Consider the following 72,089-nt stretch of genomic DNA (forward strand, 5'->3'; position numbering starts at 1 on the left):
TTTTGGATTATTGTAGAAAATAAGCTCTGTGGCAAACACACGTTTATGATACTTGCAAGTTTTTTTCAGTAAGATAATCTCTCTCTCACCACTTTTATGATTTTTGTGGTGTGAATGCAATCGCTAGAAGTAAAAAGCAAACGTTATGGCTATAAAGAAACTACACCAAGGTCGCATGAGAGTGAATATACACAACGAGGCTGTAAAGAAGAACGAGTCGACGTGATGACGTTTAGTAGTCTCATTTAGCCACTTTTTAAGACATATACAAGCTTCAAAATTCCCGAGGATATTTACTGACGTATTTGATATAACATCTCTTAAGCTTGTGTTAATAACAGCCCTTATTTCAGCCATCTAACTAAAAACCCGTTCAAAAGACCCGTTGACTTTCCAGACGAGGGAACTGGAAGTGCTAAAATGCTAACTCATGTCCGGGTTTTATAGGACTCATTCCTGCAGCACTCTATTAAAGCATATTTAGATTGTATACTGACATCTGACACACAGATTTATACTAAATATAATAGAAGATAACGAGACTTATTCAATGGCAGCCAACCTTGGTGACTGTGATCCTGTATTCCCTTTACTGTAAGGACAAATCCATGGTTTCACTTGCTGTAAAAACTATTTTGCCAATATCCCCAAAGCCAAGAACCACTCGAGCATCTACAATAAAGATAACAAGTTGATGTTAACATATAAATGTGCTGGCGCCAGCTGTTAAAATAAACTATGGAAATGCAAATGAAATGGCCTCCTCTATCCTAGAACCTGAGCTGATTCAGAAAGGTTGTCGATGAGTGTGTTTCAAGAACCAGTGAGTATTATGTTATAATATAAGTTGTTCTGTTCTGTAGTGTCAGCCGATATTCAACAAACCTTAATGGGAACATATCGTGTTCATTTTCAGGTTCATACTTGTATTTTGGGTTTCTACTAGAACATGTTTACCTACTGTAATGGGTGGGTCAAATTAACACAGGACTTTCACCCAGGAGACTGGTGTTCGTGTCCCATATGAAACCAGAAATAATTTATTTGTCACGTAACTTCAGTACTTAAGTTACAGCACTTCCATGCGGCACGTGTTGCTGGACATTTGTAGGAAAACACACGAAAAATACGTAGTAGTTGAAAGTGTCACGAAAAAAAGAGAAATTTGTCTATATACACGAATTAAATAGATTAAATTTTGGGACTATTTCACTAACTGCCATGCTAACTGTGTTGCAATGTGCCAGCTGTTTAAATAAATTATGGAAATGCAAATTAAATAGCCTCCTCTAACCTAGAACAGATTCAGAAAGGTTGTTGACGAGTGCGTTTCAAGAACTAATGAGTATTATGTAAGTGGTTTTGTTCTGTGCAGCTGATATTCAACTAACTCATCATCCTCTCTGAATATCTACAGCTACAGGTCCATATTCACATATTCTCCTACGAATGTTGTAGAAAATGTCTTCATTGGTGCAGAACACACCAGTATTTAATAGTACCTCCAGTAACATTTAATTCATGTAGCTCCACACATTCACACTCCAGAGCTGCCCTATATAACCACAGATCTCTGTTGGAGCAGTGCGAGGCTAAGTGCCTTGCTTAAGGCCATGTCAAGAGTGTTACTCACTCTTGTTCCCACGCACCTGTCCCCAAAGTGTGTATCCAAACTTGTAATCCCCTGCTCACACATGCTACTTTCTAGGCTACAGGGCATGCCATTATTGACTTTGTACATGCGTTGTCACCATTCATAATGTCTGTCTTCAAAAGGCGTTCCCTCATGAAGCTTGCTTTTGTTTTAGCCATGCTGTATCCCAAAAAGTCTGGACTTGTTTGTGAGCAAATGTTTAAAGTTTAAAGAGGACAGTATGTTTTACATGTAGTCTTCGTGGTATCCAGGCATTTCCTTTAAAAGTAACCACGGGGGCAGCATGTTATTCACCTTATCATGACTCTTCTTCTCCACAACAGTCCAGCAGCACGTCACAGGCCTCGGGGGCCGGTTGTTATCCTGGCTAAGAGCAGCCAGGCCAAACACAAGTTTCCTAACATGACCGAAGTGAAGAGAGAGCAAACAAAATAACAGGGCGGAGAAACAGCATTCCAAGAGTGCTAAGAATAGCAGACTGGACCCTGTGCTCCCGGCACTAAGTTCACAACTAGTCTTAGGCAACAGGCAGAGTGAGTCGGAGCATGATGCCAAAACTTTGCCAGGTCGATGTGTGTGCTGAGCTGAGGACTTTTTGTAACTGGAGCTCCGGACCAAGTTCATTTAAAAGGTGCAAATAAAAGTTGAAGTCAGGTCGGAATTTGAATTCACAGGCCATAACTCCACAGCAACGGCTCATTAACCACTGGAAATGACAAATTATTAACCATGTCAATACATGTAAGAATTGCTAACAACAGTAGCCGATATAGTAATATATATGGTTTATATAATATTCCCAAACAGTGCTTCTAGATGTAATTGTGTTGCCATTTTGACAAATTGGACAGCTGCTAGAGGTGAAAGATAAACTAGATAAAAGAAGAAAAGATCTTCTGTATACCATCTACATTGATTTATCTTCCACACAGGGAGGGACGTTCATCACTTCTGGCTTTAGTTGCTGCAGAAGTGTCCGAAGTTTCATTTCATTTGATCAAAAAAAAGGCAAAAGCTATAAAAGATAAATTGCATAATAGGTCATTTTCCTTTTCCATGGGCTGCAGGGTCGCAGGTTCAAATCCGGCTTGAGGTCCTTCTGTGTGGAGTTTGCATGTTCTCCCCGTATTAGCGTGGGTTTTCTCCGGGTTCTCAGGTTTCCTCCCACAGTCCAAAGACATGAAGGTTAATTGCTGACTCTAAATGTCCCGTAGGTGTGAATGTGAGCGTGAGTGGTTGTCTGTCTCTATGTGTCAGCCCTCTGATAGTCTGGAGACCTGTCTAGGGTGTATCCCGCCTTCGCCCAATGTCAGCCGGGATCAGCTCCAGCCCCCCCGCGACTCCGAATGGGATAAGCGGTTACAGATAATGGATGGATGGATGGATTTTCCTTTTCCATGCGATGCCATATGATCGTGGTTCTTACGTGCGGATATTATGTGTACACGGCGACATGGCTTCTAAGAATAAGGAAACATTTGCCAGCTTGCTCCGCGAAAATAAAAGTAAGAGTATGTTTGTTGTTTTGTGTGCATTATCACAACATATTGTCTTAGTTAATAAATAAGAACATGTACATATTGAAGGAGACTTGTGATAAAAGTCAGGCCGTTCTCAGACATCATTCGTAGCTATACCTACGAAAAGTAATACTCTGAAATTTGTATATATCCCACAAAGTAATTTGTATTTAATCCATGTAATCATTAACCAGGAAATAAAAAAAGCAATAAACGCAACGTAAGGAGGAGGTCGGGGTGGATGTCAACGTTGAATTATTTCTCGCGTAACTTTTGTCCATAAGTAACACCATTTCCGTAGTTATTTTAACTCAAATCACAATCTCTTTCTAAACCTAAGTAAGCAGTTTTGTTGCCTAAACCTAACAAAATTGTTTCCTGTGAAGACGGAAGTTTATTTTGAAACGACTGTATGCATGTAACGAGCGTAGATTGACACGTGTTGCTGGACATTCCTAGGAGAATGCATGAAAAACTAGAATGGCACTTGGAGAGCGCAGACCTCCGCCAAGTTGCGCGACTTTAAAAACAGATCACAGCTCACAGCTGGCAGTACCGTGAGGTGGTCGGCTTATTATTAAAACGGTGTGTTTTCGTGATCCGAATCATCACCAAAATCTAATGGATTGTTCATTGTGCTACATCCCACCCCTCCAAAGAATGTCATTCAAATCCATCACAAACTTTTGGAGTAATCCTGCTAACAGACAGACAAGCAAACAAACAAACAAACAAACCAACGCTGGTGAAAACATAACCTCCTTGGCTCAAGGCCATTGGCCTTGGCGGAGGTAATGAGGAATAACTTTCCATAAGATATCATACGTTGTATGAGGTGAGTTCAAATCGTAAGAGCTAAAATGGCGGGGCTAATCCAACCCAAAAGGAGAACAATTTGTACAAATTGAGCAAATAATCTGGACAAGGTCCTTTTAGTAGCTGTTCTGGAGCTTTCAATCACATCACACGCTCTTCATCAGCAGATGGAGTTGTCAGCAGTTCTCAACAGCAGTGGGGAAATTAAACACTCATACAGTTTTGTATACTGTTGTGTTTACTGACACTGAATACTGCTAATTTATGTATTGTTGGAAAAACATCATATGCCAACAAGAATCTTTGATTATGTGCAAACATATTTTCAGCCCATCCACCCCGACCTCTACATTCCTTTTTATGTTACATAATGTCACAAAATATAATAAATTGTCACTGAAAATTGGTACTGAATATAAGTTCTGTGCTGCAGAATAATTTAATATAAAGAAAATTCCCATGGGGGACTAAGCTGCTTTATAAGCTAGACTAAATCTGTGAAGAACTTTGTTTATTATTAGGTTTATTAGCAATTCAATACTAAAATATAATGTTCTATCCTGGGTTTCTGTATGTGCTACATTGGAAACAATTAAAACCCCAAATAAAAGAAGGAGATACAGATTTCTCCTGTATATAATGTATTCGATAGAAAGCTGAGATCTATTCATCTATCTTTGTTTTCATCATCTTGAGATCATAGGTTTTCTGACTTTAAGATAAAATAAGATAATTGGGGAAAATGTCAGGTCCAATTCATGCAATTATCATATCATCTCATTTGTGGTGAAGGAAGATAATCCTCACTAATACTCAGGCCAACACAGGGGCGAGGGGTTAACTCAGCCAGTCGATGTGTCTTCTCAACCCTCCACACACCTCAGCCATCTAATTGTTTTTATTATGGATGTGAATTTTAATGTAATGTTATTGACATTTAAACATGTAACCTAAGCGATCTTTATCTTAAAAAGAACAAGAGAAAGAGCAGAAGTAGGTCGCGAGAGGCAGCAAATGTGGGGAGAAGACAGAGACTGTATTTGCTATCTTGGAAATGTAATTCTGTGCAATTCTATGGTTTTTGCAGTAACATTATGAGACTACAATGGCAGACTGGAGCCTCTGTGACCAGTGACGACAGGAGGTTAACCTGTGACAGTAGTATCATATGAATGGGTCAGACACAAGCTTAACCGACGTTCATTAGACCTACGTCGTACATTATGTCTGTCTCCTATGGCAACAGCGTCATCGTCTGCGAGTGTCTGTAGGAAACATGTATTTCAACAGAGGAGACCATGCAGCAGTGACTCATAGGGCATTAACACAACTCAGTATGAACAGACAGTCTTGATGGCTGTGTACAAACAGGCACATTGTGCCACTATTACTCATTACACTGTAAAAAAAAAATCAGAGCAAGCCATTCAGGCCGTATTTACCCTGAAACTGCCAAAATCCTACTTCCTGTTTCCCCTGTTGTGTTAAGAATGGGTCAAATCAGCTTTTAAAACGATGGAATTTTGCGGCAAATTAAATTAGTTCTAATGGAATTGCAGTGATTAGTGGATTCGCTCACAAGTAAATCTGAATGATTTTTTTAAACTTTGATCCAGAGGTTTGTGCTATTGTTCACTCACAGGCCGTCTGAGAACCAAAGAGTTCAAAATGGATGAAGCTGGAGTTGCTTATTAGCAGCGTTGCCAGATGTACGATAATTATCATATTTGTACAATCATTTTGCCCTGTATATGATGTACGATCAATAATGCCCAAAGTGCCAAAATGACCGTTTTGTGACGCTTGCAATGAGTAGTTGGTATTAGTCTGCTGGATCCTTTAAAGTTGTTTAAATATGTGTAAAATTACACTTTTATACCTATTTTTTTGCGTAGTTATGACTCGCGTACGATAATTTCCCTCAAAATACGACCTTTTTAAGCCTCTAGTACGATAGTTTAAAGGTCCCACATTGTAAAAAGTGACATTTTAATGGCTTTTATATTATAAAGCAGGTTTAAGTTCTATATAAATACTGTGAAAGTATCGAAACGCTCAATCCACAGAGAAATACACACAGCCCGTATTCAGAAACTGAGCTTTTGAAACAAGCCGTCAGGATTTCTGTCCATTTGTGATGTCACAAATCTATAATATTTAGACCATTTCAAAGTTTTAAACGTAAACATTCTAAATGGGTCCCAGTTTATTTCCTGACAGGATGTAAACATGGACCCAAGCTGTTTCCTAGCAACGCTATTCTGTTACAATTCCATAGAAATGTACTAAAACGGAACATTTCAGACAGAGGGTAAACACAGCTATATCCAAGTAGACAGCATGAGGAAAATAAAGTTTTTTTTAAACATTAAAGTAGGTAAACATGTTCTAGTAGAAATCCAAAATACAAGTAAGAACCTGAAAATGAGCATGATATGGGACCTTTAATATCCCCCATATGGCAACGCTGCTTATTAGCTGTGTTGCACCATTCACTTTTCTGTCGGTTTAACTTCTCCACAACAGCTAACTGGACGTCAGGAAACGTATTAGTACGAAGAGCTTTATTTTCCCTCTCAAATGTCTTTTTAGTGAAGGAAATGGTGAACAATGTTGAAGTTAAAAAAAATGCCAGGGGATTTAAGCAGAATAGCAGAGAGAAAATAGTGAGAATCTGCAGGAGACATCGTATTGTGAATAAATAGCGCTAGCCTAGCTGGTTAGCTGCACCAACTAGTCTTCCCGAGGAGAGTAACTAAGTCACCAAGCTTATCCAAATATTTCGCAAAGACGCACTGATACATTTCGCTCGACCACTTTATACAAATCTTATATTTTTATATAAAGCTGCACACTCACATTTTTCAATTCCGGTGTCTACGAGGAGAGCAAAATGAGGCAGGTTAGGCTACTTGTATTTGAAAGCTCTATTTGTGAATTTGTCAGCATTGCCATGACAATAAGTAAGTCATCATTCATTTCACACTTTGGCGGTTTGGCTGAGCCAACATCAGCATGGAAGACTACCAAATCCAACAATGGAATGAAAGCCAGACAGTTATATGATCGGTATGTGGGCTAACGCTTTAAAGCAGTCAATAGGCGACGTGTAGCTACTTTTAATCAAAGACGTTTCTTTTTAAGGCATGCAGGAGAAGCTTAGTGTAGGTACAAAAACAAATGTGACATGTTTTATTCTTACTCTGAGCTGACAGCAAGGTCTGCTCGACCTTGCTGTCAGCTCATATTGGTATCAGATATGGGTTGCATCCTAGAATAGATTTGAATCGTCATCCAAAAGAATCAGACAGAAGCAGCGACGGCCCGCAGTGTCAACAGAGCCACAGGCAGCTATCAGTGTTAAAACTGTGGTTTTCTCAGTTCAAGTGAAAATACGAGTGCCAGTAGGGATGTGATCATCCTCAACAGGTCCTCATACCAAAGGGACAAGATCATTTTTCCAAAATTACCCACATGCCTGTTCCAGAAAGAGCTCTCACACAGTAGACCTACTGTTACGGTGTGGTTATGTTTACGCTAAAAGTACTGAAGTTTGGGAAAACCCTTCAGAAAAACCAGGAAATACCCTTTTTGTTTTCTTTCTGAAGGCCTTTACACACCGCGAACGAGACGGATAAAGGAAACAAAACTGCAAAATAATCGCATGCGAATATAGAGTAGTGCAGGAATGAGTCCTAAAACCCGGAAATGAGTTAGCATTTTAGCATTTGTGGTTCCCTCGTCTCGAAGTCAATTGTTTTTTTTTAATGGGTTTTTAGTTAGATGCCTGAAATAAGGTCTGTGGTTAACACAAGCTTAAGAGATTTTAACGTTTTATTCTACGATATTAAATTAGTCAGTAAATAATTCACTTTGGCTAAATGAGACTACTAAACTTCATCACGCCGACTCGTCCGCCGTTACAGCCTCGTTGTGTATACTCGCGTTCATGCGACCGTGGTGTAGTTTGTTTATAGCCTAACGTTAGCGTTTTTCTTCTAGTGATTGCATTAACACTTCAAAAATCATAAAAATGGTGTTCATTTGGGAATATTATCTTGCTGAACAAAATGCGTAAGTATTTGGTTTGCCACAGAGCTTATTCTGTACAATATTCAAAAACCCAATGGAAAAATCCCATTGGCTTTTTGTTGAGGGAACCAGGGCGATGCTAACTTCCGGGTTGGTCTACAAAAAAAAGTCATGCCTGCACCACTCTATTATATGTTCAAGGCTTTTATTGTGAAAGGTAAGAACAGAAGGAGTGGATCTGGTCTGCGCTGCCTTTGTCAAGGTTGAAAGGAGTAATACAGTTTGGCGTCTTGGTTTGGACTACGGAGCCTCCGTGATAGGCGCAACTCAACATGTTCTGCACAACGTGATTAGTTAACGCCGTTATTCACTGTGGGAAAGCTAAGAAAAAAAGTATGTTGGTTTTTCGGCACATAATATTCGCATTCGGAGTGAAAGTATTCAAGACAAAAATATAAAAATATATATTTACATGCAAATTTATGTGCAAATTAATTGCAAGAAAAAAACGCCTTTAGATGAGAAGAGTGATACCACTCCACATGTGGAGCTAAAGCCAGAAGGCCATTATCCTATCCTAACATAAAGACAGGAAGTGGGGTAAAAGCTAGCCTGGCTCTGTCCAAACCAACTCGAAAGCTCAATAATTAACACTCCGTGTCGTATTTGTTTTATCCATATACAAAAAAAAATGGGAAAGGCATTTTGTGCTTCTAAGGGGAGTTATGTATTGTATCTTTGGCTAATTTGACAAAAAACTGCTTGAAGTACAGACATGAGAGTAGTATCATTCTTAGATGTTCTGTTCTAAATCTTGGAAAGGAAACAAATATGCGTATTACATGTTAAAGGTCCCATATCTTGCCCATTGTCAGGTTCATACTTGTATTTTGTGTGTCTACTAGAACATGTTTACATGCGGTAATGTTAAAAAAAACTATATATTCCTCATACTGTCTGCCTGAATATACCTGTATTTACCCTCTGTCTGAAACGCTCAGTTTTAGCACATTTCAACGGAATTGCAACAGAATTGCGTTGCTAGGCAACAGTTTGGGTCCATCTTTACTTCCTGTCAGGTGATGTCATTAACATACACTGCAACAGGAAATAAACTGGGACACATTTAGAATGTTTACGTTTAAAACCGTGTAATGGTCTAAATATTGTATATTTGTGACATCACAAATGGACAGAAATCCTAATGGCTTGTTTCAAACGCACAATTTCTGAATACGGGCTGTGTGTTTTTCTCCGTATATTGAGCGTTTTGATAGTTTACCAGTATTTATATAACACTTAAACCTGCTTTATAATATAAAATACATGAAAATCTCACTTTTTACAATATGGGACTTTTAAACTATTTCCTTTCATGTTGACTGCCGGTAGGAGACGGATACACACCCTGATCTCTGCTGTTTCTTTCACGTGCTTCGTACACCCAGTCATCCACCCTAACCTCATTCCTGATCATTCATGACGTTTGTCGGTGATATAAACAACATCACGCTACTTCCTTTGTCAGGAAAACATAAACACAGGTAGTTTTAAGCTTTAGAGGTCATGCTCATTATATCATTTGTTTGCCTGCTATTCTTCTTCTTCTTCTTTAAGTGTTTTTCTGCTTCTATCTTAAAGGCTCGGTCCACCCAAATTACACAACACCTATTTTACATCTTAACCTCAAGTGGCATCTAGCTATGCAGAACCAGGTTACGCACAATCTGGTTCAGTGACAGCATGGTTCTTCCTTCTAGCACAAACGTGTGTCTGAATGTCACATGTTCAGTTGTGGGAACTGATTTATTTAGACTTAGAGGTTACTTTAGTTCAGTATTTAATGAGAACGCATAGCTATGTATATAATGATTTTTCCTTTTATCCGACTGCTCAGCTGTTATACTTTCCCTGTCTGAAGTTTTTTTTATCGCACACACTTAAAAGCTGATTACAAACTGGGTTACATGTATACACATGGCTAAGAAATGGGCTGAGAAATCATGTTTCTCTTATCTCCTATTCCGATTACCTAAAGCGAATTTTGGCGTTTCACCAAATTTGCAACATGCAAGCTGTGATTTGCAACATGAGATCATTCCTTGTTGCTCTTTTTGAAACTTTTCACTGATTAAAAAACAAACGTCATACTTGTGACCCATGCATTGGCATGCAAGAGCCCTGTAAGATTGTTGCAAAATGATCTGTAATTGCCGCCAATTAATGAGGCTACTGCAGAAAGTTAACTGTAACCTGGGTACAGAGTTTCTCCTGACAATCCACCTTGGTGTGAACAGCTTTCAGCAGAACTGCTTTCTACCAAACAAATAGTTCCGAAGAAACTGTTGACAAAGTATTCTGTGGATTATCCAGAGTAACACAGTTTCCGGGGAAGAGAAAACACCACAAACAAGATTCCATTCACCTCCATTGTATGGAAAAGAGGTGGAATTTCCTGTTGAGGATATCTCAAAACCTGGACAGATTAAACTATCTGCATATCGAGATACCAAAGTCATTATTAGTCAACAGACCCTTACCAACATGGCAGAATGAGGCAGAACAATAAGATTAAGAGCAAGAAAATCAAATCTAATTCACCATAAAGATAAGAATTATCAATCAATCAATCAAACTTTATTTGTATAGCACCTTTCATACAGGTTAGTGCAGTTCAAAGTGCTTCACAGATCTGGCTGCAACTAACGATTACTTTCATTGTCAATTAATCTGTTGATTATTTTTCTCGATTAATCGATTTGTTGTTTGGTTTATAAAATGTCAGAAAATGTTGAAAAATGTCGATCAGTGTTCCCCAAAGCTCAAGATGATGTCCTCATATGTCTTGTTTTGTCCAAAATATTCACATTTAAGAAGCTGGAATCAGAGAATTTTTACTTTTTTTCATGAAAAATTACTCAAACCGATTAATTTATTATCAAAATAGTTGCCGATTAATTTAATGGTTAACAACTAATCGATAGATTGTTGCAGCTATACAACAATTTGACAATTTGAGACCAATGCACATGAGATAAAAATGCAATAAAATAGAATTTTTAAAAGCTATAATAACAGTGATGGTAATATAACAGCATGAAATAAAAACTAGATTAATAAAATTAAAAACAAAAATAAAATGATACAACTTAAATACAATAAAATAAGTGATTAATAAAATAACAATCAAATAGAATACAAATATACAACTCAAATACAATAAAATAAGTGATTAATAAAATAACAATCAAATAGAATAACATTATACAACTTAAATACAAAAACATTTGTGATTAAAAAAATAACAATAAAATAGAATACGAGTTTACAACTTAAATACAATAAAATAAGTGAATAAAATAATGTAAAAAAAACAGTCAAAAGCCTGGCTGAATATGATTTCAATTCAGTTACAATTATGTAACAATGTCATCCTTTATATGTGATGAAATAACAGATTGAGATTTGTCAGCATCTCTTACTCTGAAAGGAGAAGCTGTTTGAGAGAGTAACCACGATTGCACCAGTTTCCTGTTGCAGCTTTGTGTTCGGTTGCATTGTGCTATCAGTGTTACCGTCACATTTATATGAGCTACAACCTCTTCATGTTTATCTAATAAGTAAAGAGCTGACAGGATCAGACCTGATCTTGGCAGGCAGGACTTGTAAAGGTTGTCTAATGGGGGTTAGAGGGGGTTGGGGAGGGGGGGGGGGGGGGGGGGGGGGGGGGGGTGTTGGAGGGTGGTTCGTTGTTGGCCAAATGGAACCGCTGGAGCACAACACAGCTCACACCAAGAGACCCAGGAATCTGAGAGGCGGCCCTCCCCCCTCCCATGCAAACACAGACATTAGGAGGGAAACAGCACCTCGAGCACACATGCATGAACGCACGCGGTTGCACACACACAAACACAGACTAATAAAACAACATATGCTCCTGTTTCTACTACCTGGTAGCAGCAGGTGGGACGCCCCACCCTACTGAGGAGAGCAAGGGGAGGGGGAGGAGAGAAAAGAGGAGGCCCCCTCTATTGTTAACAGCCTGGTTAGAAGAATTTATAAGGATCATATGGTCACTTTTGTCTTCTGGTGATATGTTAAATGTTGATTCATCACATTTTTATACCAATGCATTTTAATTGGATCATAATCTACATTATTAGGGGGGGTCGAATCATGGTTTCATTGTAGGTTTAGTGTCCCATGATAGTCTAAATATTTTATCTCACGGAGCCACTAGTATTAAGGTCTTTACACACCGGGTGCTTGATGAATAAATGACACAAAAATGAAAAATACTCGCCTGCAAATATTATATGTCGAGGGCTTTTATTGTGAAAGGTAAGAATGGAAGGAGAGGTTCTGGTCTGCGCTGCCTTTGTCAAGGTTGAAAGGAGTATTGACATTTTCTTTGTGTTGTTTCATAAATATAGGTGCAACTAAGCCCGTTCTGCACAACTTGATTACCTTTACGCTGAAAAACAAATTTTTTTTTTGTCACATAATATTCGCGCTATGCGAGAAAGTATTCATGATAAAAACAACAGTTTGAGAGAATATACTGACTAGCGAATTAATTGCATGAATAAAACGCCGCCGGTGTGTAACGGTCTTTAGTCTTGTTTAGGTGACCTCAGTCATGCTTTTTAGAGAGTTTGGTTGATATCGTTACGAGCAACACAACATGTCTAATACCGATGCTTGGTCAGCGGCCTTACGCTTCAAACTATGACACTCTGGGTTCTCCGATAGCGTCAGTTTTTGATGTGTCAGGGACGGTGTGTCAGTTTCCGCTCGTTACATGCATAGTGTATTTTCAAAATAAACTTCCAACATAGTTTTACTTAGTTTTTAGGTGTACTTAAACAACAAAACTACTTGGTTAGGTTTAGGAAAAGATTGTAGTTTGGGTTAAAATAAGAAAATTTTTTACATGAAATAATCACGCTTTTTAAGCAACTGCCATTAGTTAAGTACGTAAGTTACGTAACAAAAGTACATAAGAATAAGCCAACGTTTACTTGGTTTCACACGGGACACAAACAGCGGTCTCCTGTGTTTGTTTGACCCATCTAACTACCTGCCCTATGCCGACTTACTCGCTCTTTATGCTACGTCAGTTCCTTTGAACATCTAATAATGACGTAGGTGGGTTGTTATAAGCTGTTTCTGACTTGTAAATATATCTCACGTCAACATCCAAGTTGTAATCATGACCAGGTAGCTTTGAAATATACGACTTGGAGCTTGATGATATGGAAGTAAAGCAAACCTAAATGCCTTGTCGTTCAAGATAATTGAACCTCAATTTAAGTTATTTGTTACATTGAATTTGTTTAATGTATTGTGTGATTTTGTCCCTTCACAGTACAAATAAATGCAATTACACAACTATCTTGAGCTGTTTGATGTCATAAATCAGAGACATGGGAAGTTATCCCATTTTACCATCCGGCCCATACGACGTGAACGTGACCTAGGATTTGTGTATTACAGGGTTAGATTTTGTCAGACGTGGTTGTTGCTTTTTTTTCAGCATTATTAAAACACATTCCTTTTCAAATAGCCGATAATCCACAACGTTAAATTAAGCAGGATTTCAGCCCCCTATCTGTTTCCCACTAATATCTTATGTGAAGTGAAGTGAAGTGAACACACCAGCTAATTAGCGCCAAGCAGTTAGTGCCTCACTTCTCACTGTTGCGTCGCCTACAGAATAGAATAATAAAATATGCCCTTACTGATGTACTTAAAGGAGTTCCCGTTGCATAAACAAATGCGAAAACACCCATTATCTTCTTATTTATCATACATGTCACAAACAGACTGTATAATGAAGACGCCACTCGCACGGCTCAATGACTTGAGAGGCAGTTTAAGTCGCCGGAGGACACGCAGAAAACACATTTTTACTGTACCTAAGAGGCAATTTATTCCAATGACCTTTTTACAAATCTATTGCGCGGTGCTCTCTGTCTGGATGAGGGCAAGTGGCAGAGCGGGGGCTGCAGCTCGAGCGGCGGTCTGTTGTGATTACCTCGTGTGTGGCTCTGCCCTTCTGCTGGCAATAATTGCCTTTTGCAAAAACTGCATTAATCATGTTGTGACAATACATAAAGCCCTTATTGGAATAAGCATTCAATGTAGAGACAGTATGAATGGACGGACGGACGGGGGGGCTGCGGGGGCGGGAAGAACAGGGAACAAGAAGCAGTGAGTAATATGAGACCTGGACGGTGTGAGGGGGGGTAAAAGAAGAAAAGGAGTAGGTTTGATAGAAAGAGAGACAGACAGACAGACAGACAGAGAGAAAGTGAATCAGTGCTGTTGTCTTTGTTCTAGCAGTTGCACATAAACAAATTACATCTAATCTATTTGCATAGACGCTGTGGTCATTACATAACGTTGGCACGCACTCCAACAAACACGCAACGATATTCTCTCGATAGCATGTGCTGGCTCAAGGCTGCAGGAAGATTAGTATGTAGGTCCACTGAGTCATGATGGGGATGGGAGCGCAGCTTATGAGTAATGATCAATAACCAAGAGTAACAGTTTCATTGGCTAACTGTCAGGACACATTTTCTATCTCACTCGGACCGGCGAGTAATTCTCAGACGAGCAAGATGAGGTCAAATAAGCAGAGTAGTCTGAAGGGTTGTCACATTATTACGTGCAGCCATGTCTGACAGCGCTCGACAGCGTTCGGCAAAGCAGCGCAGGAATGACTGATGTGTTGTCCTATGGCATCTAGGAAAAAGACATTTTACATTACAAGTGGAAGTGATGCGTTTTAAAATTATATTTAAAGGAAGAGTTTGACATTTTGAGGAATATACTCTTGAGCCCACGAGCAGCTGGCTAAATTTAGCTTAGCACAAAGACTGGAAACAGAGGGAAACAGATAGGCAGACTCTCTCCAAAGGTAACAAAACCTGGCACCTGATCTTGACGGATGTATAAAGAGAACTGGATACAGCGTCGGAGGCGGGGCCTCGTTCATTCCTATGAGAGTTGCTCAGTGGTGCATGAGGCCAAAGTGGCTCGACTGCTGAGTGATGAAGTATCCGGGATTATCCGGCGATCTTCTGCATCCATTGGATTCATCGAGCAGTCGCAGTAGCGTTTCCTTTAACCCCGCCTCCCAGCCCTCGATTCAGCCCTTGGTCTCAGTGGCGCAGAATGAGTTTTGAAGTGTGTGGAGGGCCAGTTTTGGATGACGTAATAGAGTTTTTCCCACACGATTTTAAGAGACTGTGGAGTGGTGGTGTATGTTCCAAACATTTTTTACATATTAAAGTGAAATGAATCAATCTGGAGCACTTTGAGAGCACAATTTCAAGGCTAGATCTATGAAGAACTCGGTGCTCTAGTGAACAATTTATGGTTCTATGGTTATGATTGCTGATGGCAAAAAGTCACACAGCATTAAGAGTGGTAAACCAGACGGCGTGCCGACATCGCCAAAGAGCCCTCGCACTGAGGAGAGACGCTCTGGGAGTCTAGAGAGTCTCCCCACAGGGAGAGAGGGCGCACTGTGCAGTGAGCACTCCACGACCTCGGGCAGCGGCGAGGTCCCCGGCGAGCGGTGCTGTAAAACTCACTCTTGGTCGGCCTTTCCAAGCAGACCTCGGTCAAGGCACACTGGACAATGTGCCCGGTGAGGGCCAGCCCACCAGCTGAGAAGTGTAAACATATTTTTGTATATTTTGTTTCCAGTCTTTATCCTTGACAAAACTAATCTCTAAAATAAAAATAATACTGTACAGGGGGCTATGCTAAGCTAAGCTAAGCTAACCTGCTGCTGGCTATAGCTTCATATCTACTGTACATACATGAGTATAGTAGTTTAATCTATAACAATGCATCATATTTTATAAACTGATCATATGTTTAGTAAAATCTGAAAAGTAACAATGGTTAAATTAATGTAGTGGAATATAAAGGACAATAATTAGTAGACGTATAAAGAAGCATAAAAAGGAAATACTCAAGTAAAGTACCTCTAAATTGTACTTAATTATAGTGCTTGTGTAAATGTTAATGTGAATAACTTGCAAGTGACAACTGGAAATCTGCACACTGAAAAACATAAATTCAAAGTGCAGCTGTATTTGTCAGAATAAAAGCCTGACTCAAGCACTGCTCCTTGTAAATACACGGAGGAGGCTGTTGCTGCAGATCAAAACACACAGCGTCCTCCCAAAAGAGGAAAAAAAAACACAATGGTCAAGTGAATGGCGCATTAGAAAGAGGCTGGGAGTCTGGCTGACTTTAGGGGCCCAAAAATAGGACACATTCCTCTGCAGCGGAGGGTGTGTGTGTGTGTATGTCAACAGGAATACATACCAAGCTCCTGCTGAGGGGGTTTGACTTTCTCCACACAGGGAGGGAGGCCAGAACAAAAGGACTGGCTGCTGTGAGCTCGCTCCCGAGCTGGATGGAGGTGGGTTGATTTCTATCAGGCCGCAAAGAACAAGGTATCACATGCTTCAGTGGAGTCTACTGTCGCTTTTGCATTGAAAGGTTGTCAGATTGTGTCTTGTAGTTTTGACCAAAGCTAAATGAGGTCAAAGATAATGAATAAATAAATTAGTAAATCACGGGCGACTCCTGTTATGTCAAATAAGACCAACAACCCCATACAGTACACTTGTTCAGACTGATCTCTCGGGAAGTCTTGTTTTTCATCTGAAAAGGTAATAACAGTAAATCTATGAAGAGAACTTTACATCTACCTTGAATAAATGACCGAAGCTACCTGTAACCCCAAAGCCAGATTGTATAACTTTTTCTAAACAGCAGCTACTGTTGGTAATTACAGAATAAATACATATTAAATTCCCCTTAGATTCATCACTAGCAAGAGTTTTTATGGGGCGGAGGAAAAGAAATAGAACAGGAAGTAGAACAGACTTTCAATCCATTCAAATCAACATCAGCAAGATGGTCAGAGCAGCGGACATTTTTATGTGCACCGTTGCCATTGCGACCGTTGCAGCAGGCTAACTTCTGCATAAACTCCCGTATAAACCGACTTGCGGCTAGTAGCGGACTCGCTCGTGCCGGCGTGACGTGTAACACAACAGCCTCAGTGTCTAGTGTGTGAGTTATAATAATTAATAATATTTTATTCTTATTAATATATTGGATTCTAAATAATCAGGGAAACAGTATCATGAGTACACTCATAGAAAACAGGATTCTTCTAGATCTGGGGTTTTCAAAGTCTGAGAGTGTGGGCCTCCCCTCACACAATCCTTAGTAGGCAAATAGGCGCCCCTTCACCCGCCCTTAGTTTACTCGCTTAGTTTCGCTCAATTCCTGGATGTCTATGGGATCATGATTATGTTATTTGATCCCATAGACACTCAACAATTGAGCCAAGATAGTCTAATATTTCTGTTTGACATAACTTCAAACTACAAGAAATACATAAAAAGGTCTGTCCTAACGCATTTATTAGTTTCTGACTCTGTGAAAGTGGGAAAAACAGGAAAATTCCCCAAAACTACTGTATCTCTGAACTCTCTCTTTCAGCAAATCACACACATTTAGGCTATATTCTGTGTGATCTTCTTTGGATAAGGGATGTAATAACTATTTTAATATTGTTTCACTTCCGTTCACTGAGCCTCCCCTGAATTGCCTCACACTTTGAAAACCTCTGATCTGTTCTTTGGTAAGGTTAGCTGCTCTGTTTAATATGTTAAAGTATATTGGTATCCAGTTAATGTAGATAGAATCAAAATCTAATAAATACTAAATATGTCTAGCCTTCGGGTTTGTACAAATTACCCTGACACATGAACCTTGGCTATTGAGCAGCACATAGTAAACAGATAAATTGTTGAAATGTGTACACTTTGTATATAATCAGTTGTGAATTGTAATTTCTATAAAAAATCACCAGGACATAAACAGGATTTCTTCTTAATGTTGGGTTTCTCCCATGTTACCATTCTGTCACTTTGAAAGTCGGGTTTTATTTAGTGGGAATCCTGATGTGTCATCACAACCACTCCTAGTGGGTTTGTGCAATCCTGTCTTCTAAGAATAACGTGTATACACTACCAAGTGGTTTTGTCTAATACATTTTGAGGGGAGTGTAATTTTTCCACGTTCATGAGGTTGTTTTTTTTTAATTATTGGACACTTCCACCCTATATATATTCAATCTATCTCCCATTCACTTCAATTGAAGCCTACACAGGACTTGTATGTCGGCTCCTCTGCGTGTCTCTGCAGCCTACGCTCACTAATAACACCCTTCTCTGCGTAGAGAAGTATCTTTAGAGAACCATGATTCCAGTCTTGAACTACAAAACACTTTGGTTAAAGCTGCACATATCAATATTTATAATTTAACAATGGATCAAATGTGTAATGTGAAAGGAGTCGTTCATAGTGACAAACCCACAGAGAATTATCACCATATTATGACAGCTTTATGGTGCTTTTTAGCCTCTTTTAGCTCATTGTTTTGGTGTTACGCCCCACAGGTTCCGGTCACAGCAGGCAGCTTTATTCAACCCTGAAAATTTACATTCCCATACAACTAAACTGTTTTCTCAATCAAGTTTCAAGGAAAACATATATTTTTCCTGGATTACAGTCTCACTTTTAAATAGTTTTGAACACCAGGTTGACGTTATTAATTTAAACAAAACACAACAAAACCACTTAGTTAGGTTTAATAAATAAACATTAGGGTTTGTCTTAGAATTACTACGAGATAGAAACAAAACAAAAACTTAACAAAACGACTTGGTTAGGTTTAGTAAAAAAAAACATCATAGCTACACCAGTCTCCTGGGTGAAAGTCCTGTTGTTTATTGACCCATCCATCCACCCCGACCCCCTCCCTATGCAGACTTCTGTGAATTATCATTACAAACGTATTTATGATACGTCAAAGCAAACGTAATCCGCGACAAAATACGTTTCCCTTGAACATAATTCACATCGTCGTATGGGAATTTTTAGGGGACCATGCAGCTTTATCCAGCTCTGATAAACCTGGAGATGAAGCTGGATGTGTTAAGTTTAGTGAAAGATTTGACTTAGATGTTTGCATACTCTGCCACTAGTTTAAGTTTTACCAAATTTGCTATTGTAAATGAGTGGTTTGTGTTTATATTTTTTGGAGTCAAGCTTGCAACACAGTCAAGGAAATTATATTTTGGTGTAAAGGCAAATAATGCATTCTGTTATCTATTATTGATACACTGATACTTTGAATATTGCTGCTGTTTGCATCCATGTATCCTACAGAACCATATATTCTAAACAGATCCATTCCAGTGTAATGAATCTTGTTAAACATTATTTCTCAGTATAGGAGTAGAGGTGGTTGTGATGTGTTCTGCAGAAGTGAAGAAAGCTGCCCCTGCTTGCTCTTTAAACAGAAAGCCTTCAGTTAAGACAGTATGGATCATTACGGATTATAGTATGTATGAGGGTGATGAAGGCAGGAAGGCAGTGAAACCTCTCCAGGACGCACAGCGCTGCTCGGCTGGATCTCTGGATCTCTGGATCACTGTGGAGGACTGGAGGTAGTTCACTGAATGTTTCACTGGATCACTGTGGACGACTGGAGGTAGTTCACTGAATGTTTCTGTGCTCAGTGATTAAGGGGGGGAGGACCAATGGCAACAAAGGAGACGGAGAGGACGGTAGCTCCTCCTCTCTCTCTCTCTCTCTCTCTGTCTCTCCCTCTCTCTCTCTCTCTCTCTGTGCTTTATAGATGTATATAATCCCCGAGTTGACCCAGAAAACAAACTCCTGTGACTAGCTCCGAGACGCCGCAGAGTCAGAGTGTGTATCCGCCGCAGGGCTGCATGTAGCCGGAGCATCAGCTGGAGAAACATACCCCGGGACCGATCACACTTCTCCCGCACGGATTCCACATTAATACATCGTGGTAGGTGTCGTGTTTCTGTTTTTATACTGGCTATAGCACAGGTAGCACTTTCTCCTCTTTGTACCGCGGACTGCTTCATACGCGTCTCTGCGTAATGCCATCCTATGTGGACATGGAGCTCTATTAGATTTGTGTGCGCTTTTATGGCATCGAGTGTTTAGTCCCCGAGGATTAAAACAAGAAGAGGTTTCATGCTTGTGTAATAATGTCAGCAATTATTATGTTTTATCTATTTACAAAGTGGCATTTGGCTGGATGATAATCCAGATCTGCAAAGGAGCTCCACAGATACATTTAATGAGGTAACACAAGAGCAGAATATTAAAGAGGATTTTAGGCTGTTGGAGGTAAAAGTGTCTTGTTTTATCAGCAATAAAAAAGGCTTGAATAGCTACAAGCAGCCGGGAGCACCACCACCAACCAGAGTTCATTTATAAGACTGAAATGTCTTTGTTTTTCTCAGACAGAAGCTCATTTCATTGCTCGCTTCTGTTTGTCTTTTTATGATCATCACCATGTAGGAGCATCATAATAATGCACATCCATTGGCATCATCCATCAAATGCCAGTTCCAGTGGGATGTGTTATTATAGGTGATGTTAATTGAGGATCTTTTTTAGTAATGACTGTGTGAGGACAGAGGCAGGGTGCTGCTGTGTGTGTGTTGAGAGGGGGGATATGTGTGTGTGTGTGTGTGTGTGTGGTCTGGAGAAGCATTCCTCTGCGTCCTTTTGGCTGCAAGGGTATTGCTGCCCTCCCTCGTCGGTGTGATATCCAGCGGCAAGTCACCGATGGTGTAATTGTGGAGGTTTTTTGAGATGAGATGGTTTCCTTTTTTAAACAAGGAACTACTTCCCATGTGACTGGAAGCAAATAAAGACAGAAACTTTGGAGGAAGGAGAGGAGTTTCAGCAGAGAGAGAGAGAGAGAGTTGGATTGTTCTCATGAGAGTGAAGATTGTTTTAAAGGGCAACAATTTATTGTTGGTAAATGGAAGCAGAGATATCCTGACTTTTAGTCTCTAGAATTGCTCAAAAATCTAGAAACACTGCATTTCTTATAATGCAACTGTATAGCATTTCTTTTATGGCTGCAATTTACGATTAATTTCATTGTCGATTAATCGATTAGTTGTTTGGTCTATAAAATATATATTGAAAAGTGTTGATCAGTGTTTCCTAAAGCCCAAGACGACATCCTCAAATGTCTTGTTTTGTCCACAACTCATAGATATTCAGTTTACTGTCACAGAGGAGGAAAGAAACCAGAACATTATTCACATTTAAGAAGCTGGAATCAGAGAATTTAGACTTTTTGTTTTTCTTAAAAAATGTCTTAAAGCAATAAATCGATTATCAAAATAGTTGGCGATTAATTTAATAGTTGACAACTAATCGATTAAATCGTTGCATCGCTACTCAAGGTTCACTTACTGGATTACTTTCAGCTACATTTCGTGTCCTTCATCAGCAGTTAGGATCTACCCCCCATACATGACCACCTGTTTCTTAAAAAAACAAAAAAATCCAAACCACTAGTTCCAATTAACCTTATAGCTTAGATATTGGTTGTCAGTTTCATGTAGAGCTGCAACTAATGATTATATTCATTGTCGATTAATCTGTTGATTATTTTCTTGATTAATTGATTCGTTGTTTGGTCGATAAAATGGTGAAAAATGTCGATCAGTGTTTCCCAAAGCCCATGTTGACGTTCTCAAATGTCTTGTTTTGTCCAAAGAAATTCAGTTTACTGTCATAAAGGAGTAAAGAAACCAGAAAATATTCACATTTAAGAAGCTGGAATCAGAGAATTTTTCTTAAAAAATGACTCAAACCGATTAAGCAATTATCAAAATAGTTGGCGATTAATTTAATAGTCGACAACTAATTGACTATTTGTTGCAGCTCTGGTTTCTTTTGTTACACCCTCCCTGCCTCCTAAATCTTTTAAACACACAACTTTCTATTGAAGACTTTGTGTAAAGCTTTTGTAACACACACAAAAACAAACAAACAAACAACAGTCTCAAGACCAATCAGAGACAACCCTGATGACATCATCAGGGTAGGGCTGGGTGATGTATTGAATGAATTTGATGGATTTTTTGTTTTGTTTTGTTATTGCACGGTGTGTAATGTGTCTAAATCGTGGAGAGTGAATCATTAGAAGATGCACAAAGAGGTTACTTTCAGTAGATGAAAGCTGGATAGTGGCTACATCAATACATCAATATGCTGTATTTATGGACAATATTGCCAAATAATGAGATTATAAAGAAAAAGAACAAGGTACAATTCATAAAATCAAGAAAAAAAGCAGAAAACAATTAACAGCTTGTCTCTACCTGCTGGATAGCTAATGCTTGCTAGCTGTCTGTAATCATGTCTGTAAATATCAGGCTAATGCTCTGTCAAGAAACACAAACAACAGGAGCAGATGAATTCGTTTTATTAAAGTGGATTCTCTACTTAGTTCAAACAACTTGTACTTTGAATATGTTTAACAGTCACAACCTTGCAGGTGCTGCAGGGCTTTATTATTCTTGCTCAACAGTCATGTTTTAGGTTCTCTTTTGGGGGAAAAAAAGGGAAATATGACTATTCAAATCACACATTTTCACAAAGCTTTCCCAGCCCTTCTTCAAGATCATTCTTTTAAACTTTAGAAAGCTCTTTCCAGTATCTTAAAAGACAATATACAGGCTGAGTATCACTCCTTGTGATGAGTAAACTGAACTTCACGCGTAAAGTGGTGGATTGCTCCTTTAAATTCTGCGTATTTTAAGTGTATTAAGGTTGTAATGACATTAATTTGATGTGTTATATATGTTTTTCAGGGTTATAGAGGCCATGGCTGAACACATGATGATGCCCATGACCCACGGCTTCAGGATGGGCATGAACGGACCCCCGCAGCACAATGGCCAGCCCGGCATGCGCGCTCTGCCCAATGGCCAGGTGATGCACTACGGCAGGAACCCTCAGAGCAACATGGAGGCCGCCATGAGACAGCGGCAGGGCATGGTGGGACCCGGCGGGATGGCCGGCCCCGTCAACGGAGCTCCCATGGCCAACCACCACCACCAGATGATGTCTGGGAACATGATGTACAATGGTCAGGGTCCGCAGCAGCAGCAGCAGCAGCACCACCACATGCACCCCCAGCAGCAGCAGCAGCAGCAGCAGCAACAGCAACAGCAACAACAGCAGCAGCAGCAGCAGCAACAGCAACAACAGCAACAGCAACAGCAGCAGCAGCAGGTTGGACACCCGCAGCAGTACCACCATGGTACCCTCACCTCTCAGCAGCTCATGGCGAGCATGCACCTGCAGAAACTAAACACTCAGTATCACGGACACCCGCTGATGTCGGCCAACGGCCACCACATGCCCAACGGGGCTCAGTACCGGGTGGGTCCGGCCCAGCTATCGGGCATGCAGCACATCGGAGGCCCTTTGGGACTAAACGGCATGGACATGGATCTGATCGACGAGGAGGTTCTGACCTCACTGGTGCTGGAGTTTGGGTTGGATCGCGTTCAGGAGCTGCCCGAGCTCTTCCTGGGACAGAACGAGTTTGACTTCATATCGGACTTTGTGTGCAAACAGCAGCCGAGCACAGTGAGCTGTTGAGTGAAGCGTTTGGAAGCTGGTTGTGTTTTGTTTGGACTGGACACCCCCCCAAAGAATGACTGAGCGGTCACAGTAGCACAGCGAGAGGAGACAATCTCTCTGTTCTGTTTGGGTGTTTCTGTGTCTGTGCATTTGACAGTGTCTAGCACGCCTTCGCACTGACCTTGCCTGCGAGTTGATGAAGAATTGTAAAGAGAGAAAAACGCAGCAAAAGCACCAGGTTTTCTCTCCTTTTGAGCCCGTGCCAGCGAGATCTGTCGTCTTTGGCCAAATAGAGGCATCCTGATGCAGCGGGCTCTGTCTGTACCCATCTGGCCCCTCAGCACATGTGCCTGCGTTGCCAAGGCTTTGGGATAATTGTAAACTTAACAAACACAACGGGGGGAAGGCCTGAAAAGACTGTCCATCTGGGTCTGCTAGTGGCATCTTCTAAATGTATTTTATCTCTGATGACACCTTCAAATAGTAGCAGATGTTTTACAAATATATAAAAAGGTAATCCTCTGAATTTGTTTATATAAGGATGACGGGATTAAGAATGGATTTTTTTTTTTTCATGCATATTGAAGGCTGGCTCTTCAAAAAACTGAGTTCCCACAAAAAAAAAAAAGTACACATTTCCTTGAAGAGCAGGAGAGTGAGGTTGTGCAGCATTCCTGGGTTTATCTCGGATTTGGTCGGGTGAAATGTGCTGCATTGATTCTTTAGCGGTCAGTGTCATTTACCTGACTCCCGATTAAATCTGCAATCATTAAACGTATCGCATCTGTTCCCCGCTAATTAACTGTGATTGAATCATTGGCAAAGTAGTGCATTGCTTAGAGTGTCGGCTTAAACAAAGCATTGATCTGTAGAAAAATGGCCTGGAGGTCTCTCCGCTCCGAGACATTTAGATCCTCATTGCAAGCAAATCTTGAGTTATTGCTCAGTAGAACTGTTAGGGGAGGGAGGAACATGTTAGTATGAGAGAAACGCCATCACTGTGGCTTGTTGCGAGATCCAAGAAACAAAAAAAAGCATCAGAGGGTTAAGATCACAGATCTGAGGATTGGTTTAAAAAAAAAAAAAAAGAAAAAAGACAAAAAAGAAGTGCGTGATCGCGGAATTTGCATCTGTGTGTTGTTTGTATACGTCTGTGTGTGTGGTCAGTGCAGTGAGGCATTTAAAACCCAATGAATGGCGTCCTCCTCCCTAAACCACTGCCCTGCGTGCTGAAGGTGATCGGAGGCTGTGCGGGGGGGGAACGAGGGGAGAAAGAGAGAGAGAGAGAGAGATTTCGATGTGTGGACACAATGTGTGGACACAGCACTCCCTGGCAGCACTTAGTTTAATCATTATTTAAATCTGCTACCTGTGGCATTGATTTCATTCGGCAGGAAGAGCACAAAGCGTGCAAAGTTGTTGTTGTTTTTTTTCCGCCATAGATTAGCTTACTCTGCTGCTTTTCTACTGATTAGATTCAAATTACATGTTCTCACACGCTTGTCTTAATTGAGGTCGGCTTGCACATTCTCCAATGACTCAATAATTATAAAACGGACATGTTCCGTGGCGCTCTTTTTTTTTTTTTTTTGCGCAGTCGGTAATTAGGTTTTTTTGTCAAGGTTGCTGCTTCGCCGCTGCAGGCCGGTCGAGAGAGAGAGAGAACTTCCTGCACTCGTATAATGCTATTTGTGGAGCCGTCAGAGGGGTCAGGGCCGCGCTGGTGCACTGTGTTAATCTGTTCCAATACAACTGTGCTGCTGTCCCTGTCTCTCTGGAGATCTGCCATCTCCCGAGCTCTTGAGTCAAACAATGGGCATTGAAACGCCGTTGCAAAGGCAGAAAAGTGCCAGCGAGTTCACGCTCTGTTTCACTTTCTGCCTGGCAAAACTGCAGCCAGACTAAAAAAAAAACAAACTCACAAGCTCGCAGTTTGAAATGGGAAATACTTCTGGCCTTAGCGAGACAGTGGCCTCTTGATTACTGCTATATCAATACGCGCAGTCTTCTTGTGTATTGTATCTTTGTACTGTAGACTAGAGGTGACGTTGATCTATACACATTTAAGGTACTTTTCGATAAAACATTGTCAGATGTAAATGTAAATCAGTGGCTGATTTTTGATGTGTTGACAAGAGATTATATCCTACATTTTTACAAACGAAGTGTGTAGATACAGTATACCAATGGTTTCTGGGTGCAGGGGGGCTGAAGCTTTAAGACCAAGTAGACTGCATGTTAAAGCAAGCGTGAGGGGACGCCACCACTTTCCCACGAAGCAGCTGAGAATGTACAGTACAACACATCGTGGGAACTTTGTCTTAAGATGGTAGATAAACGTGTGAGATTGTACTCCTTGTTCCAAATTACACATCATTCATTTGGGTAAAACCTCCCTCCTCCTTCTCCTCCTCCTGATCCTCCTACTCCTTTCCCATCTCCCCCCCAAAGCTTTTGTAATGTTATTGATTCTATTTTAAGAAAATGTATTTATTTTCAAATAAAATATTTATTTAAAGAAATGTTTTCTTTGCATGTCAGTGTTTTCCACTGCGCAATATGACAACACAGACTTTATAAATACTGCAGCTGTTACTTTGTGTTAGTGGTCTGAGCCACAGAGGCTTTGAGATGCTGTCGATTCGTCCTATTTGAGTTATATTCTCTTGTTGGTTTTAGAAACTTCTCCACCCACAAGAAGTGATGAGCAAACACCAAGAGCAAAGTACAAACTACAGATCCTAAAACAGTCGTGAGTCAGCACAAAGCCGGACCCACCAACATGTTTTTTTAAGCTCATTGTGTGTTATATAATTTGGAAAGTTGAACTTAAAAAGCCAAAAATGTTGCAGCGAAGCAGTGTGCTGATTTGAAACTAACAACAGTGTCTGGTTTCTAATTTGAACTATTTCATGTGTGTTCCTCTAAGACCTTATAGTGCCGTCATTTCACTTCTCTCCTGCTAGAAGTTTTGTTTTACCGTTAGAAGAACATTTCTGTGGGGATTTCATGGAACAAACTATGGAAATAGCCTCATTAAAATTCTAATTATCTGTGCAGTAAAGGCATATTAAGAAGACCTGAAATACTCATGCTGCTCTACATGATGTGAGTCAAAGCAGCGTTTTGTCCTTGAGCTCCTTTATAATGGATTTTTGAAAACTTATCTGTGACATGTGGACATGCAGTATAGAGCAAACCTGCAGCAGAACACAACTAGACCTCCGCCAAGGCCGTGCCCTATCTAGTAATGTTAATGAAAGTGAAAAATACACAATACATGCTCCACCCAGTTTCATGAAAATTGGGCCAGTAGGTTTTCTGTAATCCTGCTGACAATAAGACAAATCAAACAGAAAACATAACCTCCTTGGTGGATGTGAAATATTGGTGGGCGTCATTTTAGAGGGCTCAGTAACCTTATAGCCAGAATTACAAGATGTTTTTGGTGGACAATCATGTCCACAATTAATGCACACTGCTTTTTAAATTACAAAAGTTTAAAAGAAACCCTTAATATAGGGGCTTCATGATTAAAAACAAGACCAAGATTGATTCCACAGGTGTTCTTTTGGCTCACAAAGTGACATACTATATATACTAAGTGAATACTATAAACACAGACGTCAATCACACAATTGTGCTCCTGTCATTACACCTGTAACCTTTTGTGTAAACTACTTGTTAATGCAAACATATGGAATGTTTTTTCAAGCAACACATGACAAGTAAAAGAACCAGCATGGAGGAAAATGTGAAATAAAATTAAATTAAAAAAAAGGAAGGAATGAAAAATGAGAAAAAATAAATAATGAAAATTCCAAGTAAAGAAATAATGAAAAAGGCAATCATGTTAAATTCAAATAAATAAACACACTTTTCTAACTTTATATTAGTGTGCTATTCATCAAAATAAGAATCCTACTGTATGTACACGGTTCCATTAACGGTGTCTCACACCTGTTTCCTGCTGTGAGTGGATGCACCACATACTGTTTTGCAAGTTCAGTTGCACCTTGCAGTTATGCAGCCTACTAAGATAGAGGGTAAGGGATAGGGTAAGGACAAAGGGTTTTGGTTGAAAGTAGAAAAAAAAACACAGCAAACACTTCCCACAAATGAGCCAGGAAAAGGAGAAGGAACAGTAGCGTGGGTTGTGCCAAACAACGCCCCACAGCCACTCCTCGCAAAACAGCTCCCTCAGTTTCGTCAGTATTTATGACTGTGAGGAACGGTTTGAATACAGTGTCAAAGAGGACTCATTATTTCACACCACAAGCTGAAAGTTTGGGATAGTTGATTCCAACAGTATAGGGTTCTCTCACTGGAAACATGCATGTGTGAGAGAGAGACTATAGAGCCCTGATTAAACATTCAGCATCGAACAAACAGGGAACAGAGAATGTTGTTAATACAGAACTAATACAATATGGAAGGAATTATTACTATCTCTATGCTGTGACATGATCAAATGCCTAAGGGAGCAAAGGATAGACAATAGGGCAGTGGACTGTTGTTTTGGTCTTTATTTGAACCCACGCTTAGGAAAGAAACAGAATATTATCAAGATTTCGTAAAAGACTCCATTATAAACAAGACTAGGTAGAAACCTGGTATATGGCTGGACTGTGAATGGTCAATGTGTGCAATGTGGCCACATTATTACAGGGATATAGTCAGTGGTGTCTATAATGTGAGTTCCTGGGTATTAAATGTTCATCTGCAATTGTCTGTAGTGGTCCCAGTAATATCTGTTCTTAAATTGTACTGAAGTGGCATATCACATGACATGGTTAAAGGTCCCATACTGTAAAAAGTGAGATTTTCATGTCTTTTATATAATAAAGCAGGTTTAAGTGCTTTATAAAATACTGTTAAACTATCAAAATGCTCAATATACGGAGAAATACACACAGCCCGTATTCAGAAATTGTGCGTTTGAAACAAGCCGTTAGGATTTCTGTCCATTTGTGATGTCACAAATGTACAATATTTAGACCCTTTACACAGTTTTAAACATAAACATTCTAAATGTGTCCCAGTTTATTTCCTGTTGCAGTGTATGTGAATAACATCAGCTGACAGGAAGTAAACATGGACCCAAGCTGTTGCCTAGCAACGCAATTCCGTTGCAATGCACTAAAAGTATTTCAGACAGAGGGTGAATACAGATATATTCAGGCAGACAGTATGAGAAAAATAAAGTTTTTTTTGAACATTACAGCATGTAAACATGGTCTAATAGAAACACAAAATACAAGCATGAACCTGAAAATTAGCACGATATGGGACCTTTAAGTTATGTTTGAGTCAAATAATTGAGGACTGCTTTAATTTAATAAATATAACAATATAATCATGCTTTTATTTGTTGTACTGGATTTACAGCAATAGGCCCAGTAAAGATCTGTCTGCCATGACAGTTAGTAGTAAGTACTATATACTTTACACTGGTGACATCTGAAGGCAGCAGGTATCCGTTTCATCTGCAGACACTAACTTGTTGGATGTTGCGCACTGTCAAGCCACAATTATGATAATTCCGTTAAGAGTTGATGAAGACCAAACCATAGCTGAAAGGAGAGTGAATATTGGACCTAAATTCATCAGGTGGACTTCAAATTAATGCTAATGTTGCTTCGTGTCTGCTGGATGTGCAAAAAGCACACCACAACAACTTTATAAGATGACATTATGTCAGTTTACAGTTGTATTACAGTGTTTACAGCTCGTTCTGTTGCCCCCCCCCCCCCCTTTCCCCCCCTTCCCCCCCTTCCCCCCCTTCCCCCTGGACGAGCAACTTTTCATTTGTACAAGGAATAATGAGTTATTTCTTCTGTAAAAAGTAATATAGCTTTAAATAAATGACATCACACACAGATATAGATTACACCAGTGTCATCTTGTTCCTGCTATGGTCTCTAAGAGCTGCGCAAATCTGAACAAACTTAAGCTCGAGCATTCGCCCAAGAGACGCTTATCTCCTCTAAATATAAACAGGAAACTGTATCATTGAGCCACTTCCTAAAGCAAGGCGGGGAGGTTGATATCCACTCTCAGAATAGCCCTTCTGGGCTGTAAGCATGCACACAAACAAGGAGAGCCTGCTGGGTCTCATATGGTAGCTCAAAGGCCCACTCAGAACAGCCCATTACATCAAGAGCACGGCCGAGGGTGACTTCTTTCTCCAATTATTAGACTGAGCAATGAAATGTTTTCTTCAAGGACTTCTATAATTTAAGGTACAACCAAAATGGATGGGTCAAAGCTCGGCCCTTCAATTTACATGTGGATGAAACACATGCTAAATCCCTTTTTCGGCTTGTTTTTTTTGAAAATGCATAACCTTGAACTGTATGAGCTCAAGCTGGAACAGCACTTAATCCCATCTAACCCTTCTTTCCAAAGCTCGTCTGATACTGAATCTCGCTGCCAATCTCCTCTGTGCCTCCTCAACACAGCTGGAGGAAGTGGTCTGTGTGAAAAGATCAACGAACTGTGACCCTAAATGTTTGGAGGTTCGGGGTGGTTTTAAGATGTACTGTAATGTGACAAGCTGATTTGAAGACGGCGAAGAAGTTCTTAGCCTGTAAGTTTATAAATACATTTATTCCAATTAGACTATTGTGTTGACACAGAGGGCTCCAACAAAATATGTTGAACCTGGCTCAACTTGCCGCAATGCAATGCAAAATTTACAGACAACACACTGCAATGGTAAATATGTCCAAGTGCACAATCCTGTTTACCACAATATCTGAATCTACAAATATATAGATATATAACATGTTAGTTAGTGAGCTTCAAAGGCGGATTTTGTTACATTTGGACAGTGGCAGGCTAGCTGTTTCCCTCTCTTTCCAGTCTTTATGCTAAGCTACGCTAATAGTCTCCTGGCTGGAGCTTCATATTTACTATTACGGTGACCAAGTTGGGTGTCCCGAGTTCCAACAAATACCTGTAAAACACCAAAATGTTTTCAGTAGTCATGACGAAAGTGTCCCGGTTTCACCACAATTGAAATTATAATAATTTTATTATACTTGTTTTCGGCGCTCACGTAGACGTTTATCATGTTCCGTCCCACTATAACATAACCCAATATAAAAACTTAAACAATGCACCACGCGTCTGAATTCAACACTGATTTGTCTGTATGTGTGTCATTGTCTAATCAATGTGTTGTTGTCAAGGCTGTTGATATGACGCTAGCGGCTCTTTCTGATAGGACCTGCCAGTACGCTGACGATTAGCTGTTATGCCGAAGAGAAAGTCAGACTTTTCTAAAGAGCTTCAGGAGGCTTATACTCCTTCCTTCATAAAGTACCCGCCAATGAAAATGCTGCATTCTGCACACACTGCAAGAGTACATTTTCAGTCGTGCACAGTGGAAACGCCGATATAAAAGATTATATTAAGACGACCAGATAGCAATATACAATAGCACGCCAATGATGCGTGCAAAAGTGCACATGTGCGGTTTGGGGGTTTGAAAACATGGTCACCCTAAACTATACAGACATCAGACTGCTATCAACCTTCTCTTTGTATTTGTTCAACAAGTGTCTTTCCCAAAATGTTGAACTAGTGAAATTCATGGATGTAAATAAATGCCTGTATGTATCACACTGACATGAAATGAACATTTAAGGATACCAAATGCTAAAGTCTGCGGAGGAGTCTGCTAATATTCAGTGTACAGGAAACACAGATATCAGTATCTGTTACCACATTGATAATAAATGAGCTGCAAATGTGTTTTCAATATGCTGAAGAACAGTCATTAAAAGGAGTGATGTGAGTAGATTGCAATGGGTTTATAACATTGGCACACATAATTTACTTTGACTTGACTAAAAGAGTGGCAATGTTAAAACTCACACTAAAGTATTGTCTCAGCCCGCTCAACTATCCGATCCGCAGCAGCAGACCCATTCATTTCTGTGGCACGTAAATGGTGACTGAACTAACAGCAGAACTTCACATGGATAAATAGGATGAATGTATCAGTTCCCACATTGTGATTTGATAAGACAGGTATACTGTATATTTATAGAAAAATGACGTCTCCTGTAGCTGTATTCAAAATCTAAAATAACATTAGCACGTATTTTAAAATCTATGATGAGTTTGTAATGGCTGTAATTACATGAATCATCAATGCAATTTGAATGATTTGGGCATAATTTTACTGACTGTATGGTTTACTGAGTCACAGTCTCTCCTCACTCAGCCACTGCTCCAGTGAAACTACTCTGTGGCTGAAGGCGACTAGTCAGCAGTATGGGACTGTGGTTGGTTTCATAGTGTAAGAGGCAGACATTGTGTTCATTGAGACGAAACACTACAGGCAAAAACATTGCTTTTTCATGCACTGATCAATTGTCTTCTTTCAGACTAGTGCAAAGAAAACATCCAAAACACACATTTAGGTGTTTATTTTACTACATTTTGTCTGTTTGCGTCTGTTGATTTTGCCTAAATTCACCCAAAGTTAGCATTACATAATGCCTCATTAGCATATTTAAACATAAAATTTCAGAAAACTTGTAATACAAAAAATAATTGTCTTGATGTAAGTAATCAACTGGGGAAGTTCCATAGTGATATCTATTAGCTATTGTTTTTACCCTATTCACCTGTAGTGTCTTTCAAAACGTAGGAAATTTTACAATCCATATCTTTAAAGGCTGTTTTCTCAACATGAGTTTTTTTCTCATACTCTGAGCCAGAAATCTCCACTACAGTAGCACTTACATCCACCAAACTTTCCAGTTTCATTCCTATCTATATTCTGAAGGTTTGTACAGAGGGGTTTGTTCATATATCATTCATAGCCTGATTTATACAACATTTTATTCCTTAAAAACATGGCCATTTTTTTTTTTTTTTTATGGCTGTTGACAGTATTTTCTGATCTATGGAGTGATAAAAAGAGATATCCTAAATCTCCTCAGTAAAAACCTTTGACTCTAATATGTCAACAAAATGAAACAAGAATTTTGAACCAATGTTTAGATTTCTGTTCTGGAAATGTATGCAAATTAGCACATATTTAATAAAATAATGCCTCATTTGCATATTAAAACATAACATTTCAGAAAACTTGTAATACAGAAGAAAGTACTGTCTTAATATACGTAATCAACTGGGGAAGTTTCATGGTGATTATCTTTTAGTTTAAACCTTTACCTTTCACCTGAATTATCTCTGAGTGGGGAATTTGTCAAAAACTTCTCCACAATGTGAGAACAAGCTCAGTTCAGCTAGTAGTTTTGGATGTGTGAAATACTGAGAAAATGACGTGGTGATAACAGATCTTCAGTGTCAAACTCACTGTTCACCATGACATGAAACAGAAATTTCCCAAACTGACTACGAGTCACACCTCTCTGCTGTGTACAGTATACAATGTGTCACGATGTTCCCTGATCATTCTGTCCCCTTTGTCTTCTAACCAAACTGGTTCACTTCAGACAGCGTAGTGTTAGTGTCAACTGCTTTCCACGTGCAACCATCTCTTAGCCCCAATCTCTTTGTTATGTCTGCCAGCCGAAGTCTAATCCGGGACACAGAGCGGGGCTGGCCCTGCCAAGTCCACCTGGTGGGACAGCAGGGAGGCTCTGTGTGCCACATCTGCTCTGACATGGTAATACTTTAAAGTACTGATGACAGCAGGACTCTCAGACCCACAACACATGAGGCTGCTGTAATGGCACAGTCTGTTTTTTACAAATGCTTTTCTTTTTTTAAAATGGGAGAATAGGTTGGGTGAATCATAGAAGTCAGACTGATCTAAGGATAATGTCACATAGATGATTTACAACTGGGAGTTACACAACAGTCAGTCTGGCCTTTGTAGCCATGACAAGCACACAGTTACAAGCCCAAGCATGTCAAGGGTTACCTTGTCTTGTTTGGTTGTCTACTAAGGACGAAGACACAAACATACAATTGAAGTAGCTATCAGTATCTTAAATGCACTTGACTACCAATACTGTGACACTAAATGTGAAGGTTCATTCTGGACCAAAGGGAACAGTAGTTGACGAAAAACAGCGCTTCAGTTGAAAGCTCTGAAAAAAGTTAGTAGTGGTCCTTGAGTGATTTGTTCTTGTCATGCAGTGGTAATATTGTTTTTAAAAGTATATAATACATGTATTGTAATGACACTACCACCACAGAAATAGTGGTACAGTGAATCACAATATTATTATACCCCCCGCGACAATGTAGTTGGGAATATATAGTGTCCGTCCTTCCGTCTGTTAGCGTGTCACACTTTTGTTTCCGGAGCCAAAATCGGAAACTATTTAACTTAGTAACATTAAATTTGGTATGACGGTTGACAGTGTGGTCTAGTGGTGCCTTTTTGGGGTTAGAAGTCCAGGGTGTTTTAAACTTCTAGACTTTGATTTAAATTTTGGCAGACTGATTTTTTCGACTTCATTTTCGTTCCCGGAGTAGAACTCGTTCCATTAGCTCCAAAAAGGGCAAAACCTTTTGCCCTTACTTTAGTAGAGGTCAAGCAGTGAGCGGGGGTATGTGAGCCATGCTCACTTTTGCCTTGTATTTTTTAAGCATTTAATAAAGAAATAGGTCAACGTCTTGGAAACAGCCCTGTCTTTTAAAAATCACATTGCCATACAACTAAAATGTGAATTACATTTAGACAGAACGCATTTTGTCACGGATTAAGTTTGTTTTTTGTAGTATCATGTTTGTAATAACAGTCCGCAAAAGTCCGCGGAGGTTGGGGGTCGGGACACCTCCGCCGTTCGTGTCTCGTGTGAAACTTAAAGTCAACGTTCACTCCTTTTAATTATGATGTGTTTTTTTTTACTAAACCTAGTTTTTGTTTTTCAATTCTCAAAGTTAACCATGTGTTTAAAACTGTTTAAAAGTGTGACCGTAATCTGGTAGAAAATAGGTTTCCCTCGAAACGTAATTGAGAATGCAGTTTATGCAATTTTGTAGGAGACGAGGTTGCTCAATCTCATATCTGTTATGTTAAGTATAGAGCTGAAGTCAGGACATGATTAGCCTAGCTTTGCATAAAGACTGGATGCAGGGAGAAACAGTTTAAAAATACACTTATACCAACATCTCTGAAGCTTGCTAATTAACATGTAGTATCTTGTCTGTATCCAAACAGAAATGTAAAAATAACAAATTGTGGTTTTATGGTGCTAAATGCAACATAAATAACACATTTCTGAGTCATGATAACGCATTTTAGGCTTTTTGCGTGTCATTTTTACGACACTTAAGAAAAACATCATGGTCGGGCTTAGAATAACGTAAAATAAGTAAAATACATACTGTGGTGGCAGTTTCTGTTAAAACAAGACACAAACCAAGGTAACAACTTGTCTTTCAGTGAATTTAATAAAAAGGCATACATTAATAACTAAAGCATCTGCAGATGGACTCACGAGCACAGCCACCTGTTGTGGACTGTGGCAAGTGAGCCCCGAATACAAAGAATAGTCAGTATTTATACATTTAAAGCATAACACGAAGATAAGTGCAAAGAAGAAAGGAAGAGAAGGATAGAAAGTGTATCAATGCATCAGCACACAGCAGACAACAGAGCATCACAAGACATAACAAGTATTTCAGCAATCTGTTGTTTGCAGTTACAGAGATCTAAAATGTCAGGTCATTGTCCTATGGTGACAAAGTTGAACATGTGAGGCCCTGAGATTATCTAAAGGTACAGTGTTAAACTGCAGATATGAAAATTGCCATTACAGTACGTAAACAACATGGTAACTCAACAACACTCTGGGACACGGACATTAGACTTGAACACCCGTCTCCTGGTTTAAAGTCCTGTGTTTGTTGGACTCATCTACCTCCCCTGCTGCCCACTATAATCCCTTTTTATTCTACGTCACTAGCTCTGAGCGTAGCATATTCACGCGGATGCATTTGCATTGCAGTCAGACTACATGGCGTGAACATGACACGCCTAAGGCAACAAAGGCCTTGTTATTGCACACAATATGACTTACAAACTACGGTGTCATTCATGCGCCTTTTGGTGCATCTGGGTTGCTAAATGCCCAGAGTCTTGTCATCACAGTGAGCTTTCCAGGTTTGTAACATCTTCCCTGTACCTTCACTAAAGCCACTGATGACAGGCAACCCTTGCTGGAAACACTGAAGTGCTAGGCGGATGGATAAACTGATGTTTTCCAAGAAATAGTTCCAGCTGGTAAACTTCCCTAGAAGGGAACGTTCATCTGTGATAGAATAAGGTCAGACAGTATGTTAATCCCAATCACATAACACTGTTTGCCTCAGGCCCAGTGCCTTCTTTCTTAACCACCAGTTAAATACCTGGTTTAGAGGACTTTAGCTCTTAAACACAGCTTTCTGTAGATTAATGATAGTTCAGTGTAACATCTTTAAATCTGTGTCCCCCGGTGATACTGAACTGCTAAAAGTATAAGTTAAAATCCAAGAATTAAGTGTTTGTAAAGGATGGTATGATTCAAGAATACCAGAGTATGAACCTCGCCCTTTCCCAAACTCTTATGTCATCAGCTTCCCTGTAAACACCTTCGACAGCCAGGTACTGTAGATGTCATTCACTCTCCTCGCCCGAAAGCAGCAGCAGCAGTGACTCACACAAGCGTCGACTCTGGTGTTTCCCCTCCTTGTTTGCTCACGTCTGTTTTTCGCTGCAGTTCTACAGCAGTCTCGCCGCCTGAGAAAGTTGGCCTCGTCGTCATTATGTTACACTCTTAATCACCAGATGGCTCACCTCAGCATTCGAGTGAAGAGGGTGCTTCAGACAAAAGAAAAGTGATGACGCCAAGTATTCGAGGCATGTGCAACAAGGTGAAGGAGTGTAGTGTCAAACCACAAGAGAAACTGTTTATGTTTTTCATTCTCTATTACACTGAGGGAACTTGAAACCCTGACTTTTGTAACATCTATAGCTTACAGATTTCTTTTGTCCCAATGCAAATTGTGACCCATAAATCAGTCCCTCAGTTAGTGGAATTGTCACAATACCAAGTATTACTATGATTCTTGATGGTTTTGGTGACCCGTGACTAAGTTGTGGAGCCGCGGTATTGAGGTCACCCGCCTAAACCAATCACGAGCCGAGCACGGCTGCTTCATGTTAGTGAGAGAGAATCACAGCTGCCAATCATGTCGTCTCACCCCCTTTTTATAGCATCAAATAACTAATTAAAACCAAACTTATCAGAAAAATTAACACTTGAACATACATCAGCGTGATAAGAACTACTTAAAATGATTTGACGTGTACTTCGATTTTTTTAGTTTGACCCATGTCCCATCCGCTTACATGGAGAGGGCGGGATTTATGACCTATACTGCAGCCAGCCACCAGGGGGCGATCCAGCTGTTTTGGCTTCACTTTTGGGGAGCTGTTATGTCGTCCATCTTTAAATACTGTCTATGGGTTTAGCATGTTATCATGCAAAATGTTTGCTATTTAACACTAAAGACAAGGTCAAGCTTAAGATGATGCAGTGGCATTTGTTTTGCAGGTATTTGGTCAGAAACTATAACATTGGACAAATTTGATGGAAATCTATTAAATAGTTTTTGTGACAGTTCCCATTGAATGAAAGATGTCAACCTGATTATGGCAAAAAAAAAAGTTAAAAGGACCATGTAATTAGGATACATCATCTGGGAACCACGAATGGCTGTAGCAAAGTTTGTATTTGACAGGATAAGAGAAGTCTTTGACCTGCTGGTGGCACTAGATGAAAAGTCAGGTGGAATGACCGAGTACATCATGATTCATCCTCTGGAGACCTTGAATCAACAGAATGTTGCTTTGTTGATTTCAGCTCAGCATTCAAAACAATCTCCCCCATGAAACTGATGGGAACACTTGGCACCAATCTCATTCCATAATATCAAAAGGCCAGGTCAAAATGTAAATGTTGCATAAGAGGATAACTCCGTTTAACAGGGCAAACTGCCAGAATGTTTTCTTTGCTCTGAAGGGGTAAAACCTTTTATATTTAAAGACCTTCTCTAGCACCCCCAGGAGAAACTTTACAATGATGGCCTGACTACTGCTAAGTTGCTACGGGCCCCAATATACTCCTTTTAAGGATTTGGTATAGTCACTTACTGTGACTGAAGATCTGTCTCTTCTGAAGAACAGACATTCTTCTTCTTTGGTAACTCAGTGGCTGTTTAGGTGCAGCCGTGACTCAGACACAAACATAATTGCAGGTTTCTGTACACATCTGCATCACCTGAAGGTGCAGTCTGATCATTAAACTGGAACTAAAACAAATACCTTCACGTCAGTGAATCTACCGTAATGCTTTTTAGATGTAAATAAAACTGAAGCTTTTTCCGAAAACAACACAGTAAATCTTCGTACATTCAGGGACCTAAAGCAAGGGGATGAATTTTTTTTGTCATAATCAGCCCATCTATACCCAATGTGGGACTAAGGTGAGAGTGGTGTGAATAAACAAGAGGTAAACTGGAAACGCCCAGTTTGTATGCGCTCAAGGCCACACGTATGTGCTGTAAACCAGTTGTAGGTGGTGATGCATTGGGGGTTGGAGAAAAACACTTTGTGAAAATTCTGTCACCTTCGCACAATGTTGCAGCTGAAGCCGGATGTGGCTCTGCCTTTAGGTCGCGAAACCCAACATGGAAATTTGGATTTTGTTTGTTTTGTAGTGTTCTGCCAGTTTTAAGAAAAGCTGAATGTTCAGGATGTTGCTTGTTCGGCTCAATGTGTGCTGTAATGAATATTACAGACTTGAGAAAATGCGTGCACCTTTGTCAATGTTACATCAGGAAGAAAACAACTTTAATGCCACAGCGAGTTATTTGCATGACCACAATTCTCTGATTAATAACCATCTCCCATTGGGAAACACTCCTCATTAATATACTGCGCCTACGTTGTGCTTCTCACCCATTAAAAAGTGATTCACCATGTTATTGCTTTATTTGATCCGAGGATGATTTTCTGATGAAACATGTAAATCCAAAAGCAGCCAGTCCCTTGAAACACTGGATTTCCAGGTGATTTCCAAAGAACTACCGCCCTGTGTGATTCAACATGCGGAGGAAGCACTGACTCTCAGAATACACCACGCTGGTCACAGAATAATGCCGATGATGGGTCGATGTATCTTGTCCTATAGAGAGACACAACTCAGAGATATAATACGGCTTCTTCATGTGACGATTGTCCCTCAGACACAGAAGTCCTCGATGATGTGGTGAAATTGAAATCCTGGCGTGGCTGAACGGTGAAGCAGATATGGATGCACCTTAAACAGGATAATCCTGTTTTTTTTTACAAATTGCGTCTTATTTTTAAAGTTTTGGCCATCATCTCTATTGGTAATAATAACTTTGTACTCAGCAAATGCAGAGATTAACGGCAACTTCGGTACAACAAAGTGGCAAGAAACGATAAACAAGCCCAGATTACCTAAACAGCCCGGTCGCATAAAAAGGCGTAGGCCTATGAATGCCGCGATAATGCTCAAGGCATTTAGCGTGCAATAAGATCGCCTTTCTTGTGTTTGGCGTGTCATTTGTACACCATGTAATCTGTACTGACTACAATGAAAACACTCTGTGTAAATTAGGGATGAGTTATGATTATTATGATATTGATTTTTCGAATAATCGTTCATTATAAAAAAATCAAATAGTTTTTGCGACTATTCGTCCCATCTTAAAAAATATATAACTCCCTTGTATTAACCGTTGCAGGCGCTGCCTGGTTGTAACGTTACTACCGGTAAAACGTGTGTGGCACGTTCAGTTCGGTTCTTTTCTGTTAGCGCAGGGGTGTGTGTGTGTGTGTGTGTGTGTGTGTGTGTGTTCCGCTTCCACAAACCCCCGTGCTCCCTCCGAAGGAGGAAGGAGAGTTGGGTACCCAGAGGCGTATGGCAGGCGACCAGGTTGAGGCCGCCGCGCCGCACTTGGTTTAAAGTTCAGAATGGTGTGCCAGGCCCGTTGGCACCGGACCACCCTCCCCGGGCAGAAACCCCGCACCGCCGCGAGAGCACCCCGACGTCGTGTCCACGTGCAAGTAGTTTCAGCAGGTAGATCAGCTGTTCCAGCAGCGGAGCATATCGTCTTTCAAACCCGACAGAAACAAAATAAAGCTCACCAAAACCATCTTGGTTTGTCTTTCCACCGGCCTCTTCCACTGTTCCAACAATATGGTTGAAATAAACTCTTAATCCAAGGCGGGAAAATGTACCGACGCTACATGACGTTTTCCCCATGTCTGTCTCTCCCCGCAGAGCAGCTGCGGGAGATTTTCGTATAGTATTTTTTTTTTTCTTGGAATGCACATCCCTAGTGTAAATATGCTACGCTCAGAGTGACATAAAAATAAAAAGTGAGAAAGTCTACTTATGGCGGGCGGGAGGGGAGACGGAAGGATCCAACAAACACACAACTTTTAACCAGGAGACCGGTGAGATTTGTGACGTGTTTTCCATACTTACATGTATATTGCGTTGTTTCTGTACTTATTTTACTTAGTTTACATACTGACGTTTTTCCTAAACTAAGTGATTTTGTTGCCTCAACCTAACTGCGGATGTTACTGTAGTTTTGTTGCGTGGCGTACAAATGACGCTTGAAAAGCCTAAAATGCGTCTTCATGACACACGGAACGTCCGTCGAATGTTGTGCTATTTATACGCCGTCCCGTGAGACTGGGTTGACCTAAACCACTTTATTTGGAGGTTAAACTGAAAAGTGACTGGACCCTTATTGTTGGTTACAATCCATAATTACGAAGGAAAACTGAAGTGCACAACTACAGTAAGTACGGTAGGTCAAAGTTGAATCAAAAAGTTGGTTAATGTCACAACAGTTTGGGTAATAATCTCACGGTTTGCCTTATATTTTTTCTTCCAAATAAGTTTGGCTAACCTGTCTGACAATGTTAGTGTAAAGGATAGGAATGATGGCCAATATTACAAAATAATTCAAGTTCTAATAAACTATAGGCTAAGTATAATGGCTGCTAGATGCTGGCTCCAAGAAAACTCATCTGTATTAGAGTGATTGGGAAATCCCTTTAGGATTAGGGTCAAAGTTAGAATAAATAATCTGCACAAGAACCTATAAATAACAACAATCATTTAATTTATTGTAATACGTGTCATAAAGGCGATTTAAGCTGCTTTTTCATTCATTAATCCTTGAAGAGGGGTAAAGATGCTTCATTGACATGTTTCTTAGCCCATCACAGCTGTGGTGGCTGCAGTTTATTCGCCCCAAATCCGTCTTTTCCATATTGCTTAAAATATCTGGTCCCAGTAAAATGAAACCCAAAGATTCAGAACATCTCCTTCAGAGGATTGTCAGACAATTAGTACATATTTTTTTGCTGTGTATCTATCACATAATAATAAACTTTTATAGAGTACTTATCAAAACAAAGTGCTTCACAGAGAGAAAAGGAAATAAAATACCAAAGTGAATGATAAAATACACAAAGGGCCAGATTAAAATAATAAACAAGAAATTTAAAATCAACAGCAGTTCAGATGAATTCCGGATATGCTTTCCGATAAAAAATATGTTTTTAGAAGAGACTTAAAAGAAGACGCTGACTCAGACAGCCTTATTTACATAATAAGTGCTTCCTACCAAGAGACAGAGAAAGTTAAAGGCATAAAATGGGAACGTCAAACTTTTCAAAGCCATTTAAAAAAAATCACATACTGTACATGAACATTACAAATAAGTACGAGGACAAGAACAGTATTTTCTTCTCTCTCTGTCGACGTCTCTTTAGTCCTTCAGCTTGAAACGATCAACATGCAGAATGGTGTCATTTAGACAATGACTGCAGCGACAAGCTGCAATTGTCCTCAATAACAGGTCATCAGATGTGAACCGGGCTAATCTGGTTGAAACGAGACATGGTCCGGGTGCTGGGAGGAATGTGATCTGTGCTTGTTGATGCGTGCCGACACCAATCACAGAGTGTTTTTCACACTGCCACAAACTAAACAGTGATGTCAATGCTATTAAAATAAATGTCCATCTACCGCCGTCTGTTGATTTAGCATACAGCATTTGATTATTATCTTTTGACGTTTGCTGATTTAAACAACTAGCTGTTTACTTTCTTAGACCAAACTTGAATCACTTTGAAAAGTGTGTTTCCTTTTCCTGTAGTCGTCTGTCATCTTTAAGTCAGTGTTATTCAGGCTGGCTTTGAATTTCAGTTATGACTTAATTATAATGAATGAATTTAAATATGCTGTCATTCCGTTTCACATACAGTATAAGGAAAATGTTTTTATCTTATGTTGTTGTGTTAGCATGCTAGAATTTTCTAATTATGGGGGGAAAATATGATAATATCATAAGTTTGCAGAGGTATTTAGTCAGAAAGTATTCGACAAATTGAAATTTAGACCAGTTGATGGCGCTAGATGAAAAGTCCCAGGATCTCTAAAGTCTTATATCATCCTCTGGGAACCATGAATGGCTGAATAAAATTGTGTTCCAATCTATGTAGTAGATGTTGACATATTTCACCAAAGTGAAAACTTTGACCTGCTGGTGGCGCTAGAGGAAAAGGTCAGGGGGATCAGCAAAGTTATTAGGATTCATCCTCTTGGAACCCTGAGTGTCTGTACCTAATGTCATAGACCAATCCAATGGTCCATTCAATAATTGTTCACAAAAAACACTAATGTGAACGTCTTGGTGGTGCTATAGAGAGAAGATCGGGGGATCCATCCAGTAGTAGGTGAGATGTTTCAGTCCGGGCCAAAACCGACAGTAAGACCAACAGTGGCTCCATGAGGCTGTACTTAGCAGTTCTTTGAGCTAATGCTAACATTAGCATGACAAAATGCTCAGTGCTTACATGCCAATGTTTAGCATTAAACGTGTTTTTAGGATCCCCATCTTTTTTTGTGTGTGCTTGTGTCTTAGCATGCTAACATTTGCTAATTAGCACTAAACACAAAGTACAGCTGAGGCCGATGAGCATGTCGTTAGTTTTGAAGGCTTTTGGTCACAAACCAAAGAATTGGACAAATTCAAATTTTGACCCAAATGATGGCGCTGTAGATGAAAAGTCAGGCTATCATCAAAGTTATTACAATTCACTGTCTGGGGATCATGAATGTATGTACCAAGCCAATCAATAGCCACTAACATGGCACATAAAAAGAAAATTGAAGTTGCAGAGACATCCTGACTGTTAGTCCTTATATGAGTTAAGCTCCCAAAACATTGAATACCTACTTCTCACGATAGTTTCTCTTCATTAGACGCTTGCTGTTTGGTAAACACCCACGTCTTCCCTAAGCTGAGATAACCATGACATCACTACGACATCATCAGTGTTTCATTTTTTCAGACCTTTGAAAGCTTCCTCTATTGCCACAGAAAAACAGATGTTGTAGTACTCCCTGTGATGAGTAAACTAAAACAAAGTTAAAGGGCAGTAGGCAACTATATTTTTGGCATCATTGCGCAAAAATTCCATAATAACCTTTCAGCATATTGTAATTCAAGTGTTCTGAGAGATAACTAGACTTCTGCACCTCATCATGGCTCTGTTTTCAGGCTTTAGAAAATCTAGCCCGTGAAGGGAGACTTTGACCAATCACAGGACATATCATTGAGAGAGCGTTCCTATTGGCTGTGCTCCGGTCACGTGATCGGAACTCAGCGTTCTTTCGCCAGATTTCACCGTGCACTACAAGGTGATTCTGAAAACATTTAAGGAGAGAAATAGGCATTAACGTAACAGAATATTGATTCATATTTGATCAGTGCTGCCTAGTTTGACCGTTTGGTCGGCAAGTGATTGACAGCGGGCTCTCATAGACGGCAGCTGGACAGCAGACCTCAGATCAGCTCTTACTGCTTGTTTTCCTCCTGCCTGTGAAATCTTGCAGATGCCGTTAGGAGCACCGGATGACACAGAGGCACATGATTTTGTTCAGGTTACCTGTTTCATGCACTACTGTCACGATATAGCGACCGTTCTATATAAAAATAACTTTTTTTAATCCTATGTGCTCCAATCTCGCCTACTTCAGCTTTAACCCTGAAATGCTTTGTGGTATCTGTGGTGGTTTGTCAGATCTACACTATTCATCTTATCATACCATACCCACGTCACTGGTGTAACAACGTGATTTCGTAACAAGTGACCTAAATGTATAAAACATTTTAATCTTGAATTATCCATGAAGAGGCAGGAAGTTCTCAGCTATCGAGGTGACCCAGTGCAGCCTTGTATGATGAAGGGGATGTGTGGAAAACGGAAATTTCCCTAATAATTGTTACACTGGCTTTATTTTATAAATAAGATCACCTCATACAACTTCAAGACAGCCACTGTAAACATCTGTAGAACAACATTTAAAGTCTTTAGAGACCTTTGCAGCAACTACATTTTATTTAAAATGTCACATCATTCAGATTTATTACGGATTAATTATGGATCTCTACACCTATAGCACTGACATAAACACAGTGTAATGTGTGTGTGGAGGATAGGACATTCAGACTGCAGAATAAACAGAAGCAATATTTATAATTTATGTCCTCCAGTTGCAGCTGGTGGCAATGAAGAAGCACTGTTTGCTCTATGAGTCTTGAACTTGGGAAGCATTTTCACACGCATAGTTAAACAAGTCAATATTTGACATGGTGTGGCTTCTGCAGCCGGGGCTTTAACGTCTGAATTGTCTGGAGCCTCGGTGGTGAGCTGTGCACCTAATCTATCAGTAGTCAGTCTGAAAAATGTCTCATTAATATCATGGTATAACAACTTTAACATCCTGCGGCACGTGTATCCAGATGAAAAGGTTCACGTGAGGGTGATTTGACTGTCTAAATAATGTTAATGGAATACTTCCAGGATGTTCTCTGCTTGTTTAACATTTGTCTGTATTAACCCCTAAAGGCCCTGGCACACCAAATTGACATCAAAGAACGAGCAGCGACGAAGGCCAACTGTTGCATCGCCTCGGTCTTTGCCAAAAAGTTGCACTCAAACACACCACAAGAACTATAGCCAACGGCCGAATAGCACGTACATGGAAATAACTCTTCCGGTAGTCTGTACTCGTCATTCAAAAAGGAAAAAACGGAAGACTGAGGACGGGGGATTAACAGTACGTGCCCGTTCTTATGATCAGATGAGATGAAGATGAAAAATGAAAGAGCCTTCTGTGTGTGTCCTCTCGACTTTACTCGTTGGCTTGCTTTTCTCAATTCTGTTTCTCTTCTCGTGCCCTGATTCGTTGAAGCTGAACAGCCAATCAGAGTGATTTCTCTCACCGACGGGCTTCGCCGCCAATAAACCATGCTGAATCGGCCAAAAAGCCTCTGACACGGGCCGACTAGTGCCAACCAAACATGTTCTCATCCCAACTCATCACATATCTCTAGCCCCTTGGCATCTCTTTATTTTTGGCATCAAAACCACTTAGTTAGGTTTAATAAAAACTACGTGGTTGGGTTTAAAACTACTACGTTTGTGCAATGAAAATGACACTGAGTGTTGTGAACACGGGACACGAACGAACAGCTGATTGTAATGTGACACACGGGGACACGAATAGCGGCCTCCTGGGCTAAAGCCCTGTGTTTGTTGGACCCCCCTCCCGCCCGCCCGTCTGGTGTGTGTCTCTTCGCTCTTTAAACTACGTCACCACACTCCGGGTGCACTTTCTCAGAGTGTTTACTGTTGCCGTGGATGGGTTTACATTTAGAACGCCCGGTGCGTTTCATACCGGCGCCTAAGGGGTGCCTTGTGCGGCGGTGTCGAACACCGATGGTCTTGACAAAGCCTCGGTATTTGACTCCCTGGGAGTGAGAACGGGCTGTGCCAACGGTGCAGCACACACACCGCAAAACTCTACTCTACAGTCAGCCGCCAGGGCTGTAGACTGTATCTTATGTGTATAGTGTGATCCAATCTCTTAGAATGGATGTAAACTGTAACTGTAAAACTAAACTACTGCCATAAAATAGGTGTGACAGTGTTATCAACATGCAGCTCTAACCTAAAGGAAATGTAGCATTATGCAGTTTGTCTACTTGGGAATGATGTTGTAGTTCACTGTGAAACTCAATTGATCTGAAACATTAAACAGATATTTCTTTGAGCCAATAACTTTTTTTGTTTGTTTGTTTGATTGATTGGTAAAACACATCCTACTATGGAAGGGTGTTTAATTCGGAATTTACACAAGCTTTTGTGATTCATCAGTAAAATGAAAAAGCTTCACAATTGTAGGCCTGTAAGTGTATGAAATGTGGTCAGGCCAGCCAAAAGTGAAAGTCAGACGCTGATCATTTGTGCAGCAAAATATTATAAAGACAACATTATTCTCTTCAGGGACGCCAGTCTGGTCTAGGTCACCAACATGTGCAGAAACAGCCCCGTTTACAGATAAAACGCACTGTAAGAATTTATAACGCAAACTTTTAATCTACTGATTTATTTTACAAAATGTTCTGTTATCCTGTAAAATACAAAATATATAAATGATAATGCTATGTTGTGTTAAACCACATACTTCAGTCCAAAATCTAAATCAAACTGGATTAAACCCAGTTGGCTGATTTAGACTCGTCCATGCAGAACGTAGAGTAGACAGCCTGTTACTTTGTTTTATTTTTATCTTCACATGCAGCTGATTGTCTTTTACTTTATATTTTACTTAGTCATCTATCTGTAATCAAACAGAACTACATGTGCGACTGTGAGTGTGAACAGCTCCGCATCAGGTACTCTGTTCTGTCCGTTTTGTTCGACAGTGTTTGGAAACAAAATACGCATTGTTCTCTCCTCTTTGTACTTTAGAAAAGCTGAGCATGGTTTACTGTTATCTGCGTCCAGAACTCCCTTGTCAAGATGCTGCTCTTCACTTAAGTGGACCACTCTCTGCGAAGCACCGAGGAGCGCTGCCAAACAGCGAGAGAAAGAAATGCAAACTTGTCGTTTGAGCCTCCCCATTGCTTCGTTTCATCTCTAGCCAGAAATCACCACGGTTCACCGGGCAGAATTTGGACCAGGGCCATCTCCTTGGTTTCCTAGATTTGCATGACTGTCCAGACGTCAGCAACCCCCCCTCTTCACCCGTCCGCCGGCTCCTAAATGCGTCAGCAGTCATTCCTCCCATCCCCTCCTCCTCCTCCTCTTATCCACGCTGCCTCCCTGCAACACCTCAGCCAGGCTCCCACAGCACACTGTGTCCTTGAGGACTCACTAACTACAGGCTCCCCTCCCCCCACCACCCTCTCTCCTCTCATTCTTATTCAATGTGTTTACATATGCGCTAATAATCCAGCCATTATCAGGCTGATACAATACTCCCGATTATTGCCGCTGAACCCCTCAACCACAAGTCATCTTTGTTCAAATAGGATTGATCTGAATGAGAATAAGCAAAATTAACAGATGAGGATCACTTGTCAATCTCTCAAATGTCTCTGGCTTTTACACACCTCACATCTGATGTTTCAACAGCAGAATGGTTAGCAGTAGTGATGTTACGTGCTGTGCCGAGACTTCGGAGCGTGTGTTGAGTAATCCAGGAAGTTTTCTGTGACGTATCGAGGCTTGTATCGTTGACGTCATTGATGGCGCTGGAAGCTGAAACACAGTTGAGAAATTATTATTATTAACAAATAGTCTCCCCTCTAACATTTTCCTCTAGTTACACAAGCACATTCACTGCCCTTTGCCCGGTTAAACCACTGTCTCACATCTGTAATATGTCTGCCTGTTTTACACTCTTCGACCAATAGGTGGTTTCGTGTGTACATGAAGCCCACATGAAGCCTCGTGAGATGAACCCTTTTGCGAACCAATTTGCTGGAGAGCTTCAGTGCTTCATGAAGCTTAATCTTGCCATCACTAGTTAGCAGTGGTATATATCATATACATCAGCCCATTTGCACAAAAAGGCGTATGAATGCCACAATAATGTGCAAGGATTTAGACATTTAAACAAGAAATAAACATGATCGGGTAGGGAGGTGGATGGGTCCAACAAACACAGGACTTTAACCAAGAGACCACTGTTCAATACCAGTGTTTTTTGTTCTGCAAGTTACGTTATTGACGTTGTCATGTTGTTTGGTGACGTTTGTGAAATGTTTTCCGTAGATATGTTACGTTGTTTCCATACATATTTCACTTAGTTTTTATACTCATTTTAAGCCAAACCATGATGTTTTTCCTAAACCTAAGTGGTTTTATTGCCTCAACCTAACTGTGGATGTTACCATAGTCTTGTTGCATGGTGTACAAATGACAAATTTTAGCAAAAAGGCTAAAATGCGTCCTCATGACACGCGGAATGTAATGTCATACGCCTTCCCGTGAGACCAGGTTGGATACATCTAGTAAAAATGGGGATTATTAGCAGGATTACAATTTTGAAATACATCAAAATAAAGAACGATATACATCGTGCACATGCACCATTACAACACACACAGTCTCACACGCTGGCTTTTAACTTTAGTGACTGGGTGTGAATTTTGCTATTATTTTGAATGAAAAAGGGGAACAACATCATACTACAGTGCAAGTTCTTGCAAAGCAGGATGGTATGCACACTTTCCACTTCATCTAGATTATTTTTTTTGCCAAGAGGCATCTCAGCGTGAAATGATGGCTGGAAGGACATAAGCAAAGTGCTTCAAATTTCTAGTCCAGCAAACATAATACAGGACAAACCGGGAAATTTGAATGTAGGTTAATTTAATTTATGTGGGTACTGCTGCTGCTCCAAGTTAAAATCTGGCAACACTAACGTGCCAAATGATTTGAATCCTTGGATGATGAGAGCATTCTCACAGCTGGAAGGCAGAACTAGCACTGTACTGTTATGTCGTTCCTCTTTTTCTGCTTTACAGAGAAAATAGCTAATTGGTTAATTCAAACTATTAGCCTAATGAACCTTAATCTGGTTAGTCATAGAAATCCGGTTAAGAGTAATTCATTTGAAATGGTTTAATTTCATTGTAACCTAATTTATTGACTAGTTAAGAGTTGTATTGGGATTGCAGCTGCTTCATGACAACTATTTCTGGCACCATCATAACAATCCATTTTAGAAATGTCTGTGTACGATTAAATATGAAGTCAAAATGTTGCAAGCCAACAAGCTGATTTAAAAGGAGCCGATGCAACTGTGGGAACAAGTGACAGTTATGCAAAAGTGGTCAATTTACTGTAGCACAGGTACAGAGAGCCATGAAGTCAGTGAAATGACTCAGATATGGCTGTTTAGCCATTATAAGATACTGGTCACTCCAGACCAAGAGAGGCTGCTGCAGCAAAACTCCTGAGTGTATTTAATTGAGGAAGAATGCGTTTTACTGCGTATTAATTCAACTATTTGTAAGGGGAACAATGTTTTATTAGCCCACATAACCCATAACCCATTTATAAGTTACATATTCTTATTTGTTTATGTGTCTAGGGGAACACAGGAAGCAACATAACAAGTTTACTCAACCTTTGGAAAATAGGAACAACAAGAAAAGGTTGCTGATGCACTTCAAGTGCAGCAATGAATGACATTTATTTATCAGGAAATGATTAATGGAGAAACAAACTAATATATCAGAAATTGAAACAAAAACTGTTTTTTTAAGGTCTCAAAGGTCAAATTATTAAACAAAAAAAGCGCACAACAACTAGAAAATAAAAATGCCCTTAGTTGAGCGAGTGACAAAAACACAGTGCTAAGGTCCCTAACTACAAAACAGGAGAAAAGGAGGAGCAAAATAAATGATGGAGAACCCCTACAAGACCTCCTTAACTAAGATAAAGGATGGGCTGACGGAGGTTTATCAAGGTGCTCTCAAGAAACAGAAACTGAGGCTGTATCCCAAACCGCCTACTACATACTACTGACAAACGCAGTATGCAGTATGTACTGTATACCTTTAAACCAGCTCTCAAAGCACTGGACTAAAAAACAAATTTGTACGTTTGTTTACTTTAAAAGATACTGCAGGTTTAAACTATTTATTCTAACAGCTCATAGTGAAGTGAGACAAACAGGATCATCAACGAGGGGAGACGGGGAATATAAAACATTGCTCGACAAAATTTACGTTACTCAAACTGCTTTTTCAGTTACAGAAACAAAACAGTTGAATGATATCCCTCCAGATATTAGAGTAATGGTAAAAATGATCATGTTGTCTCAGCAGGTATCTGGAGCAAATGTTCGATTCGCCATCTAATATTGTAAAACTGGCAATATTCTAAATCTACACAGTTGATTTCTCGCCTCAAAAAGTTTCTTTTCCTGAGGTTTCCAGCCTGATCACACAGAAATATGTGAAATGACCACAACCTCTTAAACAGCGCATTTCATGGTGGTGGCATGGGATGTGTTGAAATTACATGCCACCAACACAGAAAACAATGTTAATGGAAAGTCAATTAGGATCCTTTTTACTTGATGGGCACACAAATTCCCAGGTTCAACAGAAATACATTTTAATCAAAGTCTGCGTAGGGAGGACGTTGGGATTGATGGGTGGGTCAAACACGGGACTTTCACTAAGGAGACTGATGTTCGTGTCTTGTGAGAAACCAAAAGTCAAAGTTGAGTTATTTTAAATTACGTATGATATGTAAGAAGTTACGGAACAAACATAGGCTAGTTTTTTTTTAAAAACCAAAATATGATGTGTTCTTTCCTTAACCTAAGAATGTAGTTTTGTTGCCTAAACCTAAACGTCAGATTGTTTCCATGGTTGCGGCATGTCATTTTAACACACTCCGTGCCACCACCACGTAATGCGTTGTTAAGAGGTCGTGGTGATTTCCCGTATTTCTGTGAGATCACGTTCATTTTTTCCTGATAAAATTGTTTTTTGGGGGGAGTTTTCCCGGACAGAGAGTGTCGTATACTGTACAGATTGTAAAGCTCCTTGAGGCAGATTTGTGCTTTGTGATATGGGGCTGTATAAATAAAATTGACTTGACTCAGTTCCAATGAATTGTCCCAGGAAGCGATATCAATGAGCCAGCATGGGTAGTACCAGGTCAGTGAAACTGACTCCCCCTAAATGGAATGCAGCCATTTATCATGTTATTAATAACACCTGAGCTTTTCCTGCTATATGACATCAAGCTGTGGCTAATGGTGTCGATGGACAAAATAACTAAAACAAGACCAAGCAGCTTTGTTTGTGACACTAACTTTTTGTCAGCCAACTAGCTAATATGATCTAATCTTGCAACTTTGCAATGTTGACAGAACAGGAAGAACTGACTTTGGAACATTTAAATATTATTCCAAGATGGTCAGCCTTGTAGTCACACCATTATGATTAAATTATCTATTTTTGTTGTGTTATATATTTGAGGTTTGGACTTGATGGTTGGTAGTGTGAGTGGGAACAATTGACCAGCATGCAGGCGTTGATTTTCCTGAAAAACTAAATGTATTCAGACCGGCCACAAAAGACAATGAATGAGGAAAAATCTTCCGGTATACAAAACACTGGCATTTCCCTGTAGAGTGAGAAACAGACCAACCAGTTTGAGGTCTTCCAAGTCTTCCTTTTCTACCCTGTCACCTGCTGTCTGTGGCCAATCAGGGAGGATCTCTGGAATTAGTACTACTTTAACCAGGTGGCATCAATCTCCCCTCATTTGGAGCCAACTGGTAGTCAAATAGACTTTGACAAAATATATTAATCAAATGTGCCCTCTCAGAAGACATAGGTATTAAGTAATATTGTTAGTGAAGTTGATAAATAAGAAAACATTCCCTTCTTTAGAACTGACTAATGGTGCCTTCAAATGAAACTCGTGAGCTCGTGTTCACAACATGGGAAGTCGTGTACAGGATATGCTTGGCGTTCAAGTGGTTAAGTTGTGAGAACACTGCTGCTAAGAAACAGCTATATTAACGTTACTGTCGCCATCTAGAAGCCACAGAAGCTAACGATTTAGCAAGCTAGCAAGCGGGTAACATAATGCAGCAAATGCAAAGGCATAATGACAGAGGAAAAAGATGGGGCCATTGGGAATATCGACATTTTCTCAGACCTATTATAAAATTACGAAGAAAAACAATACAGTATAAGACTAAAATTACAATATATTAACTTATTATGCACCGAAAGAATAACTTCCATAAAATGACAAAACACGTCACAAGTCGTGAACTCGGAAATTTCAGAAACTTTCCACTTCGAGGTCGTGAATACGACAAGAGGGGGGCGTTCATATGGGCCGAACTCGTAAACACGGTAAACACGGTAAACACGACCCCATTTGAATGCACCATAACATTACAGCAGGAAATTACTAAGCCCCCAGGAAAAGCGCCGGTCGTCAATCCCGACTTTCGTAGTGGCTAAACGGTGGTACTGCAACTTCCGTGTCAGTCACGTGATGCATTGGACCCAAAAATACTTTTTCCCATAGACTTACATTGGGAAAGAGACGTATGTAACTCAGCGGATCATTTTTTTTTAGGTGAATCAACTCCCCAGTATGAACACTCTAATAGCCCTTATTTAAATCATTAAGTTTTCTAAGTTGTAAAATGCACTAATAGCTGAATCTAGAGTTATTTCCCTTACTCCGTTCATGTGAGTGAGACCCAGACCGAGGCTGGAGCGTAAGCCGTGACGACGGCGTGACGTTGGGACCCCGTGACCAAGTCATGTGATCGAGTGGACGCAAAATCCGGGTACTTTTCCAGACGGAAGTCGAGCCATTTAGGCTTCATGCGCCAGTGAGTAACTCTCGTAGGAATCACCGGGATCCCTCCTCCAACGCTGTATCCAGTTCTTTTAATACATCCATGGAAATTACACACAAAGACATTTTAAAAGGGAAGCGCACTCCTTCATCTTAAAGGGTCAGGCAGGTCAGGGAATTACAGTCCCCCCTACAGAAAACCTGTATGAGCAGAACGACTAAACACATTAATCGAACAAGCATTTCTCAAACATCACAAGTTCACGGCTCATGTAAATGTTGAACCACTTTCCTCTCAGCATGCATACATACCAACATTAAGTCAAGTAAGTTTGGGAGTGGAGTAAATAGGCTTTTTTTTGACAGTGTCTCAGTGGTTTTGCAACTACTTTGCTACTGGTTTGTTGACACTTCTGTACTTCTTGTTGCCACGTGTCAATGGGACATGTGGCTGTAAGAAATGTCTGATATCTCTGACTCAGAATTACAACAAGGTGGCTGATATGAATGTTTTTTTCTCGCTCAGCTACTCAGGATTTCCATCTGAAGGTCACGGCATGGACAGTACATAAACACCAGTTAGCTTCATCACTAAGTAAATGATCATTGTCACTCCAGATACCCAAATGTATGTGCACAAGCACTGAAAGCGCTGATCCCAGAGTTGTGCAGGAGAACTGATCTAATTATTGATGCTGTGTAAATAGAGGGCAACGTTTGTCAGACTGCTGTAGAGGAAAGTCTCATTTTCTTCTTTCCTTCCTTCACTTTGTACATTTTAACATAAAGCTGCTCAGATATTTGAAAAAAATGTAGACGCGAGGTGATCACAAGCAGCAGATGTCAAAACGTAACCCATTCCAGTCTCTCGACAGGAAGTTAAAAGGCAAAACAATGAGTCTGAGCACTTTCTTGTTGCTGAAATGCACGAGGTCAACGGAGGTGAACATGACAAACATTCATCAAATGATCATCACGTGTCTGTTTTGTGGTTTTGGTATTCAATCTTTTGCCTTTCCACTTATTTATCTACCACTTCCTCTCAGTCGCTTCTGCTCAGTGTAGGCTCTCACCAAACAAATAACATCCAGGATTGTCAGCTGCTGGTCAAAGTGCATTGAGCAGTTGATGAAATACAGTTATTATGTAGCATCTGCTTGTTGTGGTATGTGCAATAAAAAAAAGCACCGACACCGTTTGATGCATCGTCGAGTGGTCTTGATTTACCTTCCTTTGCTTTAGCTGACTGGTGGTTGTGGACGAAGCTGATCTTTTAGCTCAGGGGGAGACCAGGTAAGTTTAAATGTAAGATGCATTTAAGGAAAACATTATACTTGATTTTACTAACACATATAGACAAACAGTTGCAATGCTAGCAACTTTGTTCACATGCTTTGTGTGCACTTGGAGGATTAAAAATCCATACCCACTATATTCGGTGTCTCGACACGCTCCCTGTAGTCTCAACAATCATCTTAATAACTTTGAGATCACCGTCCATGTCCTTAATTATTTGCATTGGTCAAGTAGTGTTAATTTGTGCGGACGTGCACAACTAGCCTAAAGGGTTGTAGAATTTGCAGGGTCGCCATCATGCAAACATGTGGTCAAAAGCAAGTACATTTTAACTGTTGTGTTGGACGGACCTTTGGAGCCTGCGTCCTGAGAACTGGTAAAGCGATTTATTCACAAGTGACGCTACAGGTCCACCAGATCCGGCGAGGACGCGAGGACGTGCTGCTCCACTCAACTGGCGTGCACTATCGTGTAGTGCACCAGATTGGTCCCCGGTTTTCTGCTCGCCGTTTCAAACAGGAAACATGTCGACCTGCTCATGAACTTCCGTCTTAACAATCCACCAAAATCTATTTCTGAAAACATTTGAGGTGAGAAATAGGCGATGCCACTGCAGAATCTAGTTTCATTTTAGAACTAGATCACCTAGTTTTGAGAGCTTGGTCCAAATTTCATGAGCCAAACGTGTCGTGCTCGTTGGGCTCGTTTGCATTAAGTTGAGATATTTCTACTTTGTGTAAAAACAGACCCTCTCCAACTCGCCGCATCATTCCCACCATGCACTATGCGACTGCTTCTCCAGCTTTTCGTATAAAATGAATGGAATCCCTTGAGACGCCCTCCGTCGCCGGAAATGCGTCGCCGGAAACAGTGGATTGGTGTGGCTTCTGCAGCAATTCAGGCATTGTACTGGACAGCAAGTAGAGCCAGTTGAGGTCGTTTTGGGGCATCTGATGAGGATGCTTCCTGGGCGCCTCCCTTTGGAGGTTTTCTAGGCACGATCAACTGGAAGCAGAAACCTGGGGCAGACCCTGAGCACACTGGAGAGATTATTTATCTCATCTGGCTTGGGAACACCTCAGGATTCCCCCGAGAGGAGCTGGAAGATGTTGCTGGGGAGAGGGATGAATGGATGGATGGATGGTCAACCGACTACCAACAACAAAACATGAATGAGAATACTGTTTGGGCTGGGTGGCTGGCAGTGCTATAGTCACGTCTGCCACTGTCTTGTGGTAAACCAGCTTTCTTTCTCCAACAACCTACATGACAACGTCAGGCTGATAGCCTTTTCTACTTGTGAAACATCGAGCGACAATCAAACTAAAAGAGCAAAACGTTGTTTGATCCAACAGCTCAGTGAGTAGCAGCTCCCCCGAACACCTTGGGGACCTGGTTTCTGTAGTCGAGTCAAGCACCCAGTGTGCAAAGAAAGGCCTTTTATTGACACAGCTTAAAAAAAAAAAGACTTGTCAAAAAGCAAGTGATGTGAAACAGTCAATCCCCCCCCCCCTCTCCTCTTCCTCTTCCTCTCCCTCAGCTGAGAGGCTTGATTGTCTCATGAGCTCTGTTCTGTAAACAGGCGTCCCTATAGAGACCAAGCGGCCAGCATTGGGGCATAAATAAAATAACAAAATTTTAAGAAGAGAGGAAAAAGAGCATCCCTGTGAAAACATCTTGGCTAAAAATATATCCTCTCTTTGCCTCTCCAAGGTCACTCTGTCATTTTGATTTGATTGGAACACAGCAGCCACAGCCATCCTCCTCCTGAGCCTCACTAACAAGCATGGCATTACTCTGCCAGCGATTGCTCAAACATCTTCCATATCTGAAGCACTTATTATCCCCCCTTAAATTCATTTTGCCTCCTTGCCTCAGCTATAATGCATGCCATCTGTTGACCAGGTAAACTGGAGGACAACCAACGCAGTGAATTATTTGCAGAATACTGCAGACTTTATCCCCCTTTTTGCAATCTAATATGCTGCGCATCTGTGCGGGCACAAACATCCTTCTTGTTCAAGGACAGCTGATGTAGTGAAGCATTTGTTGGAGTCCTGCAGACTCGATCCCCCCGTTTCAATGATGTTTCATGGTGTTACACGAGGACAGCATTTTAAGGGGACTAACAACCGCTTCCACTGTGTTTGTTTACACTGGTGGCTGTTTGCCTTCTGGTGATCATCAGCTGCAGGTCAGAGTCTACCGAGAGTTTTATTGAACACATCACCCTGTAGATATATGACCAGTTTACTCGGCTGACTCACTGTTGCCATAAGAGGACGGCTCGAGCGTTTAAAAGCTATGACACTTCTGTGTAAATATTAGTAGAGGAAAAAAGGCTGCACACACACGGCGAGACAAATAAGCTGAAACTGAAATGCAAGCTTCTGTTAAAAAGACGCGTTCGACAGCTGCGGGGACGCATATGAGCGTAAAAGCGGTAGCGGATGGCTGCACAGTGAGTCAGACGCACCGACTTATGGAAGACGGGGGTTTCTCAGATAGTTCTCGGAGGCGTGATACACATGTTGACTCAGGCGTGTAAATTCACGCCGCTGGTGCAAGGGAACAACCCTGTCGATTTTAAGAAATCTGGAAAAAAAGCTGCTGTTTAATACCTTTTCTAGAAGAAGACACGTCAGGTTGTTAACATGTGACATTCATAGAACTTGGAAGTGTACTCTAAGAGTTTAAACACTCCACTGTATGTGGAGATATCCCCCTGCGTTATGCACATGTGGCATGACTCAGACATGTATACACATACACTGTTGTCACAAATGGATTGTATCTCATCAAGGCTGACATTGACAGAGTTTGTATTTGTAGTTTAGGAGGTGGTGTAATCGTGAATGCTTGAGGAAGATTGCTTATTACTGCCTAAAGATCCCATATATATAATCTTGGGAAGTCTTTTTACATTTGCTACAGTTACTGTGAGACGACACAAACAGACAGTCACTTCCCTTTTTGTCCTCTCTAACCACGCAAAAGCTCCATTCAATCTATAGTTTACACATGTGCATTTACGATTCCTCCTCTGTGACGACACCCCGGCCACAAGAACAACAAAACACAATGTGACGCTCAGCATGTGGGCAAGGCTGGGAGGAGGGAGGCAAAGTTTCTGCATGGTAAGAAGACTTAGTCAGCCACCCCCGTGCAGCTTAGCTGGCTGATCGACACTAACTCACAGCTGCTGCTGCTGCTGCTGCTGCTGCTGCTATGTACTACAGCGTACGCGGTTCTGCTTGAGCTAAGTCGACCGCACAAATAAAACATGTGAGATAAGAAGTGAAAAAAAACAAAAAAAAATCCACAGATGTTTGTTGCAGGGCCGAAAGAAGAAAAAAAGAACCGGATATGTGACATGAAAGTCAAATCATAAAGGGGAAGCAGGCTGTGAACTGTGTTGGATAGATTGAAAAAGTGAAACCAGGTCTCTAAAATTCAGTTTTGAATGCAAAATGTTTGCTTAACAAGCCCTGTAATGATCTGATGTCTTACCAAAGGTCAAATCAAAAATCAAGTCACATAATCAGAAATAAAAAACAACTATAATGTTTCACTCTTTCTCATCATAATCCCTCTATTTGCCCCCATGTATTTAATCCATAGGATCTGTTTGCAAATAGCATTTAATGCGGGGACTTTGCAGGATTGACCCCCCCGCCCTGACTGGAGAGTACTGGTGCGTGTTGTGAATGGATGTGTGCTGTAGATAAATGGACAGGCAGGGACCCTGGCAGCAGAACACAGAGCAGGCAGATTCATGGCCAGACAGTAGAAATCTGTCAGCCTCCTGGCAACGTGAGAGGACACCTGGAGGTAATGCAAGCAGCCCTCCCCAACCAGCACCTCCTCTTCCCTCTCTTCCTCCTTCTTTCTCTTCATCTCTCTGTCCCATCCCCCCTCCCACCCCCTCCTCGTGACTCATCACCAGAACCTTAATCACCAATGAGTGGGCACTGCCTCCCTTTCCAACAGGCACAAGTGCAGAGGTAAAAAAAACTGTGCTGGTGCTCTGTTGCCACCTGCTGGACGCTCTGTCACATTGCATTGAGACCCACGTGGACAGAAAGACATTTGTGCTGGTTTTCAGAGGAACAATAATGTAGCTGTAATGAGCTTCCTGTCTGAATTTATGCTCTTTTAAATGGGCGCTCCACCAATTTTACATGTCAAAGTCAATGTACTAGTCATGTACTATTTGGCCCAGTAAAGTTTTATTATGTCTTCTGTGATTTGTCTTCAGATTTGCACAGTCTTAAAAAAGAAACTCTCATGATGTCATCAGGGTTACTTTGTCAATTTTTACCTAATGATGTCATCAAGACAAATTTCTAACAGGAAACATTTGTTAAAAAATGGTGACATGGAGTTTGGAAGACATGGACATTTATCACGCAGGGTTAGGGTCTAATTAAAAGGCACCACTTAGATGAATCATGTGTAGAAAAAAAATATTTTATTTTGGCTTCGACCCTCGCTCATTATGACCATTGTTTTTCCATCTGTCTCATACAAGTTCCCCCAATTTTATGGAAATATAATTTCAGCAGTGGCATAGGCAGAAATCACAGTGTGGGTGGGCATAGAGAAAATCAGGTGGGCCTGTCCCATCCAAGACCAAACATCTATTTAAAAGATTGAAAGGCATATGTTAACCACAATAGGAGCCATGCACCACAGTTTTATGCTACAAGCCTTACACATCATCATCAGAGGTGATGTTACAGGCACCTGACATGTATATTTATCTTCTTTCTTCACTCTTGTTCAGATTTGTTGACCTTGTTTTTAGCTGCATTTCTATTTCCGTCGTACAATGAGAGCCTACGTGTAGGTCTACTCATACCTGGACAATCAAGCTGATTCTGATCCAACAAGACAAACATAAACAGCATAGCATAGCATAACATAACATAGCATTCAGTCTGATGTGATGCCCCCTGATGCCAGTTTTTATCCAACTGACAGTTGAAAAGAGTCTTTCACCAGTAGGCCTTGTTATTGGTTAGGGTGATGAAGGCTGTTCACCTGGACCACTGAAGTGCTATCTTTAGCAACAAGGAAAACCTACAACAAGTTACACAATTATGAAGCCAACTAAGTCTACTAATTCAACTCTAGATCACAGCTTTAACGGAAATGTTTGGAGGCCGAGAACAGAACAAGGCTGCTGTCAGACTGCTGGGCACCTGAGCATTTCTAAACTGCAGAGATGATTGTTGGACCAATCAGCAGCCGTCACACCCCCAGACCAAACCCACACCTCCAGCCAATCAGAGAGAGAGCACCTAGATGGGGAAACAAAGATCCTCACAAGACAAAGACACTAGCTCTCACACAAAACACAGCCACACAAAGATCCTCACAAGACGGACAGACACTCACTCTCACAAAAAACACAAACACATTTCAATATACGGTTGAGAACGATGGCTGAACTTCTTCCTCCGGCTCCTCAGGCTTCTGTTCCTCAGTGTACATGTGTTTCCGTTTAACAGGTTACAGTGTTATCTGGTGACATTCAGCCAAATGTATATGCATACTCATAGTAACTTTTATGTAACTGGTTGACGTAGATAAGTGGGTGGACCAAGGCCCACCTATAGGCCCACCCACAGCTACGCAGCTGAATTTCAGGACAGCTTTTAAAGCTGCATATTAATTTTCTTTTTTTTTCTTTTATGTAAAACTTTATAGCAAACTGTTCAAGCAAGGCTGGCTTTTTAGTTACTTGTGTTACTACACGAGATCTTTAAGTGAAGTTTTTCTTCTACTGAAACAAACACCGTAAGTTTTGGATCACTTCGTCACGTGGTTGTTAGTTTAAAATTGTCATAAAAACAGGACAGGGACATCAGAAGAGAAAAACACGTTCTCACTTAATGTCACTTTATTTTCGGCATCAAAACCACCTAGTTAGGTTTAGGAAAGAACTACATGGTTGGGTTTAAAACTACTATGTGTGTACAGTTAATGGAAAGCCCGGTGCATCTCATACCGACGCTAAAGGATGCCTTAAGCGTCGGTATGTTGCGCTGACGGCTGTGACAAAGCATCGGTATTTGACACCCTGTGAATGAGACGGGGTTGGACACCTCTACATCTACGGGAATGATTGTAAGCTGGTGAATAATGAGCGAACGCGGGTGGAAGGGGCCAGCTTAAGTCTGCCAAGGGACTTTTTGGATGATACATCTCACCTTGTACCTGGGAACTTCCCTTTCATACTCCTCTTCAAAGGTTTTGGGCTTTTGGGGCCGGTGGTGCATTTTGCTGTGAATTACAATAACTGCAGCAAAAACAATAAGTTAGAAAACTATGAATTTTCCAGGTCAGCATGTGAGATTTTACACATACAGTAAGTTGTCTGGAAGCTTATTGAGCGTGATTCAGCATAAGATACACAGTGTGAGATGATAATAAGGGGGCGTCAGTGTGTGCTAAATAGATAAATGAACACGAGGAGGCTTGATAAATCATAAAGTCAAGGCTGATCAAAACAATGATCAATCAACGCCAAGAGGCATGGCGAGGGAGCCGTGCTGCCACTACGCTGATGATGACAAAGCTTATGAGTGTGTGCAAATATGCAGCAGTGAACCGAGCGTCGTACCTTTTTACTGCCGCGCTGGTCAAACTCAGCCTGTTAGGGCTTTGTAAGTGTCTGACTAAACTGTGGATGAACCTCAAGAGTAATTCAACACTGAGAACATTATGACTCAAACTGTACATCCTGTTTGTCTCCTGGAGTGCAGTTAATACAGTCTAGTGATGAGGTTTTACATCCGATGCAATGAATCCAGCGTGGTTTAAACACAGACTCCACAACAGTCCATTCCAAATGACCCAAACGAGGCTTGACAAAGTAGGCAGCTGCCATAGGGCCCCAGACCCCAGGGGGCCCGGAGGCCCGGAGGCCCTTCACTCACATTCAGTTGCTCTGTGATTATTTAATTAATAACCAAATTGTGCGGGAAAATTCATAATTAAAACACAAGATCAATTGAATTGACAAGGACCATACGTATCTAATGTTTTGTTTAGGGTCCTGCAGAACCTGGACCATCTTAAAAAGATCTAACAACATATTTAACATTGTTTTATCAGCTTGAGACTTGTTTATGAACATGATTTTGTAGTCTTGTTTGGATTTCTGTGATTGGAGTTTTATGCCTCCCCAATTGACCCCGAAATATAACTCATGTCACTATGTAGGATAAGACACATTTCTTTATCTGTAAAAGACCTTTTCGGCCCATAAAAGGAACATATACTGTATATAACACAGACTGTATAGAAGAAGTGGACGTGGTCATCGTGACGTCACCTGTTGGTTTATGAACTACGTTTTTTAAGCCTCGACATTTTGGTCATCGCCATCTTGGTTTTTGGCCGTCGCCAAGTTGTTTTTTTGAAACCAGAAGAGACAGGAGTGGGTGGAGCTAAGTACAACCGAAAGCCAAATAAGACCAAAAAGTTCATGATTAACTTTCATGAACTGAAAACACACTGTGAAAGGATTAAAGTTGTAAGACGAAAAAAAGGACAACTCCCAGACCGAACAACGCCGTGGTAGCGACCTGTCAAGGTAGCCACTCTAAATGGGACTATAGTTTACTTAATGAACATCATGCTGTATTGAAGAAGACTTGAAACTAGCGATTGAGACCACAAACTCATGTTTACAATGTTTACTGAGGTAATAAACCAAGTGAGAAGTAGGCTCATTTTCTCATAGACTTTTATACAATAAGACTTCTTTTTGCAACCAGAGGAGTCGCCCCCTGCTGGCTGTTAGAAAGAATGCCAGTTTAAGGCACTTCAGCATTGGCTTCACTTTTCAGCCCCGGAGGTTGCCCACTGATGTATAACAAGTAATGGAATACTATATTTGTTTATGTATGGCCCATATAAGATATAAAACATGAAATATTTCTGACTATGTTTCACGGTCATTTTGGTATTTTGTGTCCTTCATCAAATGTTCAAACCCAGCTCGTTTCAAAGGGAAACATTTCAATATGTTCCTGTGTTTTAAATAGGTCAGAAGAAAAAAAATACTTAAATACAGAAATTACTTAATTTTGCAATTATTTTTTATTGCATTGGCTTCTGTCAACCCTGTCTCCTAGAATTTTTCCCATTATTATTAAGTCATTGTATGCCTTTATTACATAGCACCAGAAGAGAGATAACAGGAAACAGTGGAAAGAGAGATGCAACAAAGGTCATCTTGGTAATCCCAGGAATGAGTGTCTTTATATACTGCTAATTTGCAAATGGAATATGTTTTGTGAGAAATGTAATGCTTATGTTTGTTAATGAAGGTATTTGCAAAATGTTCATGATACATGTGGCATGATACATTCCTTTAAGGTTACGTTTGTGCACTCAAGTCCACAGTGATTTGAAACACGACACAAGACGTACTTTCTTAATTAATATAAAAAAACAGAAACCATGATCATTGCCTATTCTTAACCAAAGTGCTTTTGTTGCCTAAACGACACATTTGACTGACACGGTGAGTCGACCACCTCTCCATGACGACAAGACAGGCAGTAAGAAAAATATAGCGCTCCCTACATAAGAAAAAAAAACGTTGCCAGGGAACTTAATCTAAGCAGGAATTTTATTGTGATCGAGTTTTAATGGTGCACATTTCCAAGATTTGTGTATGAATTTGTGTTTTCCAGGATAAGAGTATACTGATTAGTTTCTGAGGCTCGAGGCAAAATATGATTAAGATACATATATTAGAAGGAGAAGGGGTCAATAGGGGCCCTCATCTCATTTTTTGCCCCGGGGCCTCCTGGCAGGTTAATCTGGCCCTGCACACCAAAGTCTTATTTGCACACAAATAGAGTTTAGCCTCATTCATTAAAGTTCATCTCATCTTCTTTCCATGCCATTTACTGACTAAATAGTGGAATGCACACATTTCCACTGAGCGAGGAAGTGAAGCAGAACACTGAGCACAAACACAAACACTTTGCTGTGTAGCAGTTCAGCTGCAGCAGTGATGCTCGTTCGACATTATATGAGCATCATAAAAGCAGTACGAGCATGTTGTGAGTGTGTGATAATTACTATAATCAGAGCATGATATCATGAAAACAATATATGTTGGTAGCAGAGCTCTAGTCTGTTTAATGAGCTGCTGGTAAACAACCACTTGAGGTCAGTGTTGTTCTAAGTTAAGAAGCCACGTTGGAGCCCCGGTTGTGTGATGTCCTGAATCTGAGGTCAACACATGTGAACACATCCAGTGACCTCAGTGAGGAGAGGACATGTGCTGCTGCAGCCTCAGAGGAGTCAGCACAAGAGATGATAATAATGTGACTCTAAGTGTGAGCAGTCAGACAATCTGATGGCGCCTGAAACAAAGGCTCTGTGAAGCATGCAGCAATGTCGAGGCAATAGTTTCCATGCAACTGAAATACAATAGAAAAAATGTCCTACAGTCAACCAGCAGTAATCGTAACATAAACATGAAACTGGATTTTGAAATGGAAAGAAAACAGATGAAACACCGTAGCAGAGAGATGCTGGAGGGCACGAATGAATCACACCAAATGGTTTCAGTGGTGTCAGTTCTGTGTATTCATGTAAATGGGATTTCAAGCCGAATCTTCCAGATGTGAGGAATGCTTTTGTGTGCGGAGCCATGTACAGTGGACGTGAACATGACGCGAATAAGAGCTGTGATTACACCACATTTCATTCTCTAATTGGGATCATTTCTAGTGAATGAAATCACAGGTATGTTGATCTACTTTTCATAGGAACCTCGTGAGGAAGACGTTTGTCTTTGAGAATCACTGGCTTATATTTAAGCCATTCCTACTTGTTAGGACCGCAGCCTGACTTTCATAAATCCTGCAGTTGCCACCAAAAAACTCTTTGGCATTTTGTAATTATTTCCTCTTTTTCATTCATTCCATTGACTGTTCAATAATATTTTATGAAATTGTATCTCCCTAAATATATTCCTGTGTAGAGCCAGGCGCCGCAGTTGCTCTCCACCAACTGCAAGACCCAGGGCATTATGGGAAACGCCTGGCTCTGAACGCCTGATCAAAGAGCTGATTGCCTTAGTTTTGACAGTAAACACCACGTGTTGTAGAAAGTCACAACTTTCTGTGTAATTGTAATATTTAATGCTGGATTGAATTAGTCTCATGTTGTGAAATGAAGGTTTCATCTGTTAACAAACACATCTTGTGTGGTTGATAATAATAATTACTATAATAATGAAGGTTATTTATATATAACACTTATCAAAACAAGTGCTCATTATGTGCTTTACAAGGCAGACATAAAAATAATAAAGGATAAAATCTAATGCCAGACACAGGCACATTTCCACATAGATTCACAAACAAATATAAATAAATCCCAGCGTGGTCTGAAAACTACAGGATCGGATCTAAAAGGAAGTAACTTTTCTTTTGAAGGCTGCTCGAAACGGCTGGAAACTGTCCGACATGACCGCAGCTTTTAGTCACCGCCCCCTGCTGCTGATCTCGTCTACTTTCCAGGCGAGGCGCAGTTCATCTGGAACAAGCCTAATGTTTCATTTGGTGGTGGTGACGTATATTGTGCGAGACGAGGGATGTAGTTCACTGAGCGGTTTCACACAAAACTAAATGACACTACGACAAACTGAGACTCTCTTGACTTGAAAAATGATCTTTTAAATTGACAAACATCATATGTGTGATTCAAATGGGATTAAAACAGTATGTGTTTCTCGCCGTTGGCTACCGTACATATTGTTTCTGAAATAAGGTTCCATGGGTCCACTTATGGGAAGGGGCGGGACTTCACCTCTATCTTTATGTATTGAAGAATGTAAACTCCTCTGACACAACATTGAGAACATGACCTCTGTATCCTCTGTGGTAACTTCACGTCCCTGCCTACTGTGTCATTTCTCTGTACATTTGTTACAGATATAGAGCTAATGACTTCTTTTCATTACTGATCCATGTGTTGATTCTTTTCTCTGTTAATCAATAGACCGTTAGCTAAGTTTGACCCCATATCTTAGTTACTGTTGCTTCACCTGTCAATCCTCAGCTAGTTAGCAGATTGTATCAGCTGTAGCTAGCTTGCTAATTAAGCAAAACTTCAGTTGCAATAGTTGGTTGAGAACATGGTCTCTGTCTGACTTTTTAATGCTCCTTTTGAAATGAGAATCTTTTAAAAAAAGGGATCCTAAATATGCACTTGATGGTTAGATATATGAAATTGTGCTAAAAGAAACTGAGGCTAAAGCTACATGTCCCAGAGGTAAAATCAGCATCTTCACCAGCTGGCAAAATTGTTTTCATAAAATAAAATTCTTTGATTTCACCATGCAATAGCCTCAGAAAGGCTAAATACAACAACAACATAAGGCTACTGTATCAAAATCAAAGAATGCATTTATTAATCCAAGCACTCACATAAGAACGTAGCACTAGCGGAGCGCTAAATATATTTTGAAGTTATGAACCATGGTGCTAGAAACAGCTGTCTCTCTCTATATATATATATCTCTCTTCACAACCACAAATAGCGAGCATGGCTAAGAGACCGAACTAAGGAATCGTGTTCTGTCTATCGATCTCCTCCACTCCGTTTCAGTACTACGGACAGCGCCGCACCTACAACACACAACAACCCACAACAACCCACGCTGTCCATGGTTCTGAAAGAACGTCATTGATAAACCAATATCGTTGGGCTCCTTTAAAGTACAAGTTTTGAGAAAAAAACACAGATACGATTCATAAAAGTTTCATATCAGACTCAAAAAATTACCCGGACTGCAGCCCCCCCCTGGCCATCCGCTTCCACCGCTTATGTATACTACTGTAAAGTAAGCTAGTTAGCCGAGCATACTAACGTATCTATCTATAAACACACTGTTTCATTTCATCCATTCCTTACACTTTTGCTCCAGTGTTGAGACACCGAGGGCATGACGAATAAACAACACGAAAATGTGAAATACTCGCCTGGAAATATTCTATGTCTAGGGCTTTTATTATGAAGGTAAGAACAGAAAAAGAGGCTCTGGTGTGTCCTGCCTTTGTCAGGAGTAGCCTAATACAATTTGCCATCTTGGTTCGGAATACTGAAACTCCGATAGGCGCAACTCAACCCATTCTGCGTCTGGCCCATGTTCTTTTGTTTCAAATACATGGGCCAGACGTGGCCATCGAACAGGGGTCTGGCACTGTGTAGTTCCTAGAGCACCTCCTCTTTTTTGCATTCTTCATATGGGATGGAAATAAAGTAATGTTGGTTCAGCACGTCGATCAACGGTTCGTAGGTTTAAAGCAGAAAGCCCTCCACAATAAGAATGTGAGTCTCCTTATTGTGTCCGCCTTTATCCGCGGTTCAAAAGCTCAGAAACTTGTTTCGCACTTGTTCCAAAAAAAAGCATGTCGCTTTTTTGCCACGTAATATTCACGTTCTGAGTGAAAGTACTCGTGACAAAACAACAGTTCGAAAAAAATACAATTACGTACAAATTAATCATTTGAAAAAAAACGCCCCCGGTGTGTAAAGGCCCTTACTACAGTCCTGTACACACCGGTTCCGAGGCTTGACCCACCTGCCATGACTAGTTACGGTTGCTATATTGCTGTTCAGGGGAGGAGTTTCAGGATCAATTGGTTTATCATTTAGTCTATAATGTCAGATGAATAGTGAACAATGCCCATCACAGTTCCCAGAAACCCAAGGTTAACATTCTGTCGACCGACTAATCGATGAATCGTTCCAGCGGCGCTACATCTGTTCCCGACAATAGGAGCCTGTACTTACGGCCGGATCAGAGCCGGGTGTGTGGACATAAATAGCCACTTCACATTGAATGTGAGGAGTGACTGTGAGGTCTCGGGGACTCGGGGTTGGTGAGTTAGCTGACTCGGTAGCGCCCCGGGAGAGAGGAGAGTCATTGACCCGTGGCCAGCCTTCCTCCAACAGCGGCGCACCTCACATATTATCACCCAAGTGAGTCATCAACGGCACGTCAACATCGCTGAGGTTCTTCATGCCAATCTTCCTATTGCTTTTTTAATCCCCCAGCGTGCCTCGATTGAGCAATTGCCTCCCTCCCCCCCTCATCATTCTCTCTCGCTCTCTTTTCCTTTACCCCCCCCAACCCCTCCATCACACACACACACACACACGCACACACACGCACACACACGCACACACACACACGCACGCACGCACGCACGCACGCACGCACGCACGCACGCACGCACGCACGCACGCACGCACGCACGCACGCACGCACGCCATCCTCCCCTGCATGCTTCCATCACATTCTGCTGAAAAAATTGGAGGTCTGCCAACAGTGTTACACTGCTGCCGTGTGTGAATGTGGCAAGTGTGTGTGTGTGTGTGTCGGCCTCTGCCTGCATGAGCGTGCACAAGCGAGTGTGTATTTGCAGATAGATGCAAGATGTGGGTGTGTACGTTCACCCACCGCAGTGTGTTTTTGGGAACATGTGAATTCAATTGACGACTGAAGGGTGGAATCATGAAGAAGAAGGAGTGTGTGTGTGCGTGCATGTGTGTGTTTCAGGACAAATGGATGAATGGGCAACTAGGTTCACTGCTTTTAGGGCCTCGTTTGTGTGTGTGCGTGTGTGTGTGTGTGCAGGAGAGAGACTGAATGCGTTGAAAAGAGTGAAAGAATGCGAGAAAAAGCGGTATTGGATGGGTGTTGTCTTACAAGCAACAACAGCACATTGCAGAAAGAGGCATTTTCAACCAATTTATTAATCCTTTTAGGCAATGTTCCCTGTTCAGAAATGCAAATTGAATCAATCTGAGTCTGACTTTTAAGACTTTCAAGTGGGATTTAATTAGAAGCCGAGGCGCGCAGTTTTAATGAGAGAGGGGGTGGAGAGAGAAGGAGAGACAGAGAGGGAGAAAACGGGGGGGAGAAGGAGGGGAGGTGGTTGTTTTAATGCTATTCCTGCAGGATCGGGGTGAAGGACACATAAACCCGGCGCTGACGGCTTTCTTAAAAGAAGAAAATTCCATCGTTCCATCCGGCCATCTGTCCATCCGTCCCCGCCGCCCTTCACCTTCGACTCGGCTGTTTACGCCCAGGGAGGGGTTGGCGCTCGGGGTCTGTTTGGTGACACTAAACAACGCCCGATCCACTCCAAACCCACACATCGCCCTCAGCACACACAAAAAAATCACCCCACTTCCTTTGCCAGTGGTTCTGCAATCTCCATCTCTGAATCCTTTGTCCTTTTGTGTTGCTGTTATTTACTCCAATACCATTTCTCTTTCCTCCTCCTCCTCCTCCTGCTCCTATTCCTCGCTGAGATTCTCTAACCCTCCTCATCATCCTCCCATCATTTTCCGAGCCCTAAGCTGACTGAGCCTCCCAAAGCCATCAGGTCTGATTGTCTGATCTCGAGGCATCGAGTCCGCCGGCTGAAATGAAAAATGAGGATTCCTCTCAGCCTCTATTTTTATTCTGTTTTCATTCTCTCTTTCATTCGTCTCTCATCGGTCTCCCCCTTTTTTCTTTTCCCACCTCTCTTTTCACACTCTCTATCACGCCTCCCCCTCACACACACACACAGCTCTCTGTTGGCTCTTTCACTCATATTTCTTCACCTTTTGTGGCCTTCCTCGCGCCTGCCAATCTCACCCCATTCCTCCTCTCGTTTCCGTTCATTTCTGCCCTCCGTCCTCTGCTGGGTTGACTGGCAGCTCCACTGGCACGGGAATATGTGAAGTTGAGCTGTGAAGGAGCAGTATGCAGAAATCATTGCGTAAGGCTTTAGATTAAAGTCTGCAAGTTACAGTAAATATTGTGTTCAAATGAGGCACCGAAGAAATACTTACTGGGTACCTTTAAGTACAAGTGAACAAGTACACATTTTTGCATTTAGGGTCTAAATGACACTGTAAGTACTTTTTAAATGACCCGGTACATATTGAATCATAACAAGTTCCAAACAGGCTACCAGCAGCCAATATGTTCTTTCACAACAGCTATATCATGAAGCAGCCCGGTCTCACCAAATGGCGTATGAATAACACAGCAATTTGTAAGTCATTTTGGCAGGAGGGGAGGTGGATGGGTCCAACAAACACAGGACTTCCAACCAGGACACTGTTGTTCCAACATGTTCTCATCCCAACTCGTCACATACCGCCGCTTTGTCACGCCCCTTGGCGTCGCGTCCCTTGGCGTCAATTTATGGTCACTATTCATGGTTGGGCTTAAAACTTCTACGTTTATACAGTGAAAATGACACTGAACATTGTGAACACAGGACACGAACAATTGTTACATGATGCACGGGACACAAACAGCGGTGTCCCGGTTGAAGGCCTTGTGTTTATACGGATGGGTTTACATTATAGTAAATGGAACGCCCAGTGCGTTTCACACCGGCGCTTAAGGGTGCTGCGTGCGGCGGTATCGAACGCCAATGGCCGTGACAAAGCCTCGGTATTTAAAGCTTCAGAAGGAAAACGTTTTTGGCATCATTGGGCAACAATTCCATATTAACCTTTCAGCATATTGTAATTCAAGTGTTCTGAGAGATAACTAGACTTCTGCTCCTCCTCATGGCTCTGTTTTCAGGCTTTAAAAAATCTAGCCCCTGACGGGAGACTTTGACCAATCACAGGTCATTTCAGAGAGAGAGCATTTTTATTGGCTGTGCTCAGGCTGGTGGGCGGTGCTTAGTATTTCCACAACTGATCTCAACATGGCTGCCAGGTCACAAACTTTCTCATTTTACAGCTAAACAGTACACTACGAGATGGCGAGAAATAGTCATTACAGTAACAGAATATTGATTCATATTTGATCAGCGCTGCCTAGTTTGACCGTTTCATTAGAGTTTGTGAGTGATTGACAGCTGCTCAGAGACGACAAGGCTCCAGATCGGCTCTGATTGGTTGTTTTCCACCGTTCTGTGAAGTCTTGCAGATGCCATTAGGAGCACCGGAGGACACCGGAGGCACATGATTTTTTTCAGATTACCTGTCTCATGCACTACTGTCAGGATATACTGGTAACTTTTTTTAAACATATATGCTCCATTTCTACGCACTGCAGCTTTAATGGAACGCCCGGTGCGTGTCACTACGGTGCATAAGGGTGCCGTTTGTGGCTGTACTGAATGCCGACAGCCGTAACACTGCCCCAGTATTTAATGTGCTAGGAATGAGAACAGGCCGGATGTTTGTTTCCCAAACTGTTGTTGAGTTATTTTGAAGTTATGTTAGTGACGATGGTGACATGTCTTCTGTACTTACGTTTTTTACGTATGTACTTTAAGCCCAACAATGATGTTTTTCCTAAACCTAAAGTGGTTTTGTTGCCTTAATATAACTGTGACCGTTTCACGGTAAAGTCGTGGCATGAAATGACACATGAAAGGCCTAAAATGTGTTATAATGACACGCAGAAATCCCTTAAAATGTCATTACACGACGTCCCATGTGATCAGGTTGGTGTGGCACTTAAACTTAGTGAAAAAAAAATTATATTAAACTTTAATACACCCTGTAACTACAGTTTAAAGGAGGTGAACAAATGACTGTTTAATTTTACAGCTCACATACTCTGTAACTAAGCTCCAATTAATGTAGTTTAAATGGTGAACTTCGGAGCACTCTATTCTACAGTATGTAACTACATAATAAGTTCTGTTAATTTAAAAAAAAATAAAAAATACATTGCAATTTTCCAAAGTAATTTTTTGTAAATATATCATCATTTTAAACTAAATGATAATATGGATCATTTGATTTTAATATCAACACTGTTACTTCTTTGTTCCTGCTATGTCGCCTTGCTAGTAATAATATTTCTGTAGCCTGTAATTATCAGATAGGTGCTCTGTGATTTAAAACAATACTTAGTGTAATTTATTATTAAGTCCCTCTTAAACACAAAGTTGTTTCCCCCTTTATTCCCTATAGCCTTGTACTCACATATAGGTACGCAATAAGTACTGTTACTGACCCTGTATACACTCAATAATGGGACAGTAATTTGCGGGCTGTAATGTAAAGCCTTACCAATCATTGCTCTATAGGCTATATCCCATTTCATTACAGTGGTCAGTGGAGTTCTCTTCTCTAATACCACTGCTCACGTTAAGCTTATTTTTGTTGATAAGACACTGTGTCTTTCAGTTTACTGTGACCTTGCGACTGATAATTACAGCACAAGGATCATCATAATGCCCTAGAAAATCAGTAATGCTTTATGGTAATGTTATTATTTTCTCAGTAGCGAGCAGTGTGGCAAATTTAGTTTTGATCCCTTCCAAATATCAATTGAAATATCCCCAAACTAAATCCTGACCTGATCCCTCCTCGTGTTTAGTTCCTCTGTGTCCTCTCATATTGAGCTAAACTGCAGTGAATATGACTCCCCCGGATGGAAGGAAACTTTGCTTGCTTTGATTTTACTGAGCAAAGAAACTGGTGAGATCAGTGATCAATCACAGGAGAGACGACTCATTCTTTAAGGGAACAGAGGATGTATGGAGATTAACTTACAAGGTGCCATGGGAAAATATGTGGTGTTAAGAGTTACTTGGCTTACACTTGTACAACAAACTATGAAAACAACTCTGACATACTTGAGTTGTCGCCTTATTAAGTTGTTGCAGCTAATGTGTTAGCAAATTTACACATTCAACAGACACGGAGGAACATTAACATTAATTTTGAGTCTTGTTTCTGCCCAACTGATGAATCTAAGTTCAATATTCACTCTCCTTCTATCTCTGTTTTGGTCTCCACCAACTCTTGAGGGAAATATCTGGCTCTGTAGCTTCTAAAAGATAAACAGTATCATCACTAGCTAGTCATTCACAGGGAGTCAAATATCGAGTCTTTGTGACGGCTGTCGGCATTCGATACCGCCGCAAAAGCACCCCTTGGTGGCGTGGTAAAGAAATGCACCGGGCATTCCATTAACTACAATGTAAACCCGTCCGTGTCAACAGTAAGTGACGGGAGTGACTGTGGTGATGTAGTTTAAAGAGTGAAAGAGACGCATAGGGTGCACGGGAAGGGAGGTGGATGGGTCCAAAAAACGCAAGGCTTTCATCCAGGAGACCTAACTATAGTGATTTTGTTGCCTAATACTAAAGTGACGCCAAGGGGCGTGACGTCGAGGGTCGTGAAGGGGCGTGATGCCAAGGGGCGGTATGTGATGAGTTGGGATGAGAACGTGCTGGCTGGTTGGTATTGGGTAGTGTACCGTGGGTTTTTGCTGAAAACGGCTGACTTTTACTGATGGAAATGAGGTTTTGGTCCTCAGTCACCAACCATTCTTAGGAAGAAATTTCTTACGCACTTTTCACGAAGATTCTGACATTCACCAATGTTTTCTTATTTAGGATTTGTTCTAAGGTAGGAACAGAATCTATGCACTCTCAAGAGCACATTTGAGTGCTGACACGTTTGTGCAAAA

General features: G+C 40.8%; 1 protein-coding gene and 1 long non-coding RNA gene across 2 annotated transcripts; one reads left to right on the plus strand and one right to left on the minus strand.

Annotated features, from left to right (window-relative positions):
• Positions 1-4,670: 4,670 nt before the first annotated feature.
• On the minus strand, positions 4,671-27,543 carry LOC119503189. Its single transcript, XR_005210272.1, has 3 exons — positions 27,042-27,543; positions 12,252-12,271; positions 4,671-4,680 (listed from the first exon to the last, which is right to left on the minus strand). It is a non-coding gene; the product is annotated as an uncharacterized LOC119503189 (long non-coding RNA).
• Positions 19,739-24,714, plus strand: cited4a (Cbp/p300-interacting transactivator, with Glu/Asp-rich carboxy-terminal domain, 4a). Its single transcript, XM_037794786.1, has 2 exons — positions 19,739-19,945; positions 22,785-24,714. Exon 2 carries the CDS (start codon positions 22,798-22,800, stop codon positions 23,578-23,580), a length of 783 nt encoding a protein of 260 aa, XP_037650714.1. The 5' UTR covers positions 19,739-19,945; positions 22,785-22,797; the 3' UTR covers positions 23,581-24,714.
• Positions 27,544-72,089: the final 44,546 nt, after the last annotated feature.

This window comes from Sebastes umbrosus, chromosome 15 (assembly GCF_015220745.1).
Source record: "Sebastes umbrosus isolate fSebUmb1 chromosome 15, fSebUmb1.pri, whole genome shotgun sequence".
Taxonomy (NCBI): Eukaryota; Metazoa; Chordata; class Actinopteri; order Perciformes; family Sebastidae; genus Sebastes; species Sebastes umbrosus.

Coding starts and splice junctions, on each gene's coding strand:
- cited4a (XM_037794786.1), top strand. CDS start 22,798: ATGGCTGAACACATGATGATGCCCATGACCCACGGCTTCAGGATGGGC.